This window comes from Salminus brasiliensis, chromosome 10 (genome assembly GCF_030463535.1).
Source record: "Salminus brasiliensis chromosome 10, fSalBra1.hap2, whole genome shotgun sequence".
NCBI classification, from domain to species: Eukaryota; Metazoa; Chordata; class Actinopteri; order Characiformes; family Bryconidae; genus Salminus; species Salminus brasiliensis.
Genome location: NC_132887.1, coordinates 38,560,802 through 38,630,306, shown reverse-complemented (window position 1 = coordinate 38,630,306; position 69,505 = coordinate 38,560,802). Strand labels below are relative to the sequence as shown.

The following is a 69,505-nucleotide window of genomic DNA, read 5'->3' as shown; positions in this document are numbered from 1 at the left end:
GGTGTGGCTGCAGACAGTTCCGGAAATCAGTGGGCCCGGAAAACTGGTTCTGCAGTTTCACAGACCAGCTAACGTGCTATTAAAGCTACTAAAAACCCCAGAAGAAAAGATAATTACCATCTAATCCCACCTCCCGACTGACTGTGTACCATGCTGCCTCTTGCTTGCGCTGTATTTTGTAATCCGAACAACAAGAGTCTGCTAATATCAAAGTTCTGAAACCGAGGACGTGAATTGCGAAGTTGAACTTGATGCAAAAAGTTGCAGGCCAAATTTATTTACACTGTAAAATTCTTCTGCTTGCGTCCGTAAGTACATGTAATTCAAATACTCTTTGCTACTATGAAACAAGAGTGCCTTAGCAGGACTGTGTTGCCGAGGCTGAGTTAGCACTAACAAAGTTTAAGAGTCATAATGTGTTTCTACGTCAAAGTAAACCGCTGGCACATCGTCCACCGAGGAGAAAAGATCACATGTTGAAAATGACCTGATCCTGACCTGACTTGATGGACACTGTTATCCCACAATGCAATGCAAAACAGAAAGGGGGGAGCTACTTACATCTAGACAAATCCAAAAACAATGGTGGAGGGCTTGAAATGTATCAGTTAGGGCCCTGAACTCGGAGCAAGGTCCTGGCAAGCAGTGCGCAATTCAGTGTTGTCCCTGCTTAAAGGCACCTGGCCCAATTCCAGATGTCTGATTTTTTGCTCTTGTCCTACAATGGAGATGGAGACTCAAGGTCCAAGCTGAACCTTTAAAGAGGGCTCGAAATGTACCAGTTAGGGCCCTGGACTTCAAAACGCACATTCCTGTCAAGCAACACATGGTTCAGTGCTTTCCCTGCTTGAAGGCACCGGGTCCAATTTCTAGATCACTGGTTTCTTGGTTCCAGAGCAGAACAATTATGAGAAGGAAGCAACAAATTAATAGAAGGGACTTGTGGCCTCTACGGACATACAAGCCAAAGCCCTGCTACATGCTAACCTTGCTAACAAGTAGTGGAAGAACCAGAGAACGTTGGACTCCCGTACAGTCTTATTAAGGTCCATACTTCATCAATCCTGAAGAGCAACCACTGCCATTGCGCTGGGTCTAACCCCACATTGTCTAGATTGTCTCCATCACCATTACTGGCATTTTTTATTTTTTTCAGGGAGTGGTGCTAACGTTGATCCTCTAGTTTATACGTAAGCCATCCAGAGACACACCTTGCGACTTGCGTAATCAGGTTGAGGGAGACTGAAGCAGAGATAGATAGAAAAGAAGAAAAACGAGAAAGACTGAGAGAGAAGAAAAAGAGAGAGAGAGAGAGAGAGAGTCATGGAAACTGGTCTAGGACGTTTCCTGGAGATTTATGCAAGATTTTTGCCTTTTTGTACAGTACCAGTCAGAAGTTTGGACACACCTGATTGTTTTTATTTCTAATCCAAAAGACCCTAAAAAAAGTCTTCAGAAATTTGTGAAGCCGATGCCCAGGCTTAGTGAGGGGCATCTGATTGAGTCCATGTTTGTTAATGTTCTGAAAAATATTTTAATAACTACAACATTACCGTATTTACCCATACCTCCTTTATGTGAATGCATTTTTAGTTGGTCTAAAAAGGCAGGTGGTGTGACTGTCTAAGAACATACAGAGATCAAGACTATTACAAATTTGGAATTGTTTTGGAGCATTTCTATTGGTCCATTCAGCAGCAGCCAGAGCCTGAGAGAGCACAATTGGCCCTACTCTTTCCTTCATTTGGGTGGGTAGATGGCTCTTTCCCGAGTGCATTGGATGCCCGGTGGCGTTTGAGTTTTCGGCAGCAGTTTGAAAAGAGGCGACGGCTGGTTGGGCACGTGTTGGAGAAGGCCTATGTCTATGTCCTCACCCTCTCAATGTCGGGGGAATTTCATCTGTTGGTGAAGAGTACTACTGGGAGTGGGTTGGGTAAAATTAGTGGGTTGGGTAAAATTAGCGAGGAAAAAAAATGGTTTAGGCCAGTGGTGAGGGGTGACACTCGAAATAACTAATAATAAATGCCTTAAGAAGTAACTGTTGAAAAGTTTGACTGGTCAGGAGCTTTGGAAAGGTGGGCCAGGCTGAAGCTGAGCCTTCATTCTTTCCAAGAGGAGTCAGTCAAACAAACAGAGCATAAAGCAGCAACCTTATCTGAGAAGAACTGCCTGGAGGCCTTCCCCATTCCACACCGGTACAGACTTGCATTGGAACACAGCCATTAATGTCTGAGGCACTGTCTAAAACACTGGAGCTAGTCTTTCTGAGTCAATGTGTTACAGATGGTCTGAGAAGATCTGAGAAGTCAGGCTGATGAGGGGGTGATGTTTGCGTTTGCATGAGTTTATTTAAAAGCTGAAGGCCAAACTGAGCTCGAACTCAACACTGCGGCCACATCAAGGCCTTTTTCTACGTTCTGATGGATATGTATATTTTTCTACAAATAAAGTTTGTCTAAAAATGGACGGCGAAGTCTGAGTCTCGATTCTTTACCTCATCAGAGTCCAGAACTATCTACCACAGCCTTCACATGGAGACAGTGGTCCAAAACGTAGCCCTAAATCAGCCATAGCATTAAGACCGGTGAAATGAATAACACTGGTAATCTGCTTCCAGTGGCATCCACTACATATTAGACATTAGGCAGCAAGTGAGCGGTCAGTTCTTAGCTGTGTTCCAAACCTGTGCCCTATTCACTACCCCTTACTTGAAAAAAAAAACAAAAACCCAGATCACTATGTAGAGCATTATTGTAGGGAATCTGACCTTTGGGGTTCCTCAGAGAAGATGGGTGTGTATCTTCAAACCAAACAATGGGTAGTCCATGTTCGTTTAGTGTACATTGTTCGTACACTATTTATAAGGGTGCTTTGTGGGATTGCTACAGCATACTGAAAATTTAGCGCTTCGTTTTCGGACATCACTACAAAGGGGCAGAACCCCACTATATAGGGAATAGGGCACAGTTTCGGACATAGCTCTTGAAGGTGGGCAAGCATAAGAATCTGATAAGAATCTTGCGATGCCTGGACCAGACTGGGTCAGAACATATCCAAAACATCAGGCAGGTCCGGTAAGCAGTGGTCAGTGCCTACCTAAAGCGTTCCAAGGAAGGACAGCCACTGGCCGACACTCATTGATGCGATCTATGGAGGTCCCACCTCTTACAGGAGTTGGTTCCAGATACCACAGGACACCTTCAGAGGTTTTGTGGAGTCCTGGTTGTTCCTGGTAATGGTCATGATAGGTCTGGAATCAATCTGCAAAGCTCTGCTGACAACCATTCAGATATGAACTGTAGTGAATATGGTCAAACTGATGAAATTACAGTGAAATATGAGAATTTTGGACCTCACACTTTCCTCATATTAGGCCCAACACCCTGTTTGGCAATCCCACACTGAGGTAGTTTTAGTGTCTGTACCTAAGCAAGACCAGAAACAAAAGCAACACTGACCAAAACATCAAAATGTGAACCTCGCCTCTTCAGCATATTATAATATATTTTACAGCCAACATTGTAGATTCCTTTATGACCCTGGAATATAATCACTGAGACTATCTTGATTTCAGTGTAGATCAGGTAATCAGTAATCTACACAAGAATACAAGGTTTTAAAGGAACCACCTTTTTCTGATTAAAGGTTATTCATAAACCTAAATCTACATGTAAACTGACTGTACAGCTGGGAGAAAGCATGGGGCAACGAACCCTAAACACAGCAGTCTGTAGACTTTATCACTCGTCTCAATAAACAAACCTGATTTCAAAGCTTTAATGAGTTGAATGTGCAGTGCTATAAGAAAGGAAATATCTCTGCAGGGGTTTGACCCTTCAAGGACTCCAAGGCCTGGACCTGACCCTCCAAGGCCTGGTTTAGACTGTGCAAGGTCTGGACTTGACCCTCCAAGGCCTTCAAAAATCTGAATTTGACTATCCAAGGTCTGGGCTTGACCCTCCAAGGCCTGCAAAACTTGGGTTTGACCCTCCAAGGCCTCCAAGGTCTGGGTTTGACCCTCCAAGGCCTCCAAGGTCTGAATTTGACCATCTAAGGCCTCAATGGTCTGGGTTTGACTCTGCAAGGCTTGGGCTTGACCCTCCAAGGCCTTCAAAAATCAGAATTTGACTATCCAAGGCCTGGGCTTGACCCTCTAAGGCCTGCAAAACTTGGGTTTGACCCTCCAAGGCCTCCAAGGTCTGGGTTTGACCCTCCAAGGCCTCCAAGGTCTGAATTTGACCATCCAAGGCCTCAATGGTCTGGGTTTGACTCTGCAAGGCTTGGGCTTGACCCTCCAAGGCCTTCAAAAATCAGAATTTGACTATCCAAGGCCTGGGTTTGACTCTGCAAGGCCTGGGTTTGACTCTCCAAGGCCTGAGCTTGACTCTTCAAGGCCTTTAAAACCTGGGTTGACCCTTCAATGACTCCAAGGTCTGTGTTTGAGCCTCCAAAGACTCCAAGGTCTGGGTTTGATCCTCCAAGGCTTGGGCTTGTCCCTCCAAGAACTTAAAAACCCTCCATAGCCTCCAAGACCTGGGTTTGACCCTCTTGATCTGAAGTTATTCATAAGGCCTCTTACTAAGCACTTTAACATGAAACTGTGGGTGGACCTTCAGTTCCATATTGGTATTATGCAATAGTTAGAAGAGCCTTGCATTTAGAGAATGTTACCTGGTGTCATTCATGTTTCTCCCACCCTTGTCATTTAAACGATGGTGACAGGGGAGGGGACCAAAAAAAGACTAATCATAGTCGTGGCATTCTCCTGGACTGACACTAATGAATGAATGGATTGTCAACCATTTGAGACCATTGGTGCACATATCCCTGTTTTTATGAAAGAATGAAATGGATTGATGAAGCACCCAAGGTTTTCAATATTTTTTAAATAAGGCACAATACAGGACAGCCAATCAAATCAGAGCCCATTTGCATATATCTGTCTTAAAGGCACAGTACCAAAAACAGCCAGTTTTGATCGTAATTGTCATATTAAATTGAAAGGGTAATTGTTCAGAAAAGAAGGATGTGGGCCTTTCAGGATATGCGTGACATATAAACCCTTTAACATCCTTAATTAAGAAAGACCTGGATTTTCCCCCGTACTGAAACTGATGACAGCTTTACGTAAAATTTACATCAGAAGAATAACGCTGTTTCCTTTTTCCTGCTGTCCCTTTTGCATTGTTCACTTCTTCTGAATGGAGATCTTTCTCAAGTGCTCTGTCATCATTGCTTAGCATGTGCATTTTTGTGACGACAGGTTCAGCATATCAACATACCTGATCCCATTTTGCTTACTGAAGGCAGTCCAGACCAAACAAGTTTGGACAGCAAGGACTTTTTCTGTGTATAATATTTAAATTTATTTTTTTTATTTTTTTTTATTTACTGGCCATTTTGCTACAGACCTACCTGTATGCGTAGAAAATGTACTGGACCTGTATTTATCATTTTTAAATATATTTACATCCAGTGAGTTAAAAGGTTTTGCATTGCTTTCTTATTTAATATCTTTTTTTATTATTACAGATTATATTATTGGCACAACTTGAGTTAAAAAAGTAGAAAGCTTTGAAATTTTAACATGAATTTCAGAATTTTGTGATATTTGGTGATGTGCCCCTGTTTGCTTTAATGATGGTATTCACTCAAGCTCCGTAGACTTTGATCATAGGCCTCTAATTAGCAGATTGGCCCAATCTGAGAACTGTCTGAACATGAGCTTTAAAGGAAGAGACTCAAAACTTCGATTTAATTTAGTTTCAACATGCTCATGTAAGGCTCACATGGGTGGAACGTGGGCTGGCTGGGTTCCAGGTGGGCATGAGCGCTGAGCTTTGTTTGTACATACCTTTTTTACTGGGACCCAAGTTGGGCCTCGTCGTTGAAGCCCACTGTAATCTCACATGGGTCTCGTCTAGGCCTCATGTGCAGTGTACAACCCAAATGGGGCCCAAGTTTAACCCCTGTTGGTCCAATCACTGACCCTGGTGGGCAACCATATGTGAAACCAACGTGGAACGCAAGGACAAAGTGTTCTGGTTCCCAGTTGAGCTCCACAATACAGGGCCCACATGGGCGAGATGGTGGAGCTGGCCGTTACCCTTCCAGCACTAGTAACAATGTGTGATGGTGGAGTGCTAGTGCTAGTGGTGGGAAGTGGAATGCTTGAAGTGAGATTTGCACTTTGGTCTCATATGTGTATGATAATTATGTTAATGCTACGCTAACAGTATTAGCATTATTATAGTTTTCATTGTATGAAAAATTGTATCTTCATCATTTTCTCCTGCTATGACATGTTTGGCAAACAATGGCTAATCACAAATTTCCTTGTTCATGTTATTTTTTTCAGACTATTAAGAAATGCTAGTTCCTTCATTCACATTTATAGCATTTAGCTGATGACGCTCTTCTCCAGAGCGACTTACATGGTTACTGGTATTACAGAGGTGGGCCAATGTAGTGTTAGGAGTCTTGCCCAAGGACTCCTATTGGTGTAGCACAGCATAGTCACCCAGACCGGGAATCGAACCCCAGTCTCCCATATGGTGTGGTAGATCACTGGCAGGTAGTGGTGTTATCTGTTGCGCCACACCAGCCATACCTCCTTGGTGTCTGTTTTGTAAGGTATGCTAACAGTCACGAAGGGGGTGTTAGCATACCTTAGAAAAGCAGATGTACTGAGGTTACGTAAATCTAACGCCCACATAGTGATGAAGCATGTTTGCCGTTGTGTTCGGCTGTATGGTGGTTTTCAACAGGTTGGGCTGGATTGCCCTACCCTGAGACCCAGAGGTGGCAGAAGGATACATAGCCCATACTTTAACTGCGTTAGTGGCAGTTTGAGAAGGAAGATGGAGATGGTGAAGCTAGTCGTTACCCTTCCAGCACGAATAACGATGTGTGATGGTGGAGGGCTAGGGCTAGTGCTAGTGGTGGGAACTGGAAGTGACTAAATGCAACACTCGGACACACAAACTGTCCACAAACTTCCGCCAAAGCTTTGTAACTAATAACTGCTGATTAATTGTAACTGCTAACGAATTAACTAACTACTAATGACCTACGCTAGTAGTGGCGCTAGTTATTCTGTCAGTTTAGTGTACAGGAGTGCTAGCTAGCAAGCAGCGGTATTTGAATTTCAATTACGAAAAGGTCATTATGGGATGTTTTTTGTTTACCACAGGTCAATATCACTGCTGTCCAATGAAAAAAACATGTATCTCCTTTTTTGTCTGTTTGTAGTTTTCTCCATGGGTTTGAACCCAGTACACTGTGTAAGTAATACTGGATGAATGGACCAATAGAAATTCCATTCAGAGGAGTGGCCATTTTTGCATTCTGTAAAGTCACTGTTTTGGAGATACAGGTTTTTCATTGGACAGCGACGACATACTGACAGTTTTTGTTTTTTTGTTTTTTTTGTAGAAAATTCCATTAATTTCTCCCAAAAGAAAAAGACGTTTAGACTCAGAGATGTTCCATATTTTGGCACGACGCCGACGATGCACCTTCAGTGGTCCGTTTCAGAACTCCCTCTTCCTCCTGACCCATCAGAACTGAACTGAACGTTCACTTCTTTGCAGGTCAGAAGCCAGCTGGGACATAATGAACACCCCACAGTGGGGTTCACGCCCTGTACTGTCTACAGGATGGACTCCACCCCTGGCCAACCGGTCTACGACTTGCACCGTTGAGTGAGAGCTATGCAAGGCTAAAAAAATAATAATAATAATTCAACACTTCAGTTGCAAAAAATAATAAAACAGGTGTGTTTCCGTTACACTGAAGTGGAAAATATAGAACGTGACACTGCAAAGCAGTTCCCAAGAAGGGTCCAGTGTGGTCATGTTTTGTGTATGAGCGAAATTTTACATCTCATTTCAAATCAAGGATTTCTAGTCTGCATATTCTGAGTAACTACGTTACACCTGCTTGGAACAAAGCTTGGCATGTTCAGATGTTCTTACCTGAGCTAACCCAGATAGCAATCAATCACTGAATAGATGTGAAATCAGCGTGAAACCGCCAACGTTAACATCATAGAATCAGCATTCCAACCCGAGGTGGATTCATCGTGAGCGTTTATGCTTCCCACAGGGCTGCAAGACTGCGAAAATGATAGCTATGTAATAAAAGTGATATAAAAGTGGTGATTAGCAGTTAGCACGATTTCCCCTCTCTCCGAATGATCAGCCTTAGTTCCTTAGGCCGCTAACTAAGCTACTAACTGTGGCAGAATCCACATGGGCAAGCCTGTGTGCCATCATTTATTGCACGATGGGTGATAACTGATGAGCTATGAGCTAATATGCTTTGTTAGCTAAATTAGCCTCTTAGCTCCTGTGTAAAAGTAATGAAGACTGAAACTCGGCATGCTGACTGATTACAGCCAGTCTCGACCAGCACTGACTGGAGATACGGCTTCATAATAGCTGGGCAGTGGTGGATCAGTGGTTAGAGTGCTAGACTAGTGATGACAGGGTTGTGGGTTCGATGCCTGTAACAGCTGATCTTTTGCACTATGCTAACTATATTAGCATCACAGACTGATTACAGCCAGTCTTGACCAGCATTGACTGGAGATACGGCTTCATTATTGGTGGATCAGTGGTTAGAGCGCTAGGTTAGTGCTGACAGGGTTGTGGGTTCGATGCCCGTAACGTCTGATGTTTTGCACTATGCTAACTATACTTGCATCACAGACTGATTACAGCCAGTCTCGACCAACAATGACTGGAGTTGCAGAGGTGGCTCAGAGGTTAAGAGAACTGGGCTATTAATGTTTTGGTTGTGGGTTCGATACCCAGGCAAGGATAATCCCCATCAATGCACTGCAGTGACGGCTGCCCACTGCGCTGTAGGTCAAGTTCTACCTGTGTCCAACACTAATGGTGACTAATGGCATCTTGTCATTGAATACTTACTTCCTGTCCTCAGGTAATTCTTCCGAATAGTTATTTCTGCGTCTGCCTTAATGTCATCTCGTCTAGCGACACTCCTTCTTCTAAAGAACTTGTTGATTTCTATTAAGACATTTCTACAAACTTAGTCACAGAAGAGATAATGGCCTCATTTAGGCCTCAGTGGTAAGATAAGGGCTCATGAAGTCGGCGCATTCGTTTCATTCCTTAATCCCAATTATGATAATGTGGAAGGTTAAGGCTAAACATGACAAATTATGAAGAAACCAACATTTATTTCTTTCTCCACTTTTATTACATCATTAAAAAAAAAGATTTGGATCCAACAAAAATAAGCCAGAGTACACAACTCTCCCGTGTATTCTTAAATAATCACTGTATTTTTTGTTAAATAGAACATCATAAATAATAATAACAAAAAAAAAATCTCCATCACCTTAATTAATATTCAATTCTCTCCCAATGTGACAAGAAAGCGCATTATCCAAGTGTGAGGTCTTCTATCAGTACAGTAATTACACCAAATCTTTCTAGACATGAGACTGGAAAGGGAAAGAAAGAGAAATAGAAAACACAGTAAAAGCAGAATATTCAATCAAAGGTCAATTAAATCGGCTCTAATTAAAAAAGGTTGAAATCACTGTATTCTCGGTTATTAATAATACAGCAGGCAAACAGTGAGGACCCCTCAGGGCCTTCTAGGCCTATGCAGACGGCCTAAAGATGTCTGTGAAGTTTTTTTAATCGTTTACAAATCACTATAAATGTATAATAATATTAATAAATCTAGAATAATAATTAAAAATGATAGATTTTATTATTACCACATGTATTAAGAGCATAAACAAATATATAATAATAAAATCATGCCATCATCATCATCATCATTTTTTGCAATTTTTTTCTCTGTGGTATTTATTTTAAATCAGCCAAGGGAGCTCTCTCATTGGTCGGGCCTTCAGAAGCTGGACTGAAGGACCTCAGGTCGTAGAGCTGGGAGCTGGGAGCTGGCTGAATTTAAGGCCGAACTCTAATTAAACGTGGTTTACCACTGCAGATACAGGTATACTGTTATCCAGACATGCTAATCCCATGCAAATGCCACGTCCAGAATGATGCACAGGACGATAAATTGTGCTAAAATGACTTTAGAAAGAGTTATAATTTAATATAATTATAAAATTAAACATTTTAATCAAATAAAAATAGCTTTTAGTGAATGGTTGAAATCCTTTCAATCCACATTGTATGAGATTATTGAACATAAAACAACAACAAGTCTAAAAGCTTCTGGACTGTAGTGTTCATCCACTCTGATCATGATCCTCATCCTCAAATATTTTCCTCATTTCCAAAGAAGAAATCACAAATCATCTGCTAAAGAAAAGCTTTCAGGGACAGTTCTTCCACGGAAGTCTGTATTCCATCTCTCCGTTCCTCACTGAAGAGTTACCGATACGTTCTTAATTTTAGCCCCATCTGAACAATACCCAAATCTCCATGGCATTAAAAGGTCACTTAAACATCAGGTGATATGATGCAGACCAAACGAAATCACTTCGTAAACATTGATCGCACAAGCTGTGTGAAGTCGCTCTCGCCAATGATGTATCTGTTTTGGTAGTGTCTTGGCGATGCTGAGCACGTGGCCTCTATTTTTGCAAGGTCCGATTCCTCAAAAGTCATTAAATCAGTTTAGAAAGTGCTTGAGGATGACACGCCGGCCAGGGGGGATGCGGAGGTTGCGCAGAAACGCTTGACCATATAGGGGTTCAAAACAAAGCAGCTAGCACTCCGTGGACAAGGGCTGCACAGCGTACCCTTGAGTTCTAGGGTGCAGTGGAAGATGATCTAATTTACTGACGGTAGGAAATCTTGAGCTCAGCTGGAGGAAAGCTGCTAAAAATATGATTGGAGAGAGTAGTTCGCTTGAATTTTAAGGGGAACAACATGCAGGTGGAAACTAACACTTCAGGGTGAGGCGGACCTTTGGAGATGAAGTTCCCTCTCTGGAAACGGGGTTATTGTAAGTATTATATTGTGAGATTGCATTTTTTCCCTGTTTGCTACTGGCAATCATAGCGCCCCCTAGTGCTAGCAACGCTCCCAACACTAGGAGGGTAAGACATTAGACTTAACACAGCCGACACCTTCGGAGGAAAGTGCAGAGTCCCCGGCTAACAGACGCATTTGCAGGCCTCCAGACTCCGGCTGCTGATGGCAAAGCAGCATGACTCGGCATTCGAACTCACGACAGTACTGGTGTACCTTTTTCCCCCCACTGTAAATCGAACTACGGGCCTGGGGGCAAGAAATCGGACTTCGACAGCACAAAGAAAGTCTTCTCTTCGCTTATCCCAGTGTGGAAAGCTGCTCCCACCCCCGGAGCAGAGAGTTAAAGGCCTTGCCCAAGTGCTCATGATTAGCGGACCTGGGTATAGGACCCACAACCCAGTGCTCAGACCACTGACCTACCACTACCCAACCCCCCACCCCCCACCCCCCACCATCGGCTGTAGGGTAGAATTCGGAGTAGGCCTGCACGATATAGACCACTGACCACCACATTGCAACCAAGACCCCGTCCACAAAACCGCTTGCTTAGCGTGCTTGCTAAGGTGGTTGCTAAGGCGTCGCTAAGCGGTGTGAAGGTGTTGCTAATGTGGTTACCATGTTATCCCAAGTGCTTGCTAGATTTAGGTTTCGTCTTGTGCTGCTCAGTAGCAGTTATCCCATATCTGATGGTTACTAGATGGTTGCTGTGCAGTTTAGGGTGGTTGCTATGGTTCCCATCCTTAAGGATTTCAATAAAAAAAAAAAGATATTTTCGCTAAAGTGATTTATTTAATTGTTGGATTGTATAAATGCCGCGATGCATCTGTACACCCAACGGACATCTGTGATTGGTCAGGACTCTCACACAATATTCGTTGACTGGTTAGGCCGCACACCGCGAAGTACTGCGAAGGCTAATGGCCACCCACTCACTCGCTCGCTAAATTTGCCTCACATCTGGGTTACGTTGAATTTTGCAATGCTTCTGCAGCCGACAGGCCCTGTTCCTCAAGCTGGGGATGTTGTTTGAACCTTCCAGCTCCAAAGCACAATATTTAACTTTCCAAGAAACACTCAGGAGATCCGTCAAAGCCTAACTTGGCTCGTGAGCCACTTCCCCGACTTTCCTGAAAACAAGGCACTAGAGTAACGGTGGGGTTCTTTTTTTTTTTTTTTGAGGCTTGCTGTATCTGTATCTTCACGAGAAACTCTCAAGCTCTCATACACACGGGGCTAGTCAAGGCTGGGCGATTAAGACAAGAAACAGTCTTCATACACTCCTTCCTGACAAACAGAGATGAAGTGTGTGTGTGGCTGTGTATATATAATTACAGCCTAATTCATCAGGAGGGCCTCCAGTGCCTCTGTGTCGTTGGGCACCAATCCAAAAGCAAACAGCGAATCAGACAGCTGATTCGTGCGACTCCTTCCTTTGATTATGAGAGGAGAAGGGAAGTCGGGGAAATCGCTCACACATCCGCGCTGCATCCGGGCCGCATCCGGGCCTTAGTGGGGTCTCAGAAGTCAGAAGGCCCGTCAGCTATGCCTGGGCTTTGCCTCACAGCAGCAAAAGAGAGAAGCAGAGAGAAGGACACGCACATAGCCACAGGAAACCAACAGGTCGGGGGGGGGAAGAGACGTAGAGAGAGAGTCAAACACACACACACACACACAGACACACACACACAGACACATATATACAATTTGTATTGCAAATCACAGTTTACAGGAGGCCTGCGCGACTTTGGAACTAGTCCTTCTGTTGAGCGAACGGCAGATATACGAGCCAGCGTCCATCAGCTTGGGTAGATCCACTCCCTGCCACACACACACACACACACACACACACACACACAGTTTAGCTCACAGGCCTGATTTAAAAAGGGCATGCAATGGAAAAATCACACCTGATAGCTTCGGTTCTGTTTGGGAAGAGCTTATTTCAAACTGGCCAACTGGCGACACCAAGTGAAGGCCATGTAATCAATTCAACTGAAGGTCTCTCCACCTATCTGCTTTACCCCATTAACACTCCAAGGGCCCTATTTTAGCGATCTTCAGGCTTCGTTGCTATCGCAACGGTGGGAAAAGTAGGCCTTGCGTGGCTCGAAACTCGCAAAAAGTCTCTTTATTAATCATGAGTGCGTTTTGGGCGTAATATGCAAACTTAACCAATCAGCGTGTTACTCGCCAAGTGTGAAAATGAGACTGCTGGCGGGGTGAACGATAGCAATGATGGGTAAGATGGGTATAGATATTCTCTGGGTGGGTTGGGGCTATTCTCTGGTAGTAGAACTGCAATACAACTTTTGGCCCACTGGCGGACCGTAGGTATTTTAAGGGGGTTAACAGTGGTCTTTTAATCAAATTTCACCCTCCTTTTCACGAAGGTCGTATTCGTGCACAGTAGAATAGTGCATCCCAATTCCAGTGTCTGCTAAACCTTCCTGAAAGGTACTGATCTGTCTTTCTAGCAATCCTACAAGCAGCTCTCTCTGAAAGTGTTCTTGGTCTTACAGCCCTTTACTAGACCTCCACTGTTCCTGTGAACTGCAATTTCTTAAATACCATACTAAAGAGGCTCAAATTAGTGTGCTGCAGCTCCAGTTTTTGAGGAGTGTATTTTCAGATCACACCTATCATTAAAGCCCCTGGAAACCTAAATCTAAAGTTCTCTCTCTAATGTAGTTAATTAATCTGTATATATAATAAGTAAGTCCCCAGTTTACGTTCCAAAACACTTGGCCATAAGCAGTAAATGGAGTGACCATAGCCTTGGAGGCTGCTGGAAAGAATTCCTATTAGTAGTCGTTAACTATAGGAGAGCTTGGAGAGGAGAAGCCCACAACCACTTTTCCGTTAAGACTCGTTTTCCTGCTATTGTGTTTTAAAAGGCAATTCTGCCCGAAATTCTGTGGGTTCTGTGTTATGAAACGTGCAACTCAACAGTCAGAATGACTCACAGTGCTGGTGAATGGTGCCAGACGTCTGAAGGCTTAAAAGTTACATAACCATATGTTATTACACCAGCCAGATGTGAATAAGCTGCCTGATGCTTCAGACACTGTGAGACTTTTGGTCTAAAACTCACTTCCTAAACACGTTCACGGAGCAGAGGGACAGGGAGGGTACTCATAGCACCCAAATAAAACTTGTTTTTGCCATCATTTACCATTTTACACACACACACACACACACACACACACACACACACACACACACACACACACACACACACACATACATACATACATACATACATACATACATATATATATATATAATCACTAGAGGTGGACCGTCCAGTGAGTTTGGGGCCGATACCCATCATCACCATAAGCTGATTGGGGATACTGATCGAGGGCAGGACTGGACGCCACATCAGCGTTTCCAGTCAACCTTGCTAATGCATCATCGTTCAGGGCTTCTGTAACGTTCTGCATCATCTCTTGATCATTAAAAAAGCTTTAATTTTTGGAATCAACCAGATTTCTGGAGCTCTGGTGCTTTTGTAAAACGCCTTCAAAGTAAATGTAAATGGAGCTTAAGAGTATCGTTAGCGGTGCTTCTAGCTCTGCTGATACTCACTGCACTGAGCTGAGTGATGGACTCTCGAGAAGGGGTTACATTTCCACAATCTACAAATATTGGAGTTAAAAAAAACGCAAACACTGGATTTAATACGTTTCTGCAGTGTTGAATCAGATCTAGTGGCTAAACAAGGAACTGCAGAGTCCTGTGACCTCACGCAGAGCTGCAGTAACTTGCAAAATATGCATCATACGATCTGACCAGCCCTCAGGATCGGCTAAATCATCAGCCGATACCGATACACAGCCGACAGATCCTTCCACCTGTAATAATCACTCATATATTTTATGCATGCAAGGGCTATTTTTGCATCGTGGACATCCATTAACCCTGGTTCTCACCACCCCGAGAAGAAATCAGAGTGGACTGGCACCGGTTTCTCTGTTAGGATTTTAAGGGAATATAAAAAAGGAAGTGGAATTCTCACCGTGTGAATGCCTAGTCCGTGTAGCATGTACACGACGTCCTCTGTAGCTACATTGCCAGAAGCCCCTTCAGCATACGGGCATCCACCTAATCCAGCCACTGAGGAGTCCACGACGCTCACGCCGTGCTACAAATGCCAGACGTTTCATCAGTATTGCAGAAACAGGCAGAAACAACAGTGTGATTTATCATTGCTGTCACATCAAACCTTCATCCCCATCATTTGAACCCCAAACGTGGCGCCGGGAGCAGAGTTCACTCTGCTAAAACACAGCGGTAAAAACTAAGGATCGGGACTGCGTATAGTTTAAAACACCGATGCTCAAATTAAACAGAATTGCCTGGTTCGCCCACCCACAGTTAAAGCAGCGAGAATCTTCAGAGCCCCCCCCACCAGACTACATTTACTGTCTGCTGACCTGCAAGGCTACCAGGATGTTAGCGAGCGCCTGGCCGTAAGTGTCGTGGCAGTGCACAGCCAGGGCTTGCACCGGCACCTCCTTCTTGACCGCCTCCAGCATCTCGACCATGCCTCCCGGAGTGCCCACGCCGATGGTGTCGCCCAGAGAGATCTCGTAGCAGCCCATGGAGTACAGACGCTTAGCAACCTCCGCCACTTTCGCTGGGGACACCTTGCCTTCATAGGGGCATCCCAGTACACATGATACGTATCTGGACGGTGGGAGGGGACAGAAGGAATGATGAGAATCCAGTATCAGGGCTTTTTGTATGAAGCTTGACCGCTTTGTAGGTTTGCTGAGGTCCAGAATAGGCCCTGCTTGCACAAACACAGCAGCTGCCCAACCATTCAGCTCTGCAGAGAAGCCTGCATTTACTAAAGTAAATCATAACGCGGTCTAAACCACATCGATATTTACAGAAATGAGACTGGCGACAGTCTAAATCCTGTGTTTGATAGCCACATTAGCAAATTCACAGGAGGAGGAAGAAAAAAGTGAAAAACTGGACAAGGTTTTTTCCTAACAGTGACAAGACTTTAAGCATTATCTTACTATTATCTTATTATCATTATCTGCATTATCTAAAGCTAATAATCAATACGTTTATGAGGATTCTCACATCAACAGCCTTTTTTATGATTCTCTGCTTAGTCGACCCATCATGGCTGATCATCATGCTCATACGGTGGCTCTGTGGTGTTATTGGAGGAAGTCTTACCCTCTCACAGCAACCCCATCCTGTTTGGCCACCTCCATCACCTCCTCAAAGCGCTGCAGACTCTCCTCCACCGAGCAGTTGATGTTCTTCTTGCTGAAAAGCTCTGAGGCAGCGCCGAATATTGCCACCTCCTTTGCCCCGGCATTCACCTGAGAGAGAGAGAGAGAGAGAGAGAGAGAGAGAGAGAGAGAGAGAGAGAGACACATCGCAACGTCATTGAAGAGCTCTGTTACATCAGCTAACAGACACCCTCGTTTGACAGCATCACGGTAAATGATGGGGGGGGTTTACATTTTTGATCTGTAACTGATCATCCATTATCAGATTCAAGGCTGAATGCCATCAAATCCTCACAGCAATTTTTCCCACTGAAGACTAGAGGCTGTTATTGCAGGAACACAAACTCAAACGCACCTGTGGAGGAGTAGGTGTCTACAAACTTTTGGACATGAGTGCTTCATCTCAGATACGCCCTCTTTAAGGGACTTCCACAAATGGAGTCTATAGGAATTGCTTCCCAATCGGACCTGAAATCCCCCAGGCCAAGCCTGCAGTACTCACAGCAGCTCTGTAGCCCTTCAGGTTGGGGGTCAGGACTGGGTAATTAACTCCGGCCTTCCTGTGGATTCCACGCATCACCTCCTCCTGATCCGCCATCTGTAGACCCAACAAATTCAACCCAGGATTCAGCTGTACTGCGTCATATGGAGCATTTTGGGGGATTTGCTGGTATTTGTGCGGAGAATCCAAAGTTTGATACCAAATATGACAAAAATATAATTTTTTACCTGAGGGACCCATTTGGGCGAGACAAAGCTAGTAGCCTCGACGACAGGAAGCCCCGCCTCCGACAGCATGTCAATCAGACGGATCTTCACCTCGGCTGGGACTATGGTCTAGCAGAGCGAAGAGAAGGCAGTGAAGAATGATGTTAATCACAGCATTGCGTAACACACCGATGTTAGCCATAACATTAGTACCACTGACAGGTGAAATGACCAACATTGATTACCTGCATCTACAGTGACATCTTTCAAGGGGTGGGGTCTACACATTAGGCAGCAAGTGAACAGTCAGTTCTTAAAGGTGATGGGCAAGCGTAAGATCTCCAAACCATCAGACAGGTCTTGTGGGACAACCGGGGGTCATGAGCACTCAAGGCTTATTGACGCTCATGGAGGGGTGCTGCTGGTATGCTAGTATCAACCGGAAGGGGTTCAAGAAAGGACAACTGGAGACCCAGCGACAGGGTCATGGGCAACTAAGACTCATTGACGTGATCCATGGAGGCCCCACCCAATCACCCACCCACCTCACACCTTACGGGACTTACAGGACGTGCTGCTAATGTTAGCCTTGGTGCCAGATAACGCAGCAGGACACCTTCAGCGGTCTTGTTGAGACCATGCCTCGAATGCTCAATAATAGGCAGGTGGTGTTAATGTTATGGCTGATTGGTGTTGATAAACACTGCCTAATAAGCAGGATGTAGCTGATGGAACTCGTGGACGACTGCGGTTTATAGATTCTACAGCTCACAGAAGCTTCGTTCACCTTCTCGTTCTGTAGTCCATCTCTGGGCCCCACTTCCACAATCTTCACTCTTTCTGGAAGAGGCTTAGCAGCGGACGAGCTAATCTATTAAAAACATAAAAACACACCTTGATTAGACACCATCCACTGACCGAGAGCTGGTTAACAGAACAGTTTGGTGAAAAATCCAATGAACATGACTGACCGCTAACCCCAGATGCAGTATAATGGAAGTCACACCATGTTTGAAACCACATAGAAACGTGCGAGGCTGCTAGCCATCGACAGCCGCAGCCAGAGAGAGCACAACTGGCCATGCCCTCTCCAGGGTGGGTAGATGGCACTCTCTCATTACATCACTCCAGTGTGCTGCTGGCCGCCACTGGCCACTGATGTGCCGGAGCCGGGTATACGACACTTCCCTCCAGGTGCGTTGGTTGCCCGGGGGTGTTGCACCCTAGCTGGCTGCATCCTTTACTGACGGGAGCATTGCATGCGATTGGGGAAGAATACGTACGGGCTGGGTAATTGGGGAACCAAAGAAGCACAGTTCAAACACTTTGGCTGCATCTGGGGTGCAGGAATTAATCATGTTATTTTTATTATTATTATTATTATTCTGCTAAGCTAAATATCTATTGTATGTATTTACTGCCTCTATAACCCACAGTACATGTGATATTTCCCCGGAAATACAGGAAGCGTCCAGTCCCAATTTATACACGTTTACTGATCGGCATCAGGAGATATCTACATGGAAAACTTCTGCATTCTGGCACTGGCCCAAAAGTACCACATGAGCGGCTCCATATATAGTCATGTGAAAAAATGAGGACACCCCATGAAAATCTGAAACATCTCACAGCTGAAACAATTCTGCCGGAGACGTGGGAAACGGTTCTAAAGACCTAAACGGTGAAATACCAGCTGTCTGGGCACGGGGTGTCCTAATGCATTTCTATTAATTACATTTTACAAACATTTATTAATTTATTTTTTTATAAAACCAATCAAAATATATTTTCCTATTTTTTTTTTTTTTAACATGACTGTAGAATATTAACATGCATTTCTATCTTAACTCACAAGATGGTGCACTTTCTCTCTGGTGACACCAGGGCTTTTGTCAGGGGTGGTTATTATTATCTGAATAAAGTAGCTAACATAACTGATAGCATAGAAATCTGTGCATATTAGAGTTTAATTATATTAAATGTTTTCCTTATATCCTTCCAGGTACTGTGCTGATAGATGATGGACGGATTACGTTAATCAGTATCATTTTACTGCACTTTTTTTATTTAATCAAATCTCACTACTTTAAAACGTTTTACGAGGAGAAATATGGCTTTGTCCGAATTCCCCGTTCCACCTTAAATGCGCTGGTTGTGTTCAGGCGCCTTTACGCTCATCGTTCCGGCGCCAGACTGTAGCTGCGGCTCCGTTTAAGGTGGAACGGATAATTCTAGCTAGAATAAATAAAATAACGAGATTAAAAAGTTACATTTTAGCGTCGTATTTTTTTTTAGATATTTAATCAGCAATCATATTTTAAATCTACTTGAGTTATAATTAAATGATTTATTTGTTTAATTATTATTGACCTTGTTATGTTGCTAGGCAGCGCGCTGCCGACGCGGTGAGTTGTGGGTATTGTAGTCTCACAGTTCCACAGTCTTCCGTGCGTTGAATGGAGTCGCGTTTACTACAACTTTTAAAAGTTATAACCACCTTCTGCCTGCGATGTATTTAAACATGTAGCTAACCAAATATCTATCACGCTACACCTCCGAAAGCCATTCGTTTTGGGTGGTGTTTCTGGTGTAGCTGCAGCTACATGGACGAAGCAGCGACACTGGGAGGAAGCGAACACACTCACGGCTTTGACTGCAGCGCTGGAGCTGAAGGCGAGAGACCGCTGAACCACAGCTGGTCCAAAAGAACAGGGGACAAACCTCATCAGCACGGCCGCCATGTCCACCCTTACTGTTTACCTTAGACCAGCGGGGCCGAGAGAGAGAGCGCACAGCGCCACCTGCCGGTGTGGAGCGGCGTGCACTTCTATTGGTCCGGAGACCCTTCTGTCCTTATCTAGTACACATGATTAGCTGCAGGACACGCCCCTCGGTGCTGGACCAGGTGTCTCCACCACTGGTTTTGGGAGGCTGGACCATAGGCCCTGTCATGACCCCTGTCCTGAGGTGTGCTGTGGCAGCATTTACTTAATGGTCCAGTAGTAACATGGCAGTCATTAATAGCGACAGCAGTGATTATTTCTTGGAGTGTTGTTCAAAAGTTTGGAGTACACCAATTAGGATTTTTGTCCCTTCCTTGCTGCATTGCTTTTTTCTGCTAAACCTTCAGCCTGCGCTTCTTGAGGTAGTCTGTGGTGTGGGGCATTCTGCGGCGTGTTGAGGGTCATCGCCATCCCGCCTCAGACGCCACCCGCTTTTCATCTTCAGCTGTTTCTTGTTTTCTTTAAGATGATATTTAATTGAATGCATCCGCCCCTCTACCCCTGAAATGGTCCCCACTGCCACTGGCTGCAACACAAACCCAAACTTGCTTAACAGTTGGAGAGGTGTTCTTTCCATGAAACTCTGCAGCCTTTCTTCTTCACACGTACCGTCCCTCATCCCGGATGCAGTGCTGGTTCAGCGGTTAGAGCTCCGGGTTATTGATGACAGGGTTGTGGGTTCGATACTCGGGCTCGGCGTGCTGCCGCTGTTGGGCCCTTGAGCAAGGCCCTTCACCCTCTCTGCTCCCTGGGCGCTGGAGTTGGCTGCCCACCGCTCTGTGTGTGTTCACTAACACAGATGGCTGACACATTTCACTGTACATAGTACCTTTACCTTTTTAGGGTGTAATACGCCTTCCTGTGTTAACGGGTTAACATCATCATTACTCATTACTGAAGTGCATCAGATGCTTGTTTAGAGCATTAAAGAAAAACTTCTGATGCTTCTGATGAACGTTGAGGGAAGAATGGTACACAGTATGCTTTTATGAGTTCTTTAAGAGCACTGATTAACTGCATGTTACATTACAAAGATAATCAGTCTTATTTAATTGAATAGAGTGCAGTAAAAATCAGAACAATCAGAGTATTTTGTCTACATGATGATATATTGTGATAAATATCGTATATTTTTAATAACTACATTAGAGAGGGATGAAGAAGAATGATGCTGGAGATCCTTCATATTGTAACCATTGAATTTTTAATTCAGGCGTATAACAAAGGCAATAATAAATGTATAAATCTTCTTTAAAAAAGTAAAAATAGAATAAATTAACACGATAAAATAATGCCGTAATGATAACGATAAATGAGTGCAAATGGTTTTCCCACAAAACTGAAACATAAAAAAAATGACACTTGATTGATCAGAGTTCAAACATCTTGACACGTGGTTTCCCTTCTTTCAGCATATCCTTGAGAATCTTTTTATAAGTAGCGAGATTATTTGGCGAGATATGGAGAAATTCAAACATATCGTACAAACTTCGACTAAAACGGCAGGAAATAACGGAGAAATCGAGTTTTCTGCAAAATAGAGCATTGCGAGATTATCTGTCTCATATAAGCAACCGTACAGAATTATAATTTAAGTGTTTTGGAAATAATCTATTTACATCCTTTTTATATTACAATTATACCGTAATAGAACTTTGCATTGTCTTTGATTTACACTGGATTTAAACTTACATTGGCACCAACTTCTCATTCTCTCTCTCTCTCACACACACACACACACACACACACACACACACACACACACACACACACACACATACTTCACTTCACTTGGCGGTGGGCTCCTCATCACTGTCCTCCACTTCCTGAATAATGAGGTCGGTACCGGAGTCTTCGGCCAGGTCGTCGTCGTCATCGTCCATCGCCCAGGCCATCTCCCTGTTCTCCTCCATGTCCTCTTCGACGCCCAGCAGCAGCCCGGGCTCGTCTCCGTTGGTATCGGTGGCGTCCGTCAGCAGGCCGCTCTCTTGAATGCACGTCCCGCACAGCCGGTAGCGGCGGGTCCCCTCACACACCACCCGGCCGCTCTGCTCCGTCACCGGGCGCTTACACTTCCGACACACCAGCTTCCGAGCCTGATGGATCTGCAGGGAGAACAGAAGTGACACTCACAGGTCACTCACAGTGATGGGGAGCTAGGACTAGCAAGAAGGCTAGCATGTCCCAGCCTACCTCCTCGCTCAGAACTGCTGCAATTGTAAGATCACTGGAGCTCAACACGCTTGGAGGAGAATGCTAACCCACCCAGAGAGAGAGCGAGGCCAGTCATTCTCTTTGGGACTGCCACTTACGGATGGCTGTGGCATCACCAGGGATCAAACTGTTGTAGAAATGTTGCTTCGTAAAAGGTTACAAGCCGTTAATAATTATTTAGTGGCCCGATATGATTGGTCTGGGGGTGTTATAGTCACCCATGTGACCCATTAGAGGCTTGTCGTGTTTTATACCTTGGGTATAGACAGCTCACAGTAGCATAAGCAAGATGCCGTATGTACTACTGGACTGGGTTTGAGGCCTGAGGTCTGCACAGTGCTAATTACCACAGCTAACTGGAGGGGCATAAGCTTACATTACTTTTTAGCTTTTTACTGGTTTATAGTGGCTGAATGTGCTGTGATTTGTGCTGATTAGCATTAGCTACAGAAAGTGAATAACGCACACTGCCACAGACCTACAAAATTAGACCTAAGTTTATTAGACCTGCGTTTATTAGGCCTGCGTTTATTAGACCTGCATTTATTCTGTCTATGTTTATTAGGCCTGCGTTTATTAGACCTGTGTTTATTAGACCTGCGTTTATTAGACCTGCATTTATTCGGTCTACGTTTATTAGGCCTGCGTTTATTAGGTCTATGTTTATTAGACCTGCATTTATTAGGTCTGCGTTTATTAGACCTGCGTTTATTAGACCTGCATTTATTAGACCTGCATTTATTAGACCTGCGTTTATTAGACCTGCGTTTATTAGGCCTGCATTTATTAGGTCTGCGTTTATTAGACCTGCGTTTATTAGACCTGCGTTTATTAGGCCTGCGTTTATTAGACCTGCATTTATTAGGTCTATGTTTATTAGGCCTGCGTTTATTAGACCTGCATTTATTAGGCCTGCATTTATTAGGCCTGCATTTATTAGGCCTGCGTTTATTAGACCTGCGCTTATTAGACCTGCATTTATTAGGTCTATGTTTATTAGGTCTATGTTTATTAGGCCTGCGTTTATTAGACCTGCATTTATTAGGCCTGCGTTTATTAGGCCTACGTTTATTAGGCCTACGTTTATTAGGTCTATGTTTATTAGGTCTATGTTTATTAGACCTGCATTTATTAGGCCTGCGTTTATTAGGCCTACGTTTATTAGGTCTACGTTTATTAGACCTGCGTTTATTAGGTCTATGTTTATTAGACCTGCATTTATTAGGTCTATGTTTATTAGACCTGCGTTTATTAGGTATGCGTTTATTAGGCCTACGTTTATTAGACCTGCTTTTATTAGACCTGCGTTTATTAGACCTGCATTTATTAGGCCTGCGTTTATTAGACCTGCGTTTATTAGATCTACGTTTATTAGGCCTGCGTTTATTAGGCCTGCGTTTATTAGGCCTACGTTTATTAGACCTGCGTTTATTAGACCTGCGTTTATTAGGTCTACGTTTATTAGGCCTGCGTTTATTAGACCTGCATTTATTAGGCCTACGTTTATTAGGCCTGCGTTTATTAGACCTGCATTTATTAGGCCTGCGTTTATTAGGCCTACGTTTATTAGGCCTGCGTTTATTAGACCTGCATTTATTAGGCCTACGTTTATTAGACCTGCATTTATTAGACCTGCATTTATTAGGCCTACGTTTATTAGACCTGCATTTATTAGACCTGCGTTTATTAGACCTGCATTTATTAGGCCTGCGTTTATTAGACCTGCGTTTATTAGACCTGCGTTTATTAGACCTGCATTTATTAGGTCTACGTTTATTAGGCCTGCGTTTATTAGACCTGCATTTATTAGGTCTACATTTATTAGACCTGCATTTATTAGGTCTATGTTTATTAGGCCTGCGTTTATTAGGCCTACGTTTATTAGGCCTGCGTTTATTAGGTCTATGTTTATTAGACCTGCGTTTATTAGGTATGCGTTTATTAGGCCTACGTTTATTAGACCTGCTTTTATTAGACCTGCGTTTATTAGACCTGCATTTATTAGGCCTGCGTTTATTAGACCTGCGTTTATTAGATCTACGTTTATTAGGCCTGCGTTTATTAGGCCTGCGTTTATTAGGCCTACGTTTATTAGACCTGCGTTTATTAGACCTGCGTTTATTAGGTCTACGTTTATTAGGCCTGCGTTTATTAGACCTGCATTTATTAGGCCTACGTTTATTAGGCCTGCGTTTATTAGACCTGCATTTATTAGGCCTGCGTTTATTAGGCCTACGTTTATTAGGCCTGCGTTTATTAGACCTGCATTTATTAGGCCTACGTTTATTAGACCTGCATTTATTAGACCTGCATTTATTAGGCCTACGTTTATTAGACCTGCATTTATTAGACCTGCGTTTATTAGACCTGCATTTATTAGGCCTGCGTTTATTAGACCTGCGTTTATTAGACCTGCGTTTATTAGACCTGCGTTTATTAGACCTGCATTTATTAGGTCTACGTTTATTAGGCCTGCGTTTATTAGACCTGCATTTATTAGGTCTACATTTATTAGGTCTACGTTTATTAGGCCTGCGTTTATTAGACCTGCATTTATTAGGTCTACATTTATTAGACCTGCATTTATTAGGTCTATGTTTATTAGGCCTGCGTTTATTAGGCCTACGTTTATTAGGCCTGCGTTTATTAGAGCTGCATTTATTAGACCTGCATTTATTAGGTCTACGTTTATTAGGCCTGCGTTTATTAGAGCTGCATTTATTAGACCTGCATTTATTAGGTCTGCGTTTATTAGGCCTACGTTTATTAGACCTGAGTTTATCAGACCTGCATTTATTAGGTCTATGTTTATTAGGCCTGCGTTTATTAGGCCTGCGTTTATTAGACCTGCATTTATTAGGTCTATGTTTATTAGACCTGCGTTTATTAGGTCTGCGTTTATTAGACCTGCGTTTATTAGACCTGCATTTATTATGTCTATGTTTATTAGAGCTGCGTTTATTAGACCTGCGTTTATTAGGTCTATGTTTATTAGGTCTATGTTTATTAGAACTGCGTTTATTAGACCTGCGTTTATTAGGCCTGCGTTTATTAGGCCTGCGTTTATTAGAGCTGCATTTATTAGAGCTGCATTTATTAGACCTGCGTTTATTAGGCCTGCGTTTATTAGACCTGCGTTTATTAGACCTGCATTTATTAGGTCTATGTTTATTAGAGCTGCGTTTATTAGACCTGCGTTTATTAGGCCTGCGTTTATTAGGCCTGCGTTTATTAGACCTGCATTTATTAGGCCTGCATTTATTAGACCTGCGTTTATTAGACCTGCGTTTATTAGGCCTGCGTTTATTAGACCTGCATTTATTAGGTCTATGTTTATTAGACCTGCGTTTATTAGACCTGCATTTATTAGGCCTGCATTTATTAGACCTGCATTTATTAGGCCTGCATTTATTAGGCCTGCATTTATTAGACCTGCGTTTATTAGACCTGCGTTTATTAGACCTGCGTTTATTAGGTCTATGTTTATTAGGCCTGCGTTTATTAGGTCTATGTTTATTAGGCCTGCGTTTATTAGACCTGCGTTTAGGCACAAAACAAACCCCTTGTGGTTCAGGTTTGGTCCGCTCTCGTCAATAATGCCTTATACTGGGTTCGGATTCCACTCCATCTTCTGTAAGGACACAGATCACACTGTGGGGGTATACACTTTCTGGCAGGAAGCCGAGCTCTCCTCACCGTTTCGAAATGGCTGCGGAGGTGCTCGAGGCGGGTGAAGCGCTTGCTGCACGCCTGGCACGGGTACGGCCTCTCGCCCGTGTGGCAGCGCAGGTGCCTCTTCAGATCCGCCTTCCTCTTCACCGTGTGTGTGCAGAACGGGCACTTAAAGCGCATTGAGGGGTTGGTGTCTGAGACACAGAGCGAGAGAGAGCGCGAGAGAGAGAGAGAGAGAGAGAGAGAGCGAGAGAGAGAGAGAGAGAGAGATTAAGACTGTATGTCCTTTAGGGGTGGCTCAAATCGCAAATCCCAATTCCTAACTGTAGGGGGAGCCCAGGAGCAAGAAATGGGACAGGGTTAAGTGGATGCAAGCTGGATGTTTTAAGGGATCCTGGTACAGGAGGCCTCCAAGGTCACCAGATCTGTCCTCGGGCCTCCCACACGGCACGGCTTCCTGAAATACAGGACAAATGCTGAATAGAGGAGCCCTTTAATCTCACCTTTATTGAAAACTCCCACCACCCCTACGATAGTGGGCATGGTGGCGTAGAGTTCATCTGCTTTCTGAGCAGAGTGCGCAGCCGCCGCGGCCCTCTCGAGGTCGATGGGGGAGTTTTCATCTGGAGCATAGCGATGAGTGGCTGTTCTCTTCCTGTTTCCCCTCCTCCGGGGCTCCCCTGGTGTGAACTGCACCGTTTGCTCCTCCTCCATTCCAGAGTCCAGAACCGTTTGGGCTGAGGGGCTCTGCGGCAGAGCTGACGACTGTGGGCTGCTCACCTCTCCGGGGTACTCATATTTGGCCTGGGCCTCCTCCTGGTGGTCCCACAGGACGCTCTCAGTGGCCGCGTTGACCTCGCAGGACAGGGGCCCCTCAGTGCTGCCCTCGCCACCGTCTCGTGAAGGGCTGCCGTCCGAAAGGCACAGGTAGCGGCTGTCGTCCTCCTTGGCGCTGATCTCCAGCGAGGACTTGATGAAGGACTTGCAGTAGGCGATGACGTCGTCCATCTGCAGGTAGCTGGCGGCCGACATCACCTCGATCACGTTGGAGCTGTTGAGCTCCAGATGGCCAGAGTACACAAAGTCCAGGATGATGGTGAAGATGTCGGGGCTGAAGACATCGAAGGATGCACGCACGGGCTCCAGGCTGCCCTTGGCCCCTTGCGAGAGCAGCATGCGGAAGTAGCCGCTGCTGCCGAACAGGACGTTGCGGTGCGCCCGGAAAAGGTGGCCCTCCACCAGGACGTTGCAGTCGCAGAAGAGCTCCTTGCGCCGCTGCTGGTCCAGCTGCTTCAGGAGGCAGCTCTGGTGATTGGCCGACATGTCTGCGCTCGTCCATTTGTGGACCAGCCTGGAATAAAGTCCAGAAATGATGCAGTTAGGGCTGTTTTTAATGGAGGCACTTTAGGCTAGACCCGAACCAGGATCCAATTGGGTTCCTTCTCATGTTTTTCTCCCTGTGAAACCCGAGCTAATACGAGCTCTAGAGGCAATATTTACCTACCCTGTGACTTCAGTCTACAAAGGGTGGGTAGTTCATTTCTGCCCATATACGCCACTAAAGTAAACAACGAGAATCTGGGCTGGAGAGATTAAGAGAAAGGGCGAGAGAGCAAGACATAGAGGGCACAGGACCTTCGCAAGACATCGGCCTCCATAATCCAGTCTAAGGCCTCTGAAGGCTTCTGACTGACCACTGAAAAGCGACCACTGACCACAGCAGCTCCAGCAAGGTTCAGAGCATCTACTATCTAGTATATATATATATATATATATATAAAATAAAAAATAATAATTTGCTAATTATTTGTTGGCTATTTGCATTCTGTGCCCTCCATCTCCAACACAGCTCAAGAAATACAGTCCACAACAGCCCAGCCACAGCATTAGACACCGCACTTCCACGAAATGCTCCAAAACATGGGCTCTAATTGCACCCAACAGCCCCTTTCTGGGTCATCCTCTACGATTCCCACATCCTTTGTTTCATACAGAAAGGAAAAGGGCTAGAACAGACACCCCTGCTCTCTGATTGGCTGCAACGCCTGTCACTCAAGCGCTGGCTGGAAAACCAGAGCCGCACCCCGCGTTATTTCCTTTCCCACCTGTATTCCGTCAAGTCCCCCCGCCTTGCTGCGCTGTGATTGGCTCTTAGCCCGGGAGGAGGGCGTCTGCTACAGGGTCCTAGCGCTGCCAATCCTACCCCAATACGGGTGGGTAACAAATAAACGCCCACACCCCCGTTTCTCCCAACGGGTAACAAAACTGAGAATTGGGGTGGGGGTAAAAAGCGTCGGGTGGCAAAATTAAATTAAAATTTCTCATTTTTAATTATTATTATTTTTATTATTATTCAAACATAAGACTAGACACGTGCCAAACCAGCATAGCTTAGCAATATGATTTTTTTTTTCGAGCCAAAAAATTTTTTTTATTATTAATATTTTTAATGATTAATAATGCATTATTGTTTACATGTGAGATGTGAGATACGAGGTCAGTGCTGTGAAAGAGGTCAAGCCAAGGAAAAAAGGAGCACGCCCGTCCGTCCACTACACCAGCCTACACCCGTCTGAGAGACCATCCCTGCAACTGCTCGGCGAGGACGGTGGTGTGTGTGTGTGTGTGTGTGTGTGTGTGTGTGTGTGTGTGTGTGTGTGTGTGTGTACAGCAGCTAAATGAGCTCCAGGCAGGAATGGCTGCAGAAAGGAGGCTGTGGAGGAAACGGGCAGCCTTTGGAAGCCCCTGACGTTTGAGCCCACCGACCCCCCTCCCCCTGCTCTCTACCAGGGGGGGTGAACATGCAATGTCCTCCATGTGCACCAAATCTAACATTTCGAGCATTATCGACCAAACCAGGCCAGTAAAGTCGCACATCCAGGGGTTGAAGAGGGTGGGTTAACGTGCAGACCACGCCCGGGGTGGTTCAGGGACCGCGGTCAGCGGGAGTGCCTGCACTGCGCAGCGGCGAGGCGGTGCTCTCTCCCCGGGCGCGGTGCTCCGCATAGCCCGCTGACTCCCTCCTGACCTCCGCCCGCCACCCACCTCCATTCGCGCCCCGTTTCTGCGGGGCTTCGTCCCCCCTGCCTCCCGCCTGCCCCCCGCCTGCCCCCCGCCTGCCTCCCCCAACAAAACATCATACTCACTGCCGACCCGGCTCGCGCGCTGTCCGGTACGGTCTACTCGTCCCACTTTCGCAAACCATCTCCATGTCTTTCGGCTACTTTGGTCGTTATTGGCGGTGGATCCTCTCCCACCCCCTCTGGCTTTAACTGATCACTTCCTGCTTAGCCCGAAAGACCGAAACCCGTTAGTGTGTGTGTGTGTGTGTGTGTGTGTGTGTGTGTGTGAGGGGGGGAAAAAGCCCCACACGGCTCTTGCTGACGTGGGTGTTCAGAGAGCCCGCCAGGGCTGTGGAGCCACTTAAAGCACAAGTGTCCCTCCACACACACACACACACACACACACACACACACACACACTGCCTCCCTCTCTCTCTCAAGCCCGCATCAGCCACGGCTCCAACAACCGAGGTCTGAACCCGAGCTCCCGCAAGAGCAGGGACCCTTCTCCCTGAATCCCTGAAGCTTAGAGAATCGATTCGAATCGACTCGCAATAAACATTCGCATGTTTAATATAGCAATTTAATAATAACCATGTAATAATTAGATTATATATATATATATATAATACAATTATTACATGTTATTATTAAATTGCTAATATACAACATTAGACTTGTTATAATAACACAGTGTATACTGACTCGTCCGCACAGCAGATTCACCAGTGCGAAATGTTATGCTAGCTCCAGTTTGAAGTCAGTTTGAATCAGTTTGGATTAGAAGATGATATTAACATTAACCGATTTATCATTACATTTTATTAATCATCGTTATTATTATTATTATTATTAATCACAAAGAAAAATGACACAATCGCTCACAAAGTCATTTTCAGTGCCGGATCCTGCCGAGTCGATTCAATTCAAATGAAACCGAATCAAATATGATGTTAATTGTGCTGATTCAACCCCCTTTATTACAATGTACATTTTTATATCGGCTATTATATTTGGTATAGTAAATATATCCAATAACCAGTTAAATAGAAGGGACACAGACTTGCCATGTGCCAGGTGTTTGAGAGTCTGAATCAAGTTGAATGGAGATGAATCGAATCTAATGTCTGAACAACAGCATGCTTTTATAATAATGTAAATTATTACGCTGGCTTAGTTATTATTAAGTTATAAATTACAGAGAAACACCATGGACTCGCCCTCAAGTGCATTTTTTAAAAGAAATTTGCATCAAGTCGTATCAAACATTAGGTTGAATAAAAATGATTTTATTTATAATGTTAATTTTTTAAAGTTTATTACTACTTATATTTGAAAAAGAATTGCACTGAGTCGCCCCCACACAGAAATTGTATCAGCAGCGATTCCAATGAGTCGACTCACTTTGAACAGAACTGAATCGCTTCTAATGTTAAGTGTGCAGATTCACACACATTTAGAATAACATATGATTGTTCAATTGGCTCAGAGCTGTTCATACAGGTGGACCAGTGTGGTCATCCCGGTCATGCTGGTCAAAAAGCTTGATCATACTGGTTGACCAGCCATGTAAAGCAGGTTCACCAGTTTGGTCAAGCTAGTCATACTGGTGGGCCAGTGTGGCAGGCTGGTCATGCTGGTCAACCAGCATAGTCATACTGGTTGATCAGGTTGGTCATGCTGGTAGATCAGCTAAATCAACAAATTCAAATGAAAACGTACCCTAGACCCCCTGGAGGTCAACCATCTTAACCAGCTGGTTCAAAATTTCCAACTGAATCAAATGTTATGCTGGAATATTCTCACACGTCTTCATTAGTATGACATGATGTATTACTGATTATTAATCATAAAATAACTAACAGCAATGAAGGGACCCTGAGTTGGGCTAATGGGAAGTTCATAAGCGCTGAACAGTGGAGTTGAACCGATTCAAACCGAATCAAACTGAATCAAACGGAATCAAATTGAATCCAATTGAATCCAATTGAATCAAATGGAATCAAATGGAATTTCTGTTCAGGTATTGGTAAGAATACACAGTAACGTTACAGTAAAGAGATTAAACTGGTTATTTCAAAGCTGGATGTCTGTATAACTTCTGTAAAAGCCCAAATATGTACCTTAAATATAAATGCACAAGATCCAATATTAATATCTGTAAATCCCTTTTATTATGAGTTGCAAAAAAGCACCTGTTTTTGTCTTCTTGTATTCGACTTCAATGCAGTTATGGAAGAAGTCTAGTCTCATAAAAACAAAATAATAAATTTTCCCCCAAAAGAATTAAGTTATTATTATTTCATTTATAAAGAATTAATTTAATCTACATAATAGAAAAACATGACGAGATACAAACAGAAAGTTTATGTGAAAACTTTGGCCCAGTAAAACGTTTAGATCAGAATGGACTTGGAATAGAAAAGAATGGCGGAATAACGAGCGACGACGCTAATAGCTAATAATAAGAATCTGAAAGTAATCAGGTAGAAACAGTACGGACAGGAATGTAGATCATTCAGTGTGTCACTGTGAGATTTCCTCCATTCGAAATCAAGTCATAGAAAAGTGAAGGACTTTATGGCTCTGGGGTCTTCTCCCTCTCGTCGTCAGGGTCCAGGTTCCTGGTTGCGTCCCTTTTTACAACACCTTGCCGTCACTGAAGCCTGTTGGATTCTGGGACTGCCAGCGCCACAGGTCTTCACCTGTCAGATCAAGTAAATGAGAAATGGCATCATCGACAGAGTCCAGTGAGGGTTTACTAAAAGGGGGAGATCAGTTGTTTGCCTTTAGCTGGTTAAAGGAATAGTTCAGACTATTGTCCCTAACGCCAAACACAGCAGATAATCAACACTGTATTTCTACTTATAAATAACTCATCTAGAAAAAACCTCTGAATTAATACGTACACATTCTCTCCAGGCCAAAATCAGCCTTCCAGCCCAGCTCCTTCTCTGCCAGGCTAGGGTCTGCATAGCAAGACGCTATGTCTCCGTTCCTCCGGGGGGCGATCTTGTATGCAATCTGCACAAAAAAAACAAAAAAAAAAAAACAAACAAACAAGACTCAAACAGGTTCCAGGTTCAGGTTGGGTGGAAGTGGACTTTTATATATTAGACTAGAGGACACACCTCCTTTCCAGAAGCCTTTTCCATAGCCTTCACCATCTGCAGCACAGAGTATCCAGTACCTGTACCCAGATTATACACCTGCAGAGAGGAGAGAGAGAGAGAGAGAGAGAGAGAGAGAGAGAGCATGGAAGAGTGACACACATATATATATACTCACAAGAAGAGACTAGAACAGAAGAGGCTGGATGAGAAAAGAAGAGATTGGAAGAGAAAAGGTAGGAATAGATTGGAAGAGAAGATAACAGATTGGATGAATTGGAAGAGAAGAGAGAGGAAGAGATTAGAAGAAAAGAGATTGAATAAGAAGAGATTGGAAGAGCCTGGATGAGAAGAGCCTGGATGAGAAGAGCCTGGATGAGAAGAGGTTGGATGAGAAGAGAAGAGGTTGGATGAGAAGAAAAGAGGTTGGATGAGAAGAAAAGAGGTTGGATGAGAAGAGGTTGGATGAGGTGAGAAGAGGTTGGAAGAGAAGAGAAGAGATTGGATGAGAAGAGAAGAGGTTGGATGAGAAGAGAAGAGGTTGGATGAGAAGAGAAGAGGTTGGATGAGAAGAGAAGAGGTTGGAAGAGGTTGGATGAGAAGAGAAGAGGTTGGATGAGAAGAAAAGAGGTTGGATGAGATGAGGTTGGATGAGGTGAGAAGAGGTTGGAAGAGAAGAGGTTGGAAGAGAAGAGAAGAGGTTGGATGAGAAGAGAAGAGGTTGGATGAGAAGAGAAGAGGTTGGATGAGAAGAGAAGAGGTTGGAAGAGGTTGGATGAGAAGAGAAGAGGTTGGATGAGAAGAGAAGAGGTTGGAAGAGGTTGGATGAGAAGAGAAGAGGTTGGATGAGAAGAGAAGAGGTTGGAAGAGGTTGGATGAGAAGAGAAGAGGTTGGATGAGAAGAGGTTGGATGAGAAGAGAAGAGGTTGGATGAGAAGAGGTTGGATGAGGTGAGAAGAGGTTGGATGAGAAGAGGTTGGATGAGAAGAGAAGAGGTTGGATGAGAAGAGAAGAGGTTGGAAGAGGTTGGATGAGAAGAGAAGAGGTTGGATGAGAAGAGAAGAGGTTGGAAGAGGTTGGATGAGAAGAGAAGAGGTTGGATGAGAAGAGAAGAGGTTGGAAGAGGTTGGATGAGAAGAGAAGAGGTTGGAAGAGGTTGGATGAGAAGAGAAGAGGTTGGATGAGAAGAGAAGAGGTTGGAAGAGGTTGGATGAGAAGAGAAGAGGTTGGATGAGAAGAGAAGAGGTTGGATGAGAAGAGGTTGGATGAGAAGAGGTTGGATGAGAAGAGAAGAGGTTGGAAGAGGTTGGATGAGAAGAGAAGAGGTTGGATGAGAAGAGGTTGGATGAGAAGAGAAGAGGTTGGATGAGAAGAGGTTGGATGAGGTGAGAAGAGGTTGGAAGAGAAGAGGTTGGAAGAGAAGAGAAGAGATTGGATGAGAAGAGGTTGGATGAGAAGAGAAGAGGTTGGATGAGAAGAGAAGAGGTTGGATGAGAAGAGAAGAGATTGGATGAGAAGAGAAGAGATTGGATGAGATTGGAAGAGAAGAAAAGAGGTTGGATGAGAAGAGAGGAGACTGGACGAAGGTTGAGGAAGAGAAGAGCTTGGCAGTGGACAATAAAGAGAGGAACAAGAGAAGACGAGGTTTGGAGAGGTGAATAAACGAGTAGGAGAGGAGTCCCACCTTGCAGCCACAGTTGTCCTTCAGTTTCTTGAGGGCAGCGATGTGTCCCTTCGCCAAATCCACTACATGAATATAATCCCTCACTCCTACAGAGAGGCGAGAGGGAAGAAACAAGCAGATGTTTTTAGCACCTGCACCTGTGACTGTAATCCACACACAACAGAAGGTACACTAAACGGACAGAAGTATTGGGACACCGGCTTCATTCATTGTTCAAGGAGTTGATCCTGCTTTTGTTGGAGTATCTGTCTCTACTGTCCAAGCTGTCTTTCTACTAGATTTTGGAGGAGCATTGCTGTGAGGACCTGATTGCATTCAGCCACATCCCCAACTTATCCCAAGAGTAGTGGATGGAGCACCATCATTCCAGAGAACGGTGTCTGGCATTAAGCAGCATGGTGCCAATAGGTTAATATTTATCTATTCCAGGGAGTCCTATTCTATTGGCGGTACTTCTCTACAGGGACTAGACAAGCTGTCTGTGTGCATCTGGGTCAGCAATGGGTGCAACTTGATTGCACAGGGTGTCCACAAACATTTGGACATATGCCAAATGTTAGACACTCACCGTTTCCTAAGGCCTCAGTCCCATACGTGTCTATTACCTGTTCCGTCGGCCGTGTTGTAGTCATTTCCAAACACGTTCAGGTGTTTCCTCCTCCCGATAGCAACCTGGGACAGCAAGGAAGTGCTTATTACCAAAACTCTCCTTCTGGAACATCTACCACACTGTGACCGTGGTCAGGCGGCTTACCTGGGCCACGTAGGGTAGAAGGTTGTTTGGTATTCCTTGAGGGTCCTCGCCGATCTGTCCTGAGACGTGAGCACCGATGGGGTTGAAGTACCTGAGCAACACCGCATTCCAGTCCTGGAAGAGGGAACGCTCGGACTGTAGCCTCTTCAATGACTATATTATAATTCAGTAATTCCACAGAATGGAGTGTGGACCCCCCACCCCCCACCCCTTTTCCATTGCCTACCTTCTCTGCGCTGCATTGGTCACGGATCATCTCCTCGATGAAGAACTTGGTCTTGCCGTAAGGGTTGGTGCAGCCGCCGGCTGGATGCTGCTCATCGATAGGCAGTTTCTGAGGATCCCCGTACACCGTCGCCGAGCTGCTGAACACCAGATTATGGACCCCATGAGCCTGCATCACCTGACACACACACGGGCACACACACACACAGAATGACAAACATATTCATGGATGCCACAGCTCGTTACAGATGCCCACAAAATAGAAACAATCTGTTCACGGCTTTCCCGCTAACGACTGGCAATGCCAGCCACCTGTCCCGGGCACTGGCTGCAATTACTAACAGTTGTCCAGAACAGACTGGTTCCCTCAGTGATGACCACACTACTTCAACGTTCCTACACTGGCCAGAAGGGCGAGGAAGCTAGTGGCGCTGCGGCCACTATGACCTGAGGATCGCCGGGACGAATTCCCGGGTCATGCTGCCTGCCATCGGGAGCCGGAGCCGGAGAGAGCACAACCTTCTCCCCCCACATCACTGGTGGCTGGTTGTGCTTGTGCCGGCTCCCACCCTACCAGTGTCAGGAGCATTTCATGTGATAGGGGTAGAGTACTAACGAGTGAGTTGGGCAATCGTCTTTGTTAAATTGGGGAGGACTTTCTAATATATCCACTACTTGACAAGAGCCACTGTGGATAATAATAAATAAATAAATAAATAAAAAAACAACAACAACGGTGGTGCTAATGTTCTGGCTGATCAGTGTATATCTCAGGAGTCGGGATACACAACATTTGTTATCTTGAGATCTTAAGAAAAATAAGATGTGATAATGAGATAACGGTACAGAAAACCTGAATAATGACCATCTCTAAGTTTCCGTAAAATGGAGCTAGGCTGTGGTGCTGAAATTCACCTCCAGAAGGTTGATTGTCCCTGTGAGGTTGACCCTGTAGTAGCGTAGCGGCTGCTCCACCGATTCCCCCACTGCTTTCAGCCCAGCAAAGTGCATCACGGCATAGAAGGAGTGCTGTGGGACACAAGAATTACCATGCAGTTACAGGGTACCAACACTAGGGGGTATTAGGAATCACCATTCAATGTAATAGAAATACAAAAAAATGTTGCTTGTTGTTGTTGATTAAGTAATTATTAATAAATATATTAATTAATACATAAATAAAAAATGATCATTTGTGTAACAAGTTTAAAGCTTTTTATAATAACTTTTATCTCTCAGATGTGGTCGCCGGTGCTCCACCAATTAGCCTTATGCTTATTGGTGGTTTGTGAATTGCAGTTTGCACTACGCTAACTGGTGGTAGCTCCACTGCAAAGCTAGAAAGAGAAACCTCAGACACCAAACATGTCCATATTGATCGTCTCCACTTGGCCTAAATTAAAAATTTTCAACAAACTTTAGCGTAACTTTAAGGCAAACCTGAACTAAATGAACTGAACTGAGCTCAATTAAATTTAAAAAGTATTTGGACACCCACTTCATTCACTGTTTCTTTCAAAATCACGGCAGTTAATCCTGCTTTTGTTGGAGTACCATCTCTACTGTCCATTTTCTACTAGATTTTGGAGGAGCATTGCTGTGAGGATTTGACTGCATTCAGCGACAAGAACATTAGTGAGGTGAGGATGATGGATGATCAGCACACCACCTCAACCCACCAACTTCCCAACTCAGGACAGTATGGTATGTCTGTTCTGACCTCTTTGAAGATCTTCTCGATGCCGGGTTTGTCCAGCAGGTCCAATTCGTGGAACTCGATCTTGGTGTCCAGGAACTTCTCAATCCTCCGCAAGCTCTCAGGAACATCTCCTTCTCCTCGATGCAAAGCACACAACCACAGTAGGCGTCACACACACAGACACACACACAGACAAAACACAGATAAGCTAGGCTAAGATTTACTGACGCAACTACGCCAAAGCATAGCGAGGTGGCATATCGTTGCTGTCACACCAAAACCTTGTATCTCCACTTATTGTCCACATTTCATAGTGAATGGACCAACAATCATCCTTCCTTTGGATGATCCTTGCCATTGGAATACACACACACACATACACACACACACACACTAAGCGTACTTACCTCGGACAGCATTGCTGAAGTTATCGATGACCACAGGCTGATAGCCGGCCTCTATCAGCTCCACCACACAGTGACTGCCTATGTAGCCCCCTCCACCTGTCACGAGCACCTTCTGCGCCATCCTGGCAGCCGCTGAAACAGAAACACCACACACACACACACACACACACGTAGACTTGAAAAACTAGCTGAAGTAACCAGTGACGCAAGTGGAACAGGAATGTCTGTCGCTATGGAGGCGTGTCTACCTATCCCCTTTGATCCCGGTGTGTGTAATCTGTCCCCACCCTATCCTGCCCACGGCTGCAGGTCACACACATTACTTATGGGGGTCCTGGAACATGAATGGATCCCCTTGTCCGAGCTCACTATTACACCACCCTATTCTCCAAACTGACCGAAAGAGGCGATGCATTCATCAGAGCATCGTTCTGCACAATGCCGGCCTTCATGCCGTGAGGTGCCGGGGCCAGAGAGGTGTGCCCTCCACCTCAGGGGGGGGCTATCCCTACAGACACACCGACCCTCCTCCGCTCCGCCGAGTGTTAGGAGAACTCCCATTTATATTTCAACCATTAGTGACCTCATTTGGGACATCTGGGAGTGTGTAGAGTAACCCCCACCCATACAACTCCATCCTTTGCTCCATCAAACTTCTGGACAACAGAGGGCCAGCACAGAGCAGCCCAGCTGGAGAAACTCTCGCCCTCTATATCCAGGGGCAAAGGCCCTGAGGTGCCGGTGCCAGTGCCGGTGCCAGTGCCAGTGCCAGTGCCCACGTCCATACCCTGGTACTCCACAGGTTCCTGTAGAGCCACAGTGAGCTGATGGTGTGCTCTCAGCACATCCAGCATCCAGCACTTCCATCAACCCAAGATCTGAAGTTTGAGAGGTGCCATTCTTCTGTTTTTGGCCTAAAGAGCAGGAGACGAACCAACACAGTGGAGGAGCTACACCTCCATCCAGCATCTTGACAGCACAGAGCAGCCAGGCTGGAGCTACTCTCCTCCACCCAGCTGAGAGCAGTAAATCAGGAGAGACCAAGACTCACAGGACTTCGCAGAGGAGGATCCAGTCAGGGCGAGTCCGGGACGGTCTGAGAGGAGGGCTGGCAGAGAGAGAGAGGAGAGGAGTGAGGGAGATCTCCTGACTGACTTCTATTCATTCTCTCTTCCTCCTCTCAGAGAGACGTGGAGATCCGCGAAGCTTCCCTACGCTCGCCCCCGCAGCTCTTCAAAATAAAAGCCCCTCGCTTGTGTGCCTGCAGTTTCACTGTAGTATATTTTTTACCATGGTATTATAATTTATAATTATTATAAATATTATAATTTTAATATAATATATTATTATAATTATCATAATATTAGAATATTAAATATATATTAATAATATACTATTAATATTATTATCATATATAATATATTAAATATACTTTAATATAATGTAATAATTTTTGTACACCAAAAAAAAAACATTTTAAATCATTGGCTTTAAATTATCTGCTGTGTTGAAAAGTTAAATCATACAAATTATAAAATGTATCTTAAATTTATAGTCTATAATTTATTTGGTAACAAAGGCAATATTAAGCTTGTTAGCTCAATAAGTAATATTTCACCCTTAGGATTCATCATGTCATTTTTTTTAAATAACATAATAATTTTAATATAATATATAATATAATATATATATATACATATAATAATATTTTAATACATTTTATAAATATAATATTTTTTATAAATTTATATTAATAACATATTGAGATTAGCATACCTTACACTGCTTTTGGCACAAATTCTATTATAATACAAACTGACTGTAATTCCGAATTTATTTTATTTTATTTGTTGAGCACCTCCATCTGAAAACTGGAAGGTTGATTGATTGAATGGGGCTTCCTGTGACTTACAACATTGATTAAAATGGAAAAGAATAACGTAAAATATAAACTAAAAATAAACCTAAATAAAAATATTATAATTATAATAATATAATATAATGTCCTGTGCTGAATTGCGCTCGCGAGGGCTTTTATTTTGAAAGGCTGAGCAGGGATTGTGGACTATAAATGGCTGCTTCACTGTGCTCTGACGTGTCAGTCATATGCCTCTGCTGCTGCTGTCTTGCAGTTTTATTATACCAGGAAACCAACAGGACCTGAATCTCTGAAGCACAGTCATGACACACACTGCAGCAGCAGACAAACATGAGCCCATGAGGCGTGGGCTAGAGGGGGCTAAAGCCCCCCAGCAGCACTGAGCTGTGGAGCAGTGGAGGAACTGTGTTCTCTGGAATGATGGACGGTGGAGCTCCATCCAGTACTTTGTTTGGGATGGGTTGGGGAGTTGGGGATGATGAGGTGGGGTGGTGATATGAATAACCCTGCTCTTGTAGCTGAATGCAATCAAACCCTCACAGCAATGCTCTCTAGCAGAATCTAGTAGAAAGCCTTTTTGAACACCCTTGATTTCAGAAGAGGTGTCCCAATACTTTTGTCCATGGAATGTCCATTGGTCACTTTTCCATATTTTAGATTCCTCCCAGGTTTCCTCGGCCTACCTTCTACTCCCACACACACACACACACACACACACACACACACACACACACACACACACTGCACAATCCCTGAGTCTCTCAGTCACTGACTTTTTGCCAAGCCACAGAATTTCACATCTCCACCGTCCAGCAGCGTCCCAGGAGTGAGAGGTAGGAGCGGGGAGATGGAGGTGGAGAAAATGACATACAGGCTTCTCAGTTTTCCCATCCTTCCGTTCACCTAGTGAATGAAAGTCTGTCCTGCGCTTCGAACGGGAGACGTCCTGACGGTCCAGTGCATCGCCTGCAGACACCACAGAGACACCAGAGAGGTAAGCCGAGAAGATACACTACACTGACAAAAGTATTGGGACACCTGCTCATTCATTGAGGGTAAATATCCTGCTTTTTTGTTTGACTAACTGATGGCTTTCTACTAGATTTTGCTAGAAAACATTGCAGTGAGGATTTGATTGCATTGAGCGACACATCGCCACTCCTCACCCCTCATCCCCAACTCCCCAGCTCATCCCAAATTCCCAAATGTACTGAATGGAGCAGCAGCCATCATTCCAGAGTACACCAGAGAGCCCAGTCCCCCATGCTGGGGGGCTTTATACCCCTCTAGCCCACGCCTGGCATTAGGCAGCATGGTGCCAATAGGGTCATGATGTTGATCTGCTCCTCCAGAGAGTCCTAATCTATTGGCAGTACTTCTCTACAGGGACTAGACAAGCTGTGTGTGGTGGAGGAGGAGGTGGTGGTGGTGGTGGTGTGATCTCAGGAGGATCCCCTATTGTCTGCTTGTGTTTTGCCCTAGAAACGGTCACATGTCCTGGGCTGCGGCGTGGTGGCTGGGCGTATGGGTGGGGGTGTGGTTATGGCCATCCTGGGCTGTGCCCCCTCAGCATCGAGGCTGGCTACGGCTGTGGGAGGAGGGCGAGAGCTGCGAGGAGTGTGACAGGTCGCGCTGTCCTGCGGCACCACCCGGCTGTCCGGCAGGTCTGGTGCGGGACAGGTGCGGCTGTTGTGAGCACTGCGGCAACGCTGAAGGTCAGTGGTGCGACCTTAACAGGTCTCAGGAGTTCTACGGGCGCTGTGGCAGCGGGCTGCGTTGCCAGAGGAGGCCGTCCCACGCCAGGGGTCGGTGGGGTGACCCCGAGCCCAGGTGTGTGTGTAGGAGCAGGGGGGTGGTGTGTGGCTCGGATGGCCGGACGTATCCCAACCTGTGCCAGCTGAGAGAGGCGTCCAGTAAGTTAGAGACCACCCTGTACCAAACAGCGCTGGGACCATGCAGTTCTGGTAAGACCCTTTTATTTCACTCCTGAAAAGTGTTGCCCTGGCCTGGTAGCTCCACCCTGCTGGTCAGTGGTCAGTTTCTGACCATAGAGCCATTCAGCAACAACTAATTGTAAACCTATATAGTAGTCTATATAGTAGGGGTTTCTGATAAAGTGGCCAGAGAGTGGAAGTATGAGGTGGGGGTTTCTGATAAAGTGGCCAGAGAGTGGAAGTACAGGGTAGGGGTTTCTGATAAAGTGGCCAGTGAGTGCAAATACAGGGTAGGGGTTTCTGATAAAGTGGCCAGTGAGTGCAAATACAGGGTAGGGGTTTCTGATAAAGTGGCCAGTGAGTGGAAGTACAGGGTAGGTGTTTCTGATAAAGTGGCCAGTGAGTGCAAATACAGGGTAGGGGTTTCTGATAAAGTGGCCAGAGAGTGGAAGTACAGGGTAGGGGTTTCTGATAAAGTGGCCAGTGAGTGCAAATACAGGGTAGGGGTTTCTGATAAAGTGGCCAGTGAGTGCAAATACAGGGTAGGGGTTTCTGATAAAGTGGCCAGAGAGTGGAAGTACAGGGTAGGTGTTTCTGATAAAGTGGCCAGTGAGTGCAAATACAGGGTAGGGGTTTCTGATAAAGTGGCCAGTGAGTGGAAGTACAGGGTAGGTGTTTCTAATAAAGTGGCCAGTAAATGTAGATGATTCCCTCCTCATAGCTCCTCGTATAACCCGAGAACCCAGAAACACGAAGAACTATACCGGGCATGACATCGTGTTTGGGTGTGAAGTGACGGCCTACCCTTTACCAAACGTGGGCTGGAAGAAGAAGGGCAGTGACCACTTCCTCCCTGGAGATGACCCACACATCTCTGTCCAGGTGTGATCTGTAGTACTGCACTGTTTGAATGATAGGCACCTCGGCTGCTGTAATGGAACTGTTTACATGTCTTATCACCCTGAATGCCCTCCTCTCTAAGGTGCGTGGTGGTCCGCAGCGCTACACTGTGTCCACCTGGCTTCAGATCCTTGGCCTCCGCCAATCAGACGCCGGCGTCTTCGTCTGCACCTTCCACAATGCTCTGGGAGAGACGTCTGCATCAGCACAGCTGTCCGTGCTCAATTACGGTACGCTGCCGTCAAGCCTCTGTTTACTTTAATATACAGCAGCTGTTTCCAATAAAGTGGCCAGTGAGAGGAAGTATGAAGTAGGGGTTTCTAATAAAGTGGCCAGTGAGTGGAAGTATGAAGTAGGTGTTTCTAATAAAGTGGCCAGTGAGTGGAAGCACAAGGTGAGTGTTTCTAATAAAGTGGCCAGTGAGAGGAAGCACAAGTTAAGTAGGGGTTTCTAATAAAGTGGCCAGTGAGAGAAAGCACAAAGTAAGCAGGTGTTTCTAATAAAGTGGCCAGTGAGAGGAAGCACAAGTTAAGTAGGGGTTTCTAATAAAGTGGCCAGTGAGAGAAAGCACAAAGTAAGCAGGTGTTTCTAATAAAGTGGCCAGTGAGAGGAAGCACAAGGTAAGCAGGTGTTTCTAATAAAGTGGCCAGGGAGAGGTAAGTCACTAAACCACTGATTACTATAGGATGATCCAGTCAGGGCTGCAGGATCAGGAGCTTTCTGGGCTGTTTTGAAACGCGCCCCCTGTCGTGCTGCGAATGCACGAGATGATTCATGGCCAGTGGTTCAGTGTGGACATGTTCAGTGTAGAACCTGTCTTTCACTGCTGACTGACCTCGTCTCTTTCGCAGTGGTCAGAGACGTCCAGAGCGGCCTGTATGACGTGGAGCTTTTCTATGACAGAAGTGAAGAGCTGCAGAAAGAAGAGCTGGGCTCAGGGGATAAACCAGCACGACACGGGATAAAGAAAATATCTGTTTATTAATATTATTATTACTGCACTTTGGCACAAGGTTGAGCTTGGAAATCATCTAGATGACAGTAAAGGCATTTTTACAGTGACTCTTCTGTGTTTATTAATAAACTGTTTTTTTTTTTTTTGCTTTGGCTTGTGATTATTGGCGTCTGTTTGGCGCACACACACGGTCAGCAGTAAGTGGTAGTGATTTCTGAAGGCCACGGGAACCTGTTCCTCCCTTGGTTCCTAGGGTAACGGTTTTACGGTGCTCTATACACACACAGTACAGACATACAGTAGCGTTTCCTGCCCCGGCACTCATATCAGGACAGTGTTGGAGTGCCACACCTGAAAACATCAGGCTGGTGGCCAGTTTTTATCATCAATCAATCAACCAATCAAAGGATCAGTTATTTATTTATTCATCCACACAGACTCCTGCACTCCCCCTATCATCATGGGCCCGCTTACAGATGCAGGTCCAGGCTGACTGACTGCATCTTGGATAAGAGGGGGAAACTGCATATCTGCATATTTTTGCAGCAAGCTAGTGCTTGAAGGTACAAAAATTCAGAAGGCCGGACAGGGAAAACACCCCGTGGTCCAGTTGCCATCTAGAACATCTAGCGATACTATCACCTGGTGGCTCAGCGCAGTAGAACGCTATTGCTGCGCCATCCCAAAAGGCCTAAAAAAATGGCCTCCTCAGAAACTCTACTGCTCAAAAGAATAGCCTGACCCAACATGCTACTGCGGCTAACAATGAGTGGAGGTCAGTAGGCACCAATCAGAAACTACACCCCTGCATAATTATCAGATAAAACATTAACAGTTACGTCTGAAGCATTTTTTTCACTGTGGTCAGCAGAGGGCGCCATTTGGCAACAAGAAATAGTAGCAGTTGCTGCGGCCCACAGTAAAGGAACAGGCTTCTCCATTTCCAAGCTGAGGGTCCTGAAGAACTGGTTCTGAATTCCCTCGTTAAATGTTCTGGGTACACATCGCCACTCCTCACCCCTCATCCCCAACTCCCCAGCTCATCCCAAATTCCCAAATGTACTGAATGGAGCAGCAGCCATCATTCCAGAGTACACCAGAGAGCCCAGTCCCCCATGCTGGGGGGCTTTATACCCCTCTAGCCCACGCCTGGCATTAGGCAGCATGGTGCCAATAGGGTCATGATGTTGATCTGCTCCTCCAGAGAGTCCTAATCTATTGGCAGTACTTCTCTACAGGGACTAGACAAGCTGTGTGTGGTGGTGGTGGTGGTGGTGGTGTGATCTCAGGAGGATCCCCTATTGTCTGCTTGTGTTTTGCCCTAGAAACGGTCACATGTCCTGGGCTGCGGCGTGGTGGCTGGGCGTATGGGTGGGGGTGTGGTTATGGCCATCCTGGGCTGTGCCCCCTCAGCATCGAGGCTGGCTACGGCTGTGGGAGGAGGGCGAGAGCTGCGAGGAGTGTGACAGGTCGCGCTGTCCTGCGGCACCACCCGGCTGTCCGGCAGGTCTGGTGCGGGACAGGTGCGGCTGTTGTGAGCACTGCGGCAACGCTGAAGGTCAGTGGTGCGACCTTAACAGGTCTCAGGAGTTCTACGGGCGCTGTGGCAGCGGGCTGCGTTGCCAGAGGAGGCCGTCCCACGCCAGGGGTCGGTGGGGTGACCCTGAGCCCAGGTGTGTGTGTAGGAGCAGGGGGGTGGTGTGTGGCTCGGATGGCCGGACGTATCCCAACCTGTGCCAGCTGAGAGAGGCGTCCAGTAAGTTAGAGAACATCTAGAACATCTAGCGATACTATCACCTGGTGGCTCAGCGCAGTAGAACGCTATTGCTGCGCCATCCCAAAAGGCCTAAAAAAATGGCCTCCTCAGAAACTCTACTGCTCAAAAGAATAGCCTGACCCAACATGCTACTGCGGCTAACAATGAGTGGAGGTCAGTAGGCACCAATCAGAAACTACACCCCTGCATAATTATCAGATAAAACATTAACAGTTACGTCTGAAGCATTTTTTTCACTGTGGTCAGCAGAGGGCGCCATTTGGCAACAAGAAATAGTAGCAGTTGCTGCGGCCCACAGTAAAGGAACAGGCTTCTCCATTTCCAAGCTGAGGGTCCTGAAGAACTGGTTCTGAATTCCCTCGTTAAATGTTCTGGGTACAGTCCTGTCCTGGGCTGTAGGACACCGGGTTCTGGTTCAAGTTTGAAGAGATTTACAAATATGGGCTACTAATCGTCTGGAGCCGTTGAGACTGTGCCTGCAATGCGTCTGGCAAACCCACAGGGGTCTGAACGTGGTCCAGGGCGAACAAGGAGGACATCCAGAGGAGGCATCACATCTCAAAGTGCCGGTATATGTTCTCCACGTATCCCAGGACTCTTTGCCAGTCGGGCCCTTCGGCTTTCAGCATCTCCTCCACTGTCTGAGACGAAACACAGAAAGCATTTCTATATTAAACAGAGAACAAGAACAACCTGGTGTCCAAAAGTATGTAGACACCTGCTCCAGCATTACTGGGAGTATTAACAGTGAGGTTGTGAGGTCGGATCCTCCTGCAGGATGAGTGGTTCATCAGTCTAGTGAACCCTGTGGGCTGTGGAGCAGCGAGCCTGCATTCTCACAGTGACATTCTCTATGTGTGGCTCCTCCAGAGCGTTCCTGTGAGCCACTCCTTTTTCTAAACCATGCTGGTCATTTCCTGTAGTGAGGGCTGTACGCCACATATGCGAAAGGGTAGCTGCAAATAATGTCCGGACCTGACTCTCCGGACACTTTCAGGAGTTTATATGTAAATATATATATATATATATATAATTGAGGATTTTAGGGAGTGGGATGGCTAGACAAGCTCACCAGTGAGGCAGGGATTCCAACGCTCTCTCCAGTCTGAAACGCCAGTAAGAGGTTTTCTTTCTGTGGAAAAAAACAACAAAAAATCCACACAATATCCTCATGATCTTTATCCTGACCATGAATGACATCAGCGGTCAATGTTCATTGTTCCAGTATGAATAAATAGTCAACTAGTGAACTGCTGCCTGTCATGGCTGCCTATAACCGATAACATTATCTCTTCAATAGAACTGCTAACAGTACAGAAACCCTGGGGCAAGGTTCTTCAATTCCGGGCCTAGACGGCCTGCACACCTCATCTGTTCCTCTGCTGGGCTGTCTGAACAGGGAAATCCACAAACTGCTAAGATTAAGCTAAGAAATTCTGTCCAGTCCAGATACACTACACGGACAAAAGTATTGGGACACCAATAGTGAAGTCAGGATGTTTTGTCCCTCCCCCAAAAATCAAGGGTATTAAAAAAATTAAGCTTATCCTGCTTTTGTTGGACCAACTGTCTCTACTGTCCAGGGAAGAGGGCATTGCAGTGAAGATTTGACTGCAACAGTATTGGATGGAGCATCAACCATCATTCCAGGGCTTTATACCCCTCTACTAGCCCACGCCTGGCATTAGGCAGCATGGTGCCTATAGGTTCAAGTTTATCTGCTCCTGCAGAGAGTCCTATTCTACTGGCAGCCCGTCTCACTACAGAGACTGGACAAGCTGTATGTGTGTGTGTGGGGGGGGGGGGTGTCCACAAACATTTGGACATATGGTGTAAGATGAGAGTGCAGACCCTGGTGGAGTGTGTTACCTTGTTCTCTGGACTGAGTGTGTTGTATGGAATGTGTGAGGGGAGGTAGGTGTGGTAAACCGCACAGAAGGCCAAACCGTCCACCCAACTGCTGCTGAAGTTGGTGATCTCAATGTTCTGAGAGAGAAGAGAAAGAGAAAACAAAGAAATATCAATCTACCAAAACTTATTAATTATTATTCATTTTTAATATTAATTTGTACCTCAGCGAATTCACTTAATGTGTTAATTTTAATTAATTCCAAATAATAATAATAATAAAAATAATAATAAAGTTGGGCACCCTTGGTCAAAATGTCTTTGAAAAGCTGGTAAACGTTGACCTGATTGATTTTAAGGCCTGGAGCAAAAGTTTGAGCTTGAACTGTATTTGAAGCCATTCTTCCCTCTACCAGTGATATGTTCCCAGTGCCACTGGCTGCTACACAAACCCAAGGCTTGATTGATCCACTTTCTGAACAGTGCTGAACAGTTGGAAAGGTCTTCTTTGCATGGAATTGCATCTCCATTTTCGCAAAACATGCCAAAATACTCCACCAACTTGAAGTTTGTGGTGCTGAAGCAGTGTCCACTGCACTGACTGTTGGGACAAAATTTGAAGAGGCCGAAAAACATCATTTTGACCAGGGCTGCCCGAATGACCTTTGCACGCCACTGTGTGTAAAGATCAGCCCAGTTCATTTCAGTCCCCTTTATTTAAGATAACATAGCTGTAGTTCAGCTGGTCCGGACTGAGCTATGTACCGAGTATCCGACGGTCCGGTTCTGGCACCAGCGCAGTAGTGAGTTCCGCTTGGAGCCGCCATGCCGCCGCACCAGCGTACTGAAGTCCTCCAGAGGTCTGAATTTAAAAAGAGCAAAAAATACAATGAAAGGGCTCAGATCCTGGAAACGGGACTTACTTATTATTTATTATTTATTACAACCACACGGTCCCTACTGGCCCTGCTATGGTAGCGATGCTAACACCACGGTAGCAATGCCGGGAGAGGCCGGAGCTCTGCTAATGCCACAGTAGCGATGTTGCGATGCTGACATGCTATCGCTACAGACTTTGACATACACATTACCACTTCCACTTCCCTTTACACTCATATTTCAAGCGAGGAGACCCAACCTCAGCTTCTCTGAGATCACATCTCCTCTCAGCAGCTCAGATACCTGCTAGCTCTGTAGCAAAATGCAGTCCTCAGACCCTCAGTACCAGAGAATGTCTCATTAGGACAAATAAGAGGCAGTTCTTGAGGTGAAATTGCCTCTTCTAGGCCAGACTGTACGGTGGGTGGTCCGGCAATAACAATAATAATAATATTTATAATCATTAAGTGTCCCCTTTAACATGTTCGCTGCCCGGCAGGGATGATAAAGTGCAGGAGTGGGGGGTCTCGGTGGGTGTAAAAGTGAGAGATGCACAGTGAGATAGAGAATGACAATTTACACTCACTTCGTCCTGCCGGCCTTGTTCGGGGGAAGATCTATAAGAGGAGAACTTGACAAATGTGAGAAATTCCCATCCTTTTTATCTGTTAACACACACACACACATATATATATACACACACACACACACTCAGAGGCTTAGAAATGAATGCAGTGTATTGGTGGCTTTCTCCTCGTCCGGCGCACCTTTATAAGAATTGATCAAGTTGTCCTGCTGGTCCAACATCAGCCTCTCTCTGGCTGGGTTGTTATTCTGCAATGCAACACCATGAAGTGAATAAACACAGCGCTCAACACACCATTTCATTCTATGTAATGCACATGCACCATATGTCCAAAAGTTTGTGGACACCCCTTCTAATGAATGCTGGATGGAGCGGCACCATCCATCATTCCTAGAGCTAGTTCTACTGCTCTACAGCTCAATGCTCGGGGGCTTTATACTCCTCTAGCCCACGCCTGGCGTTCATTTTATTTAATGCACATGCACCATATGTCCAAAAGTTTGTGGACACCCCTTCTAATGAATGCTGGATGGAGCGGCACCATCCATCATTCCTAGAGCTAGTTCTACTGCTCTACAGCTCAATGCTCGTGGGCTTTATACTCCTCTAGCCCACGCCTGGCGTTCATTCTATTTAATGCACATGCACCATATGTCCAAAAGTTTGTGGACACCCCTTCTAATGAATGCTGGATGGAGCGGCACCATCCATCATTCCTAGAGCTAGTTCTACTGCTCTACAGCTCAATGCTCGGGGGCTTTATACTCCTCTAGAATGCAATCAAGTCCTCACAGCCGTGCTTTAAACAGGCAGTCAGGCTCCTCTTTACTCCTCTTTTTTTTAAGCAGAAGAAACAATGAATGAGCAGATGTCCCAATACTTTTGTCCAGATAGTGAAAGTCAGTGAGAGTAAGTTATAATAAGAGCAAGAATGGACATCCTCACCTTGCTGACCGGTTTCGTGGCAAACGCCACGGACGTCTGGGATGTACCATTCAGCACACTGCTGGGGGGGTCTGAAGGAAGTCTGGACAGGCTTCTGCGGAAGGATGGAATGCACCTTGAAATTAGTGTGTGGGTGGCTGTGTTTCCACAAGTTGTTCCAGTCCAAATTTGCCCTTCGAGACCATGAGACGAAGACAATGGAGCGTTCACAATCACTGAACAGCACTCTCCGTGGGAGTCAACTCAATTCCAGAGAGATGATTCATTTTAACACTCCTGCACCATTGGTCACACACCATTAGCTTGTGGTCACACTCGGGAGATGGAGGTTGCTTGGGGTCATTTGGGTATGGTCTTGCTTACACTCACCAGCCCATATTTAGCTTGTTGTCTTGTGAGGTCACAACCATCTATGGCGGTTCAGCCCCATGTCTTCAATGAGTGGGGCTCTGAGCGGCTCGGCGGTCCTAAAGCTAATGGGTTCGCGTGATGAATCCTAAGCCGTGCCCCTATTGCCATCGGCAGCCGGAGCCTGAGAGGGCACAGTGGGCCGTGCTCACTCCGGGTGGGTAGATGGTGCTCCATCCCCCCATTACCCTTAAGCGATGTTGGCCGGTACAGTCGCCTTAAATATAAAGGTGCTACCAAGGGTTCTTTGAGGGATGCCATAAAAGAACCATTTTTGGTTCTTTAAAGAATCACCTTCCCTGAAAGTGATAGATGTGTGAAGAACCTTTTGAAGGTTTAAATAAATGCATGTAAAGGTTCTGTACCAATTTAAAGGTTCCTCACACTGACATCTCTTTACCAAATAGGGTTCTAGATGAAGCCAGAATGGGTTCTTGCTCAAAGAACCCGTCGTAGCCCCCTGTATTTGTTACGAGCGTATATGCTAGCACTCACCTCGACCTTTCTGTAGTGTCTGTCTCTTTCTCTCCTCTCCCTCTCTCCTCCTTCCACCTCCCTCCTGACACAGTGCTCCTCACACCACCGTCTGCCGGCCCCTTCTCTCTGCCCCTGGGGGAAGGTAGCCCCTTCTGCTGGCCCGGCGTGTCCTTCCCTTGGCTCGGCCTCTGCCTGCTCTGCTCCAGTTCCGCCTTTAGCCGCTCCACCTGCCCCTCCACCTCTCTCCGACCCCTCTGGGTGTCGGTCAGCTGCCTCTCCCAGTCCAGCTGCGCCTCTCTGAGAGCGCTCAGTTCCTCCTCCGCTTCCGCTCTCAGTCTGTCCGCCACCACCAGCGCCACCTGGAGGTCGGCTTGGAACTGCAGCCACTCAGTACGCTCCGTCTAAACACACACACACACACACACACACACACATACATACACACACATGAAAAAAAGAGCTGAAGTCTGCAGTTCCCCTCTTCTGATTTATTTTATTGCACCCCTCTTGAGTCATATTGATGCTAGTATTCCACTTGTGATGATGTGGCTTATCAAAGCAACCACCTGGGTTTTCATAGCAACCACCTAGCAACCTCAGAACAACTACCTGGGATAGCATAGCAACCATCAAAGAACAGTCTAGGAACCCCCTGGGACACAGAAGCAACCACCTAGCAACTTCATAGCCCCAAACTGGGATACTGGAACTGATTCATTAGCAACAGCCTAGCACAAATCTTGAATTCTAAAGCAACCACCTGGGATATCATAGCAACCATCTAGCAACACCCTAGCAACCACTTGGGATATCATGGCAACCACCTGGCAACTCCCTAGCAATCACCTGGGATGTCATAGCAACAACCTAGTAACAGACTATGATACTGGAACTGCTTAGCAACACCCTGGCAACTACCTGGGATAGCACAGCAACCAACTAGGAACTTCATAGCACTGACCTGGGATACTGGAACTGATTAGCTACAGCCTAGCACAAACCTGGGATCCAAAGCAGCCATCTACAAACACCCTTGCAACCACCTGGGATATCATAGCAACCATCTAGCAACACCCTAGCAACCACTTGGGATATCATGGCAACCACCTGGCAACTCCCTAGCAATCACCTGGGATGTCATAGCAACAACCTAGCAACAGACTATGATACTGGAACTGCTTAGCAACACCCTGACAACTACCTGGGATAGCACAGCAACCAACTAGGAACTTCATAGCACTGACCTGGGATACTGGAACTGATTAGCTACAGCCTAGCACAAACCTGGGATCCAAAGCAGCCATCTAGAAACACCCTTGCAACTACCTGGGATATCATAGCAACCTGTAGCCTTTCGGTATTAGTTATGCAGTTTGTATGATGCTAACTGGTTAAGGGGAGTGGAGATTTTTCAACATCCTGACTTCACTAATTCTCTTAGTCTCTGAATGCAATCAAATCCTCACAGCAGTGCTCCTCCAAAATCTAGAAGAAAGCCTTCTTCCTTGAACAGTAGAGACAGTTACTCCAACAAAAGCAGGTCCAGCTCTTTTTTAATACTATTGATTTCAGAAGAGACAATGAATGAGAAGATGTCCAAATACTTTAGTCCTTTTAGTGTACATTACAACGATTGCGTGTCTGTTTTTTTTTCTCATGTCAACATGCTGATCTTGGGTCAGTTTATGCTAGTGCAACAGCCTGGTGGCTATATTAGATGCACTGGCACTATGTCCGTAAGGGCCATATGATCCCTGTTATGACTCTATCTGCCATAATGACTCTTCTGTGTTGCCTCATCTGCAGTGAGTATTACTCATGCTGTTATGCTTTATGAGGAATCCCAGCAGAGCCAGAGGAGGACATGAGAACCTAGTGCAGTTATTTCCTCTCCAAATCTGAGGATTACATGAAAGTGGCCCATTTATTAGAAACACCCACCAACCTACGTTGTGCTTCCACTCACTGGCCACTTTATTAGAAACACCCACCTACCTACGTTGTGCTTCCACTTACTGGCCACTTTATTAGAAACACCCACCAACCTACGTTGTGCTTCCACTCACTGGCCACTTTATTAGAAACACCCACCTACCTATGTTGTGCTTCCACTCACTGGCCACTTTATTAGAAACACCCACCTACCTATGTTGTGCTTCCACTCACTGGACACTTTATTAGAAACACCTACCTACCCTGTGCTTCTGCTTACTGGCCACTTTATTAGAAACACCTACCTACCCTGTGCTTCTGCTTACTGGCCACTTTATTAGAAACACCCACCTACGTTGTACTTCCACTCACTGGCCACTTTATTAGAAACACCCACCAACCTACGTTGTGCTTCCACTCACTAGCCACTTTATTAGAAACACCCACCTACCTACCTTGTGCTTCCACTCACTGGCCACTTTATTAGAAACACCCACCTACCTACCTTGTGCTTCCACTCACTGGACACTTTATTAGAAACACCAACCTACGTTGTACTTCCACTCACTGGCCACTTTATTAGAAACACCCACCAACCTACGTTGTGCTTCCACTCACTGGCCACTTTATTAGAAACACCCACCTACCTACCTTGTGCTTCCACTCACTGGACACTTTATTAGAAACACCTACCTACCCTGTGCTTCTGCTTACTGGCCACTTTGTTAGAAACACCTACCTACCTTGTGCTTCCACTCACTGGCCACTTTATTAGAAACACCTACCTACCTTGTGCTTCCACTCACTGGACACTTTATTAGAAACACCTACCTACCCTGTGCTTCTGCTTACTGGCCACTTTGTTAGAAACACCTACCTACCTTGTGCTTCCACTCACTGGCCACTTTATTAGAAACACCTACCTACCTTGTGCTTCCACTCACTGGCCACTTTATTAGAAACACCCACCTACCTACCTTGTGCTTCCACTCACTGGACACTTTATTAGAAACACCTACCTACCCTGTGCTTTTGCTTACTGGCCACTTTATTAGAAACACCCACCTACCTACCTTGTGCTTCCACTCACTGGACACTTTATTAGAAACACCTACCTACCCTGTGCTTTTGCTTACTGGCCACTTTATTAGAAACACCTACATACCTACCTTGTGCTTCCACTTACTGGACACTTTATTAGAAACACCCACCTACCTACCTTGTGCTTCCACTCACAGGACACTTTATTAGAAACACCTACCTACCCTGTGCTTTTGCTTACTGGCCACTTTATTAGAAACACCTACATACCTACCTTGTGCTTCCACTTACTGGCCACTTTATTAGAAACACCCACCAACCTACCTTGTGCTTCCACTCACTGGCCACTTTATTAGAAACACCTTCCTTATGTGTTATCTGACACTGGATGACGGTTGTCTATAAATACGGACAACATTCAGGCTTCCTGGCACGTCCGGGCTGGCACCAGCTCTGCCATGACGTCTGCGTTCAGTCCAGTTTGCGCTGGAGAAAGGCGGCAGATCTCGCCTCGTTGGACCTCTGTGCTTGTTTTGATTTGCTAGAAGAGACACACCTCCTAAAGGGCTTTGCTGATTCCACAGCTCTCCTTGAGTTTACCGGGTCAAAATGCCACCCGGAAAGCCAGCGCGAGGTCTGAGCTCAGGGCCGGGGGAGAAGAGGGGGTTTACACCCAGCACCTGAACACTGACAGTAACCCAGCACAGACACTGTGTACAGCAGCCATACAGGCCTATTACGAAATGTGGTACTGAGGACACACACGGCCACACAGGCTCACACACACAGCAGGAATGTGTGTTTACCTTTCATTTGTTCACAGACGTGTCCGTACAGTAGGTGGATTACTCAATGCACACACACACACACACACACACACACACACACACACACACAGGATCTGAGTCAGGGCCAAACAGTTAAACTACGACACACACTCACGTCTGAAGAATCACAGTCATAATGAAATGATTAAAATATACAACATAGCTTTAAAAAAACAAAACAAAGCAACTGCCATAGCAACTACCTGGAATATCTTAGCAACCCCCTGGAACTCTAGCAAGCACATAGGAAGAAATGGGGTGCAAAAGTTAGTGACTATCAAGCTAGCAACCACCTGAGACACCACATCAACCACCCAGTATATCACAGCAACCACCGTGTATACCATAGCAACCACTAAGCAACTCCATAGCAACACTATTGCAAATACCTAGCAACACCATAGCAACCGCCTACTGGGGTCAGCCCCTGCTGCTCGGGACACTCGGACTAGAAGAGAGCGAGGAGGGCGAGAGAGCAGTGATGATGATGGACAGAGAGAGGAAGGAAGGCGAGAGAGAGCGCGAGAGTATCAGCACCTAACAGACTCCTCAACTGACCCACAGCCTTCACACCACAGCTGCAGCTGATTACTGCACCACACACACACACACACACTCACACACACACACACACACACACACACACACTCACACACACCTAAAGGAGATGGTAGATTGTTATCTCCACACACTCATTAAGCTCTCAGATCTACAAAGGAGACACATACACACACACACACACACACACACACACACACACTTACACACACACTGTATATACAGCAGTTGACTGACTTACAGAATGAACTGGGTTATACTTGGGGTGGAGGACTGGGTGTGTGTGTGTGTGTGTGTGTGTGTGTGTGTGTGTGTGTGTGATCATTTAGAGGCGAGTGCTCTGACAGACTGGGAAAACTCAGGAAACACCCCACCCAACCTCACACAGATAAACTACACACACACACACACACACACACACACACACACACACACACATACTTAAGACAGAAGGGGGGGGGGGCATATTGGAGATATAAACTCTCCCTCCCTGTCTTCCCCCTGCCTCCCCACACCCCACACTACCTATTGGCTTCATGCTGCCTAATGCCAGACATGGGCTAGAGGGGTCTAACCCTCCCCCCCCCAGATCAGCGGAAGATCTGTGTTCTCTGGAATGATGACGGTTGCTCCAACCAGTACCTCTGGGATGATGAGGTGGGGTTGTGATCATCAAACATCCTGACCTCACTAAAGCTGCTGTCGCTGAATGCAATCAATCAAATCCTCACAGCAATTCTAACGCAATGCTAAAGCAATCTAGTAGAAATCCTTCCACCTTCCAACGTTTTTTTAATACCCTTGATTTCGGACAAATCGATCAGTGAGCAAGTGTCCAAATACTTTTGTCCATAGAGTCGACGTATCTTCAGAACAACACATAGGTGTGTATGTATATAAAGACACACACACACACACACATCTGTTCATGCTAATCTGAAACAAAAGCCTAATTTTCTATGTAAACGTATTCCAGACAGATCCGGAGAAAAGAGCGTATTCCTGGAAATCACCGCCGTCCATCTGGAACTGATCCTCTATGGACGGAGGAGGAGGAGGAGGAGGAGGGGGGTGTTCTGTGGCTGAGGATGACCACCCACCCGCCTACACACACAAACACACACACATAGAAAGACTCCCTTGTCCTGCGCTGTGGTGTGCCTGATTAAACACTACTGCTGTGAGTGAACATATCCTCTATAGCCTTCGAAACAGGATGTGTGTGTGTGAGGGTGTGGGAGAGAAAGAGAGAGAGAGAGAGAGTGTGTGTGTGTATGTGTGTGTGTGTGTGTGTGTGTGTGTGTGGTTTAGATATAGACTGACCTGGGCACAACACCAAGAACACCAGGGCAGAAGATCGCTCAGTTTATTAGCAATACAATGTACACTATTAGGACAAAAGTATTGGGACACCTACTCATTCATTGTTTAATCCGAAATCAAGGGATTAAAAAAGAGTGTATCTGCTTTTGTTGGAGTAGCTGTCTCTACTGATTTTTCTACTCTAGAGCATTGCTGTGAGGATCTGATTGCATTCAGCCATAAGAGCATCAGTGAGGTCAGGATGCTGGATGATCACAACCCTACCTCGTCCGTGACTCCCCAACTCATCCCAAAAGTACTGGATTGAGCACCACCATCCATCATTCCAGAGAACACAGCAGCTCCTCCACTGCTCCATAGCTCAATGCTACTGGGGGGGCTTTATACCCCTCTACTAGCCCACGCCTGGCATTAGGCAGCATGGTGCCTATAGGTCCATGTTGATCTCTCATGTTGAGGGTCCTATTCTATTGGCAGTACTTCTCTACAGGGACTAGACAAGATGTGTCAGCTTTGCAACTGTCTAAGGTAGCCGAATGCTTTCACTGGAAGGGGTGTCCGCAAACATTTGGACGTAGAGTGTAGTATTTTTGTCCGTTAGCATGGTGCTAATTGGTGAGGTATGAGTTTTCAGTACGTTAGCGACATTAGCTTCGTTTCTCCAGTGAAAACCATGTCTCTGCTGAATGGGCCGGGTTTGGACCGTGTTTAAGGTAAAGGGGGAAATTGAACATTTGATTTTCAGCCAAAATGTTCCTCAGAAATGACTCGACTACCTAATGCGTTCCAGACACTGAACTTAGAACCCACCAAAGCCTGCAGTTCTCAAGATCCCCAGCATTTCTGGGGGGGCTGCATCATAAATGAGAGTCCCTTTGAGGATGTAGTGGAGGTACTATGAAGTCAGACATGGTACGGCAGCTGGCTTTGTAACTTCTAAGAAGGTTCTAGTGGACGGCGGCGGATGTCTAGGAGTAGTGAGACTGTTGTGAAAATGAAAATAGGGAAGATTGAAGGGATTTTGAACCAATGAGACCAAAAATGATTATTATTATTATTATTATTTACTCGCTAATACAACAATACTAGTGCAAGTGCTCTACCATGAGATGTTCATGATGTCAGCAGAACCTGGCTGAAGCTCTCATCCAGAAAGACTTCCAGTTGAATCGTGTTGGGGTTGGAGAACAGAGTTGGGAGTCTTGCCCACAGCCAAGTCAGGGAATCGAACCCTAGTTCCTCACAGATATTGGCAGAAGTGTGCCGTGGTAGTAGGCTCGAGGTCGAACCCCCGAGGCTGAAGGCCGAGTGCATCAGCACACCAATCAGAAAGACTTCCATCATGTTACACACATAGGAGAACGTAGAGTTGGGAGTCTTGCCCAAGGACCCTTGTTGGTTCAAGTTGGTGGGCTTATCCAGCCAGGGGATCGAACCCTAGTTCCACTCAGAAATTGGCAGAAGTGTGCTGCATTGTAGACCTAAGGTTGAACGTTAAGGCTAAAGGCCGAATGCATCAGCACACCAATGCCAGCCAGCATCTCATGAGGAAACTCTCAGCCAGAATGTTCCTCTGAAATGACTTGATATTTCGTCCCAGAGACTGAACTCAGAACCGGCGAAAGCCTGCAGTTCTTAAAATCCCCAACATCCACCCAGGGATTCGAACCCTAGCTCCACCTAGATATTGGCAGAGGTGTGCTATGGTCGTAGGCTCGAGGTCGAGCGTCAAGGCTGAAGGATGGTGGGCTTGTCCAGCCAGGGAACTGCACTCTACCCTCACCCAGATGTTACGCTGAGGGTTGAGGCTGATCCAACATCCATCCTGACCTCACAAACGTTCTTGTCACTGAATGCAATCAAATCCTCACAGCAATGCTCCTCCAAAATCTCCTAACTGGACAGTAGAGACAGATCCTACAACAAAAGCAGGATCAACTCTTTTGCATACCCTCGATTTTCAAAAGAAACAAGGAGTGTCCAAATACTTTTGTCCCCCTGTATCCGTACCCAGCCAATGAAGAGGGGATGAAGGTTTTAGATGGGACTTGCTTTGAGTGTGTGTGTGTGTGTGTGTGTGGTTGAACGGAAGTGAGTGAGACAGAGAAAGAGAAACCGTGTGTAGTGTGTGTGTGTGTGTGTGTCTGTGTTTGTTGTGGACGTTCCCCTTCTCAGCGCCTCCTGGACTATCTGGGACCAGTGACCTCACACACACATTCAGAGATTCAGAGGACGCACACATACACACTCTCTCTCTCACACACACACACACACACACACACACACACACACAGAAACACACACATATATACAGAGTTAGTCAGTTAGCCGGTAGGTCACTCCGTGCTGACTTCCCCCTCAATCCAAACAAAAAAGGTCTGTCCTCTCAACAGCTGAATAGAAATTCCCTTCTCCCCACATACTATATCTCTCTCTCCCTCCCTCTCTCTCTCTCTCCCTCCCTCTCTCTCTCCCTCCCTCTCTCCCTCCCTCTCTCTCTCTCTCCCTCCCTCTCTCTCTCTTACTCTCTCTCTCTCTTACTCTCTCTCTCTCCCTCCCTCTCTCTCTCTCTCCCTCCCTCTCTCTCTCTTACTCTCTCTCTCTCTTACTCTCTCTCCCTCCCTCTCTCTCTCCCTCCCTCTCTCTCTCTCTTACTCTCTCTCTCTCCCTTCGCTCAGCTAGCTCAGCTACAGCTCCACTGACTATCAGGCAGGCCGGACACGAGTGCCGACCATAAAAACTGGTGTCTGAGAGAGCGAAGTCGAGCAACTGGTGTTGGGAGGAACAGAAAGGTGAAATGAGAGGCCGGTTCTGCTGGGTTTGGACTCCGGCTTTTGTAACCGGCTATCTAGGCTTAGCTAAGTTAGCCAGCAGGCTGAACACCACAGCACAGGCCGTGCTCCAGCTAACTGAGGCTCAAATCACTCCGGTTTAGAGGATAAAGCCTCATGTCTGAGAGCACAGGGTCTTAGGAGTGTTTTCCACTGTTTTCAGGCTCATTTAGTAAACTAGCTCATCCAGGTTTGCTTGCCCTGCCTTTTAATCGAGCTTAGCATGTCGCTAAACTCGCTGCTACAGAGGGCTTGTTTTTTCCCCCACCATTTTTCAAAGCATGGCCACAGTCTCCCTGTGGCTCTGAGACACGTCGTAATTTTGAAATATTTGAGATACCATCAACATTTTTAATACCGCACTATGCTGTTAGTTATGTTATGCAAGCCTGAGGCACTTTGGGAAACCAGTCCTTCCTTGGTCACTTGTTACCGACCTCAGCCAACACGGCCAAAAAGTTTGTGGACACCAGCTCACCGAATGTCCCTTCAAAATCGAGGGTATTAGAAAGACGTCTGTCCGCCTTTGCTGCGGTCACAGCCTCTACTCACTGGGGCGAATGCTTTTCATTAGGTGCTGGAACATTGCTGTGGGGAGGATTTGGTTGCGTTCAGCCATGAGAGCACTGGTGAGGTCAGGTACTGATGTTATGAGGTAAGGGGGTCTCCTCTCATCGACGCTTGGTCCTGTAAAAGAACCGAGCTTCAGCCTAAAGGGACCTAAAGGAAGCCAGGAAGACACACAGGGGCGATGCTGCGTTCCAGCCTCTCCAAATCTACCCCAGATCAGCCAGGGGAAGAGAGACAGATACTGCACGCGCAAACACACACACACACACACACACACACACACACACACACACATATATATATGGGTGGGTCATAGCTCCAAGAAAGGGGGTGGACAGGAAATTAGCCGAGAAGAAAGAGAGAGAGAGAGAGAAACACTCCCACTTGGAGAACAACAGGAATCTCAGCAAACCTCTCAGGAATGTAGACACAACACTGAACATGCTCTTTCTCTTTCTCTCTCTCTCTCGCTCGCTCTCTCCTTTTCCTATTTCTTTCTCTTTGACTCTCTCTCTTCCCCATCTCTCCCTCTCGATCTCTCCTTTCCCCCTCTATCTCACCCCCTCTTTCTCTCTCTCTCCTTTCCCCTCTTTCTCTCTCCTTTTCCCCTCTCTCTCTTCTTTCCCTCTCTCTCTCCTTTTCCTCTCTCTCTTCTCTTTCCTCTCTCTCTCCTTTTCCTCTCTCTCTTCTCTTTCCCTCTCTCTCTCCTTTTCCTCTCTCTCTTCTCTTTCCTCCCTCTCTCTCTTCTTTTCCTCTCTCTCTTCTTTCCCTCTCTCTCTCCTTTTCCTCTCTCTCTCTTCTTTCCCTCTCTCTCTTCTTTTCCTCTCTCTCTCTCTTCTTTTCCTCTCTCTCTTCTTTCCCTCTCTCTCTCCTTTTCCTCTCTCTCTCTCCTTTTCCTCTCTCTCTTCTCTTTCCTCTCTCTCTCCTTTTCCTCTCTCTCTTCTCTTTCCCTCTCTCTCCTTTTCCTCTCTCTCTCTTCTTTCCCTCTCTCTCTCCTTTTCCTCTCTCTCTTCTCTTTCCTCCCTCTCTCTCTTCTTTTCCTCTCTCTCTTCTTTTCCTCTCTCTCTTCTTTCCCTCTCTCTCTCCTTTTCCTCTCTCTCTCTTCTTTCCCCCTCTCTCTCCTTTTCCTCTCTCTCTCTTCTTTTCCTCTCTCTCTTCTCTTTCCTCCCTCTCTCTCTCCTTTTCCTCTCTCTCTCTTCTTTTCCTCTCTCTCTCTCTCCTTTTCCTCTCTCTCTCTTCTTTTCCTCTCTCTCTTCTTTCCCTCTCTCTCTCCTTTTCCTCTCTCTCTCTCCTTTTCCTCTCTCTCTCTCCTTTTCCTCTCTCTCTCTTCTTTTCCTCTCTCTCTTCTCTTTCCTCCCTCTCTCTCTCCTTTTCCTCTCTCTCTTCTTTTCCTCCCTCTCTCTCTCCTTTTCCTCTCTCTCTTCTTTTCCTCTCTCTCTCTCTCTTCTTTTTCCTCCCTCTCTCTCTTCTTTTCCTCTCTCTCTCTCTCTTCTTTTTCCTCCCTCTCTCTCTCCTTTTCCTCTCTTTCTCTCTCTCTCTTTCTCTACTGTCATTCTTCCTCTCTCTCTCTTTCCTTTTCATACTCTCTCTCTCTCCCTTCCTTCTCTCATCATTATCATCTAAACACGGCTCTCTTTGATCAGTCTGTTTGATGCCAGCCAGCTTCCAGTTCTGATAGCCCCCCTCTATCATGCATGCAATCAGTTGCAAACCACACACACACACACACACACACACACACACACACACAATACAGCCCTAAACAGTACAACAATAAGCTGGTCTTTATTTTGGACAATGCCTCCCATAAGTCATTCCCGTAGATGACAACCCCCCCTCCCCACACCCCCCCTACTCTGACCTCTGACCTGCACTTCTGGAGAGGTTTCCTCACCACCAGAGCAGAACTGAAGCTCCAGCAGGAGAAGAGCGCTAAATATAAACGACCTTATCGCTCTGTCCATCCTGCACGCGAGGGTCAGCTGGAGCGCGGCCAGGAGAGGAAACAAGAACCTCAGGGGTCCCGTGAACAAGGGAAGAAAGCGGGATCAGCGCTGGACAGCTCTACAGGAACAGTTCGGTGACCAACTGGGTAACAATACATGGGAGGCTGTGAGTGTGGAGAACCTTGTAAAGGTGTAAGGAACCTTCACCTGATGTAAAAGCTCCGGAACCGAAGGTTCTTTTATGGTACGCATATGAAACCGGAACCACATCAGCAAGTCCATCAGAGACGACTGAACCCAGAGAAGTCTGAGTAAATATGTGATGATGACCAATAGGAGAACAGCATGAGGTAAAAAGCCCAACCTGCAAGAGGCTGGAGCTGATCTTCTGAGCAGATAGGGCTGTTTTACCGGTGCGGTAGGAGGCTGATGATCAGAGAAGGTGTATCATATAATCTGACAGACAGGAAGGCTGTCGTCATCTCACACAGTGTGACACACAGCCGACTTATCAGACTGCTGTTACAGTCAGAGGACTTTACAGCTTCTCAGCTTCAGAGCTTTACAGCTTCAGAGCTTTACAGCATCTCAGCTTTAGAGCTTTACAGCATCTCAGCTTTTCAGCTTTACAGCATCTCAGCTTTAGAGCTTTACAGCATCTCAGCTTTTCAGCTTTACAGCTTTTCAGCTTTAGAGCTTTACAGCTTCAGAGCTTTAGAGCTTTACAGCTTCAGAGCTTTACAGCATCTCAGCTTCAGAGCTTTACAGCTTTTTAGCTTTACAGCATCTCAGCTTTACAGCTTTACAGCTTTTTAGCTTCAGAGCTTTTCAGCTTTACAGCTTTTTAGCTTTACAGCATCTCAGCTTTACAGCTTTACAGCTTTTTAGCTTCAGAGCTTTTCAGCTTTACAGCTTTTCAGCTTCAGAGCTTTACAGCTTTACAGCTTTTCAGCTTCAGAGCTTTTCAGCTTCAGAGCTTCTCAGCTTCAGAGCTTTTCAGCTTCAGAGCTTTTCAGCTTCAGAGCTTTACAGCTTCTCAGCTTCAGAGCTTTTCAGCTTTACAGCTTTTCAGCTTCAGAGCTTTACAGCTTTAGAGCTTTTCAGCTTCAGAGCTTTTCAGCTTCAGAGCTTTTCAGCTTTACAGCTTCAGAGCTTTTCAGCTTTACAGCTTCAGAGTTTTCAGCTTTACAGCTTTACAACTTTTCAGCTTCAGAGCTTTTCAGCTTCAGAGCTTTTCAGCTTCAGAGCTTTTCAGCTTTAGAGCTTTTTAGCTTCAGAGCTTTACAGCTTTTCAGCTTCAGAGCTTTTCAGCTTTAGAGCTTCTCAGCTTCAGAGCTTCTCAGCTTCAGAGCTTTTCAGCTTTACAGCTTTAGAGCTTTTCAGCTTCAGAGCTTTTCAGCTTCAGAGCTTTTCAGCTTTACAGCTTCAGAGCTTTTCAGCTTTACAGCTTTACAACTTTTCAGCTTCAGAGCTTTTCAGCTTCAGAGCTTTTCAGCTTCAGAGCTTCTCAGCTTCAGAGCTTTTCAGCTTCAGAGCTTCTCAGCTTCAGAGCTTTTCAGCTTCAGAGCTTTTCAGCTTCAGAGCTTTTCAGCTTCAGAGCTTTACAGCTTCTCAGCTTCAGAGCTTTTCAGCTTTACAGCTTTTCAGCTTCAGAGCTTTACAGCTTTAGAGCTTTTCAGCTTCAGAGCTTTTCAGCTTTACAGCTTCAGAGCTTTTCAGCTTTACAGCTTCAGAGTTTTCAGCTTTACAGCTTTACAACTTTTCAGCTTCAGAGCTTTTCAGCTTCAGAGCTTTTCAGCTTCAGAGCTTTTCAGCTTCAGAGCTTTTCAGCTTTAGAGCTTTTTAGCTTCAGAGCTTTACAGCTTTTCAGCTTCAGAGCTTTTCAGCTTTAGAGCTTCTCAGCTTCAGAGCTTCTCAGCTTCAGAGCTTCTCAGCTTCAGAGCTTTTCAGCTTTACAGCTTTAGAGCTTTTCAGCTTCAGAGCTTTTCAGCTTTACAGCTTCAGAGCTTTTCAGCTTTACAGCTTCAGAGCTTTTCAGCTTTACAGCTTTACAACTTTTCAGCTTCAGAGCTTTTCAGCTTCAGAGCTTTTCAGCTTTAGAGCTTCTCAGCTTCAGAGCTTTATAGCTTTTCAACTTCTCAGCTCCAGAGTTTTTCAGCTTCTCAGCTTCAGAGCTTTTCAGCTTCAGAGCTTTTCAGCTTCAGAGCTTTATAGCTTTTCAACTTCTCAGCTCCAGAGTTTTTCAGCTTCTCAGCTTCAGAGCTTTTCAGCTTCTCAGCTTCAGAGCTTTACAGTTTCAGAGCTTTACAGCTTTTCAGCTTCAGAGCTTTACAGCTTCAGAGCTTTACAGTTTCAGAGTTTTTCAGCTTTGCAGCTTCAGAGTTTTACAGCTTTGCAGTTTTACAGCTTCAGAGCTTTACAGCTTCACAGCTTTACAGCTTCACAGCTTTTCAGCTTAACAGCTTTACAGCTTCTCAGCTTTACAGCTTCTCAGCTTCACAGCCTTATAGCTTTAAAACTTTACAGATTTGTAGCGTCACAGCTTCAGAGCTTTACAGTTTCGCAGCTTCAGAGCACAAACCATTCTGATCTCACACTGCTTAAGAGAGAAACGAGGTTTACCTCACCTGTATGTTTTCCTTCAGACTCCTCAACTCCTCCTTCATCTGCGCTCTCTCTGTCAGAAAACATCTCAGCAGATCTAACACACACACACACACACGCACACACACACATAATGTGAATCACACAATATCTGCTGAACTGAGAGGTGTGTGTGTTTGTGAGTGTATGTGTGTGTGTGTGTAAAACATGCCATGTACTCACCTGTGAGTGTGTGTGACCGCTCTTCTGCACAGCTGATGCCCAAAGCGAGCACACACTCCTGCAGAAGTCCTGGCTCTATCACCCCCTCACGCACACCATTGCTTGTGAGAGGAGCAACGGTGGGAGAGGCTGTTATGGGCGGAGCTACGATGGGTAAGGTTGCTTTGGGAGGAGCCGCGGTGGGTGAGGCTGAAATGGGCGGAGCTACGATGGGTAAGGTTGCTTTGGGAGGAGCCGCGGTGGGTGAGGCTGCTGCTGTCGGGGCAACAGTCATCACATTGCTGTCCTCCAGACTCAGTTGCCTGCAGGGACTTACGGGAGGGCTGCTGGCCTTTTTGGGGGACACGGGGGTCTTGAGCTTTTCACTTCCCGCTTTATCCGATGATGGAGAGTCTCCTGGGCCAATCACCGGGCAGGATGTCCCATCAGACAGGGAGGAGTGGTCAGAGAGGGCGGTACTGGAGAGAGGGTGTGTTTTGGGGGGTAAAATGAGCATGAGGGGAGAGCTGGGAGGAGTCTGGAATGGGTCGGTAGGAGAAACTGTGGGAAGCGGGACACAGGACGATTAGAGGACCTGAAGGAAAGCATCTCTGGAACAGAAAAGCTGTAGTGTGTGTGCGTGTTATTAATTCCCTGCTGTTGTGTGTGTGTGTGTGTGTGTGTTGGGGGTATTGTGCTGTGTCAGCAGGGCTGAGGGCAGCGGCCCTGACCAATCGCAGTGGGGCGTGAGGAGAATGCAGAATAAGACATGCCAACCCTTGTTCACCTTCTCACTCTCTCTCTCTCTCTCTCCTCATTCACATCCCCTCGCTCGCTCGATGTTTTCTGCTCTGCAGTGTGACCGACCGTTGCTATGGGCAGTTCTCAACAACACTGTGAGTCTCTGGGCAGAGACAATTCAGAAGATGCCTCTCTATTCTTTTTTTCCTTCTCCCACCCACCCCCCTCTGTCTATATAATTATTTATTCATATATATAAAATCATATCACAACATTATGACCACCCCTAGTTTGGGATGACCTCTGCCCATTCTATCAGCTCCACTGACCATAAAGTACCATATATGACCACTGTGTAGTTCTATAAGTCCAGACTGTATCCGTCTCTGTGTCTCTGTACCCTTTGTCAGCCTCCTCTCACCCTGTTTGTTCTTCAATGGTCAGGACCCCACAGGACTGACCACCACAGAGCAGACTGCGGTATTTGGTTGGTGGGTCAGTCATTCTCAGCACTGCAGTGACACCGACTGACATGGTGCTGGCGAGTGTGTCTGGGGTGTATGGATCAGACCAGACCAGAACTGACCAGAACTATCCAGCCAACACGGTCCTGTGGGCAGCGCCGTCCTGTGAGCTCAGATGAAGGACTAGAGAGAGATGACCGGCACAAACAAACTCCACAGCAACAGATCAGAGAGCCTCTGTCTCTGACTTTACCTCCATCTACTGACTGAGAATGACTGACCCACCACCCAAATACCACAGTCTGCTTTGCGGTGGTCAGTTCAGTGGGGGTCCTGACCACTGAAGAACAAACAGGGTGAGAGGAGGCTGTAAAAAATACTCTCACTGTGTGTGTGTGTGTGTGTGTGTGTGTGTGTGTGGAATATTAGCCGTGTAATGGGGTGAGAGCCATATTTCTCATCCTGCTCTCAGAATGAGCCGGTCAGCGGGTGCTGAATTCCGATCCAGGGTTAAACCAGGGGATGTCCAGAGTGTCACATGCTGACCCTAGTCTTATGCAAAAGTTTGGACATACATGGTCATCTGTTCACAGAACGACGTGTGCCAACGCTGTGAGGTTTAGGGTCCGAGTATCTCCTCCCTCTCTATGTGCTCTAGGGGTCTTATAATAGTGAGGGTGGCTTGCCATGTTTTTCAGGTACACCGTGGTCCCACAACTGATGGTTACCTTTATACCTGTATCTTCTCCCAGTGGGAAGTGGAGCTGATAGAATGGGCCGAGTTTACAAACCAATCAATCAATCGATTAATGGAGAAAATAATCAGCTGATCAGTCCAGAATGAACATAATCACTTTTTTATTTATGAATATTTATAATAATAATAAAAGTGAGATATTTTACTTCTATCAATAAAGTAAAGCTGTTGCTTCATGGCCTTTAAGGGTCAGTGTATAATACTACTACTACTATTACTACTACTAATAATACTACTACTAATAAAATAGTAATAATAACAACAATAACAATAATAATAATAATAAGGAAAATTGTGAAATACTGTAAACTGTGATACACGGCCTTGTTCCAAGGATGGATGCACAACCCCACAATCTGACAATACATAAAAACAAACCCCTGTGTGTGTGTGTGTGTGTGTGTGGTGGTTATAACTACCTGGGGATCCATGGCGCTCCTTGCCAGAATAATTCCCCATCCTGCCAAAGGTCAGTTCAGGTCCCTGTCCTGTGAGCCACAAAAAAAGAAAATCATATTTCATATTTCACCATAAAAACAAGCAGTCCTTGCTGCTTTGCCATCAGCAGCCGAAGCCTGAAAGAGCACAACCGGCCTTGCTCTGACCTGGTGTGATGCTGGACAGCACAGGCGTCTGTCAGAGCTGGAGGCCTGGCATTTCTCTCTGAGCACACTGGCAAAATGACCTACCTGCTCAGGCGGTCTCGGCCCACGTGTTAACATGAAAACACACCCTCAGTTCCTTCTCTTGATCTTAGATGGCTGCAGTCCTTTGGTGCAAAACTGAAAGCTGCAACGATCTCTTCCTAGTATTTTATCCGTGTATCAGCATGTCTGATTCCAGCGGCGCGTTTCCGTATCAGATATCACGAAGCCAGGCCAGTCAGCTCTGCTCTTCACCTGTGCTGCTTGGCACTAAGAGGAAATGCACTGCTGGCCTCAGTGAGAGGGATTTGAATGAGCTGGGGGACGAAGTTTGCATGGAAATGCAAAGGCCTGCGGTCAAGCCTGGAAAGCCCAACGCTCTGGAATACAGCCAGGCGGTGGTGGTGGAGGGGGAATGCTGATGTGCATGTAAAGCCTTCTAGCCTTCTCAGGGGTTCCTCCTCATGTGCTTTCTCCAAGTCACCTTATCATTTACGCTAGGTCATGGTCTCAACATGCCTGCCCACCCAAATCTCTCTCGGAGACTTGCCGCTGCCATGGCCGACCGTAAGTGCAATAACTAGGCTGCATTTGGCCCAGAATCCCAGAAGCATTTTCATGGAGCCCTCTGATTCTGTCGTGATGCTCTGCGAGGGACACGTTCTCCACGTCCATTCGTGTGAACCCTCGTGGACATCCTACTTTCAAGCATGCTCAATAGAACGGGACGCACTGGAGCTAAGGTCAGCATGTCCGAGGCCAAGCATGTGGACCATGGTGTTGCTACTCACCACGCTGGAGCAGTGGAACGGCATTCTCTGGACTGACGGAGCTCCGTCTGATACCTCTGGGATGAGCTGGACGGGCAGAACTATCCAGCCCGCATCAGTACCTGACCTCACCGATGCTCTCGTGGATCTCGCAGCGACGACATCCATTCCGACATCTAGTGTAAAGCCTTCCCGGAGAAGCAGAGGCTGGAGGGCCCGACTCCCATGGACAAGACTCTTGATTTGAGAAGAAGCATCAGGCTCTGAGTCAGACCCTGCTTGAACAAGGGACCGGCCTATGTGCCACACTGCTTTAGGCCGGGCGAGCAGGCAGGTAGGCAGGCAGGCCCGTCGTGATGGTGGAATGAAATTACATCAGTTAAATGACAATGGCGGGGTGTCACCAGAGGAGTGGCGAGGCTTCTTTAATGAAGTGCATGTCAAAGTGGATATGGCTCAGAATATCAAAGTACCTGTCAGACGAGTCTCACCGGGCCAAAAACGCAGCTGTTAACTCAGACGAGACGAGATTGCGCATTCACGCCGTTCATCCAACAGGATCCGCCTGTGACAGCTGTGGACTTGCGAAGAATGTGGCTTGTACATTCGATGGGACTCCAAGTGATGAGCAATTCACCTTATATGGTCTATGTAGGCCCATGAAGCTCCAGACTGAACTCCAGTGAACCGTCCATCACCTACCAGTGAACGGGGTAGGAGGTTTGAACTGAAGGCCCTGCTACGAAAAGCTGGAGTCTGAAACGGAAAGACGGTGAGCAACAAACCAACAAACCAGCGTGAAACGGAACACAGAGGGGTCAGACCTGAGGAGAACATGGATGTCCCTCAGATACGGATACGGATATTTACACAGTGAATCTGTACTAAAGCACTTCAGATGGTGAGACGGTGTGTGGGGATGGCAATAGATCTTCACCAATCAATCAATCAAAATCAATCAATCAATGAATTAATTAAACAATCACATGAATGAATGGCTGCATGCATAGATAGATGGATGGATGGATAGATGGAGGTCAAGACAGCTTCCCAGAATACTGATCAGACACATGCCCTTTCACCCCAGCTTTCCAAACTGGACATTGAGAGAAGACCTACGTGTATGTGTGTGTGTGTGTGTGTGTGTGTGTGAAACTACACCCCCATCTCAGTAACACACACACACACACACACATACGCTTCAGAAAGTGCTCAGTAGGAGAGGTTTAGGTTTAGGACCGTGTGGTGAGGTAAACCCGGTACCGACCTTTTGTTCTTCAGGGGTCTCGTCGCTTCTCACAGCCCGGGTTTAGAACTTCGTCCAGTTCCGAAACTCCATGATTTCCCGTCCAGAAGAAGCTCGGCCGCATCTCCCAGCCTCCCACACTCTCACCGCCGTCTGCTCTATTCACGCCCGTATTCGGCCACGCCCCGCCCACCGTGCCACGATTGGCTAGCGGTTTTCGCTCCTGCACCTGGATTGGCTAATGGTTAGTGTTCCGGTGCTATGATTGGCTCGTGGTTCACGTTCACGAGTTAACACCTATTCGGTGCCGTTTTTTATTTATTTATTTATTTATTAATTACTTATTAATATACATTTTTAGTATTATTGTTGTTATATTAATGTTTATAATAATATAATAATAATTATTAGTCAATCTCAAAAGAAGAAGAGACACCGCTCACCAAGCGCACTCCATGAGGAGAGACACCTTCAGCCAATCCTAATTCAACAGCATGAACCGCTGACCAATCCTACTGCAGCTCTATGGCCTACTAGCCAATCCTGTTGCAGAAGGTGGGCCCTAGCCACTCCCAGGACGCTGAATATTTAATTTGTCCCTTGGCTGTGGCGCCCTCGTCAGGCGAGGAGAATAAGTACACACTTGAAGAGTCCAGTGCAGAGGGTCTGTGAAGAGGGTCTGTGAGTGACTGTAGGTGAAGGTCCTTCAGGCAGCATTGTCTCTCAGCAATATCAGAACAGATGAAGCAGGTGAACATGAATCCAGTAAAAAGGAGAAACAAGAGCTTCTCATTCTGAAGAAAGTAAAGAAAGTAGTGAGATCTTGTCTCATGGTGAGCTAGTCTGAAGAACAGAGCTCGGTTCCTCCAGGGTTCTCCTGGACGCCCCCCAGTCCAGCCAGCACAGCGTGGAGGATGTGTTCAACTCCATCAGCAGCAGCAGCAGCAGCAGCAGCAGCTCACCTGATTTACCATCATTAAGCCCTGATTTACCACCAAACCAGGTGTTGATCTGAGGAGAACTCTAAATAATACTAGACTCCATGAGAGAGGAGAACTTTGGAGATGTTCTAATGATGAACACAGTGATGGAGAACCTCCACCACCACTTTCTGTAGGAGTGTTATTATTAGTGTTTATACTAATATCAATGTTTTACTGGAAAGTTTTGGCTTAGCAACTGTGTTGTTTTTTTGTGACAATGACAAAAACAGTGAATTCAAAATGAGCTTTGATCAATAAGTGCTTTGTTTTTTGTGACATCAAAGACAGTGAATTCAAAATGAGCTCTGATCAATAAGTGCTTTGTTTTTTGTGACATCACAAAAACAGTGAATCCAAAATGAGCTTTGATCAATAAACAAAGGCTCATTTTTTGTGACATCACAAAGACAGTGAATTCAAAATGAGCTTTGCTCAATAAACAAAGGCTTTGTTTTTTGTGACATCACAAAAACAGTGAATCCAAAATGAGCTTTGATCAATAAACAAAGACTTTGTTTTTTGTGACATCACAAAAACAATAAATTCAAAATGAGCTTTGATCAATTAATCTGTTGGTTTTTGTGACATCACAAAACTGGGGATTCAGAATGAGCTCTGATCAATAAGCAGTTTTTTTTTGTGACATCACAAAGACAGTGAATTCAAAATGAGCTTTGATCAATAAGCAAAGGCTTTGTTTTCTGTGACATCACAAACGTTCAGCTTCCATATAAAGGCTTGATGGTCATTCTGTTGCCAACAGATGGCACAATTGCCCTGGGGAGTTTTTGGGCAGTTTGGCACCAGCATCAAAATATGCCATGTCAAAAACCACACCGGAGCTGCAGATCATAAAGGCTCATCAACAGCGCTGGTGGAATAAGCAGCAGCAGAAGCTGCCCCAGGTTTAATGAGCGAAAT

General features: G+C 45.9%; 6 protein-coding genes across 9 annotated transcripts in view; 2 read left to right on the top strand and 4 right to left on the bottom strand.

Annotated features, from left to right (window-relative positions):
* gjb3 (gap junction protein beta 3) overlaps positions 1–2,437 on the top strand; it is a 6,078-nt gene extending 3,641 nt beyond the window's left edge. The window contains exon 2 of the mRNA XM_072690568.1: positions 1–2,437. This exon is cut by the window's left edge and continues 1,274 nt beyond it. The gene's annotated coding sequence lies outside the window, so the exon portion shown is untranslated.
* A 7,223-nt stretch (positions 2,438–9,660) lies between these two features.
* Positions 9,661–19,709, bottom strand: hmgcl (3-hydroxy-3-methylglutaryl-CoA lyase). Its single transcript, XM_072690051.1, has 8 exons — positions 19,594–19,709; positions 17,736–17,819; positions 16,970–17,077; positions 16,743–16,838; positions 16,182–16,330; positions 15,422–15,674; positions 15,004–15,129; positions 9,661–12,803 (listed from the first exon to the last, which is right to left on the bottom strand). Exons 1-8 carry the CDS (start codon positions 19,687–19,689, stop codon positions 12,702–12,704), a joined length of 1,014 nt encoding a protein of 337 aa, XP_072546152.1. The 5' UTR covers positions 19,690–19,709; the 3' UTR covers positions 9,661–12,701.
* Positions 19,710–20,933: 1,224 nt separating this feature from the next.
* zbtb8a (zinc finger and BTB domain containing 8A) lies at positions 20,934–29,021 on the bottom strand. The gene is made up of 4 exons (XM_072690567.1): positions 28,764–29,021; positions 26,121–26,968; positions 25,642–25,811; positions 20,934–21,836 (listed from the first exon to the last, which is right to left on the bottom strand). The coding sequence occupies exons 1-4, from the start codon at positions 28,826–28,828 to the stop codon at positions 21,519–21,521; spliced, it is 1,401 nt and encodes a 466-aa protein (XP_072546668.1). The 5' UTR covers positions 28,829–29,021; the 3' UTR covers positions 20,934–21,518.
* Positions 29,022–30,830: 1,809 nt separating this feature from the next.
* gale (UDP-galactose-4-epimerase) lies at positions 30,831–37,765 on the bottom strand. 3 transcript variants are annotated; one of them, XM_072690564.1, is made up of 11 exons: positions 37,610–37,765; positions 36,559–36,690; positions 36,173–36,288; positions 35,368–35,481; positions 34,454–34,630; positions 34,228–34,341; positions 34,079–34,145; positions 33,474–33,559; positions 31,811–31,888; positions 31,589–31,703; positions 30,831–31,384 (listed from the first exon to the last, which is right to left on the bottom strand). In XM_072690564.1, exons 2-11 carry the CDS (start codon positions 36,677–36,679, stop codon positions 31,320–31,322), a joined length of 1,053 nt encoding a protein of 350 aa, XP_072546665.1. In that variant the 5' UTR covers positions 36,680–36,690; positions 37,610–37,765; the 3' UTR covers positions 30,831–31,319. The 3 variants fall into 3 exon arrangements, with proteins under 3 accessions (XP_072546665.1, XP_072546666.1, XP_072546667.1); XM_072690565.1 differs by having other exon boundaries at positions 36,173–36,285; XM_072690566.1 differs by having other exon boundaries at positions 36,173–36,282.
* A 2,164-nt stretch (positions 37,766–39,929) lies between these two features.
* On the top strand, positions 39,930–42,256 carry LOC140563949 (kazal-type serine protease inhibitor domain-containing protein 1-like). Its single transcript, XM_072688903.1, has 4 exons — positions 39,930–40,401; positions 41,165–41,253; positions 41,354–41,501; positions 42,123–42,256. The coding sequence occupies exons 1-4, from the start codon at positions 39,930–39,932 to the stop codon at positions 42,254–42,256; spliced, it is 843 nt and encodes a 280-aa protein (XP_072545004.1).
* On the bottom strand, positions 42,234–67,728 carry LOC140564881 (uncharacterized). Of its 2 annotated transcripts, XM_072690563.1 has the most exons (12): positions 67,623–67,728; positions 65,361–65,429; positions 63,001–63,540; positions 62,802–62,875; positions 49,165–49,547; positions 48,262–48,355; positions 47,498–47,564; positions 47,317–47,395; positions 46,617–46,713; positions 45,873–45,989; positions 45,076–45,135; positions 42,234–44,644 (listed from the first exon to the last, which is right to left on the bottom strand). In XM_072690563.1, exons 2-12 carry the CDS (start codon positions 65,398–65,400, stop codon positions 44,555–44,557), a joined length of 1,641 nt encoding a protein of 546 aa, XP_072546664.1. In that variant the 5' UTR covers positions 65,401–65,429; positions 67,623–67,728; the 3' UTR covers positions 42,234–44,554. The 2 variants fall into 2 exon arrangements, with proteins under 2 accessions (XP_072546664.1, XP_072546663.1); XM_072690562.1 differs by lacking the exon at positions 67,623–67,728 and having other exon boundaries at positions 65,361–65,816.
* Positions 67,729–69,505: the final 1,777 nt, after the last annotated feature.

Bases quoted from the DNA above. Each gene is read 5' to 3' on its own strand.
- hmgcl (XM_072690051.1), bottom strand. From the start codon at position 19,689: ATGGCGGCCGTGCTGATGAGGTTTGTCCCCTGTTCTTTTGGACCAGCT. The intron at 17,078-17,735 runs GTGAACGAAGCT...TCGCTCTGCTAG, and splicing joins ATGGACTACAGAACGAGAAG to ACCATAGTCCCAGCCGAGGT. The intron at 15,675-16,181 runs GTAAGACTTCCT...CCCACCGTCCAG, and splicing joins GATGGGGTTGCTGTGAGAGG to ATACGTATCATGTGTACTGG.
- zbtb8a (XM_072690567.1), bottom strand. From the start codon at position 28,828: ATGGAGATGGTTTGCGAAAGTGGGACGAGTAGACCGTACCGGACAGCG. The intron at 26,969-28,763 runs GTGAGTATGATG...ACTTTATTCCAG, and splicing joins GCGCGCGAGCCGGGTCGGCA to GCTGGTCCACAAATGGACGA. The intron at 21,837-25,641 runs GTGAGGAGAGCT...TTCTCCCTGCAG, and splicing joins TCCGCAGCCATTTCGAAACG to ATCCATCAGGCTCGGAAGCT.
- gale (XM_072690564.1), bottom strand. From the start codon at position 36,679: ATGGCGCAGAAGGTGCTCGTGACAGGTGGAGGGGGCTACATAGGCAGT. The intron at 34,342-34,453 runs GTAGGCAATGGA...TCCCTCTTCCAG, and splicing joins ACCAATGCAGCGCAGAGAAG to GACTGGAATGCGGTGTTGCT. The intron at 34,146-34,227 runs GTAAGCCGCCTG...TTGCTGTCCCAG, and splicing joins TTCTACCCTACGTGGCCCAG to GTTGCTATCGGGAGGAGGAA.
- LOC140563949 (XM_072688903.1), top strand. From the start codon at position 39,930: ATGTCCTGGGCTGCGGCGTGGTGGCTGGGCGTATGGGTGGGGGTGTGG. The intron at 40,402-41,164 runs GTAAGACCCTTT...TTGGGTGTGAAG, and splicing joins GCTGGGACCATGCAGTTCTG to TGACGGCCTACCCTTTACCA. The intron at 41,254-41,353 runs GTGTGATCTGTA...CTCCTCTCTAAG, and splicing joins ACCCACACATCTCTGTCCAG to GTGCGTGGTGGTCCGCAGCG.
- LOC140564881 (XM_072690562.1), bottom strand. From the start codon at position 65,463: ATGAAATATGATTTTCTTTTTTTGTGGCTCACAGGACAGGGACCTGAA. The intron at 46,714-47,316 runs GTGAGTGTAAAT...TTTTAAATTCAG, and splicing joins AACAAGGCCGGCAGGACGAA to ACCTCTGGAGGACTTCAGTA. The intron at 45,136-45,872 runs GTAACACACTCC...TTTTTTCCACAG, and splicing joins CACTCAGTCCAGAGAACAAG to AAAGAAAACCTCTTACTGGC.